Raw genomic sequence first — 72,089 nt, 5'->3', positions numbered from 1 at the left:
CCTAATATACGTACAATTCATATCACACAGTCATAATTACCTCTGTTATGTAAGGAAGTGTTGGCTGTGTTCTTGGCCCTCCATCCCAACACGCTTTTCGCCCTGCTTCAAGCAGGCTTACAATGACAGTCAAAGTTCAATGCATGGCTAAGCCATGGACTTGGGTGAACCCTGACATCACTGTGAACACGGACGAAAACAGCCGAAGACTGCCGAGTGATGAGCAGTGCAGTGAATACCATCGGAAGTTAATGATGGGACCCAGAAGCAGCCAGGAGACAGCGGCTGAGCAAGTCTGCAGGAAGCGTCACGGGAACGTTAAGTATAATTACAATGTTTATTATTAATTATATTCTTTATTTTACAGACCCCCTCGAACCATCCCATAACTGTAAATTCCAAGTTCATATGCAAGTTCGCGTTATCTCCGACTTCAAATTCAAATGTTACAAAAAGCTCGGGCGGTCTCCGGAACACGAACATCGAGGGGTTTGCCCATCACTACTCACAAGTGCATCTGTTACTTCTTTTTCTCATTCATTTAAGCACCATGGAAAAGTCAAACTATATTTTATCATATGATGAAAGCAAGAAGAATAAAAAAAACATTTAAAAGTTTTCCCAAGTTGATTAAGAGCTAGGAAAGACCTTTAAAATATTACAAAAATAGAAACACATAGTGAGTTAATATTTTTTTATACTGTAAAATACAATTTGCTTGAGTATGACTCAAGCATTTTTGGTTATATAAATTATTTACATTTGGCCCTACAGAAATCACATACAGTCAGGGCCAGAAATATTTGGACAGTGACACAAGTTTTGTTATTTTAGCTGTTTACAAAAACATGGTCAGAAATACAATTATATATATAATATGGGCTGAAAGTGCACACTCCCAGCTGCAATATGAGAGTTTTCACATCCAAATCGGAGAAAGGGTTTAGAAACATAGCTCTGTAATGCATAACCTCCTCTTTTTCAAGGGACCAAAAGTAATTGGACAAGGGACTCTAAGGGCTGCAATTAACTCTGAAGGCGTCTCCCTCGTTAACCTGTAATCAATGGAGTAGTTAAAAGGTCTGGGGTTGATTACAGGTGTGTGGTTTTGCATTTGGAAGCTGTTGCTGTGACCAGACAACATGCGGTCTAAGGAACTCTCAATTGAGGTGAAGCAGAACATCCTGAGGCTGAAAAAAAAGAAAAAATCCATCAGAGAGATAGCAGACATGCTTGGAGTAGCAAAATCAACAGTCGGGTACATTCTGAGAAAAAAGGAATTGACTGGTGAGCTTGGGAACTCAAAAAGGCCTGGGCGTCCACGGATGACAACAGTGGTGGATGATCGCCGCATACTTTCTTTGGTGAAGAAGAACCCGTTCACAACATCAACTGAAGTCCAGAACACTCTCAGTGAAGTAGGTGTATCTGTCTCTAAGTCAACAGTAAAGAGAAGACTCCATGAAAGTAAATACAAAGGGTTCACATCTAGATGCAAACCATTCATCAATTCCAAAAATAGACAGGCCAGAGTTAAATTTGCTGAAAAACACCTCATGAAGCCAGCTCAGTTCTGGAAAAGTATTCTATGGACAGATGAGACAAAGATCAACCTGTACCAGAATGATGGGAAGAAAAAATTTTGGAGAAGAAAGGGAACGGCACATGATCCAAGGCACACCACATCCTCTGTAAAACATGGTGGAGGCAACGTGATGGCATGGGCATGCATGGCTTTCAATGGCACTGGGTCACTTGTGTTTATTGATGACATAACAGCAGACAAGAGTAGCCGGATGAATTCTGAAGTGTACCGGGATATACTTTCAGGCCAGATTCAGCCAAATGCCGCAAAGTTGATCGGACGGCGCTTCATAGTACAGATGGACAATGACCCCAAGCATACAGCCAAAGCTACCCAGGAGTTCATGAGTGCAAAAAAGTGGAACATTCTGCAATGGCCAAGTCAATCACCAGATCTTAACCCAATTGAGCATGCATTTCACTTGCTCAAATCCAGACTTAAGATGGAAAGACTCACAAACAAGCAAGACCTGAAGGCTGCGGCTGTAAAGGCCTGGCAAAGCATTAAGAAGGAGGAAACCCAGCGTTTGGTGATGTCCATGGGTTCCAGACTTAAGGCAGTGATTGCCTCCAAAGGATTCGCAACAAAATATTGAAAATAAAAATATTTTGCTTGGGTTTGGTTTATTTGTCCAATTACTTTTGACCTCCTAAAATGTGGAGTGTTTGTAAAGAAATGTGTACAATTCCTACAATTTCTATCAGATATTTTTGGTCAAACCTTCAAATTAAACGTTACAATCTGCACTTGAATTCTGTTGTAGAGGTTTCATTTCAAATCCAATGTGGTGGCATGCAGAGCCCAACTCGCGAAAATTATGTCCCTGTCCAAATATTTCTGGACCTAACTGTAACATTCAATGCAGTATTGTAATTGCTGAACAGGATATCTCAAAAATTGCTGTGTCATAGCAAACACAGGATAATAATAATAATAATAATAATAATAATAATAATAATAATAATAATAATAATAATAATAATAAAGTTTATTTATATAGCGCCAACATATTCCACAGCACTTTACAATCAGGTGGGGGCTTGTGTAGACAAAAACAAAACAAAATAGTACATAATTCAACAGCTACAGTAGGAATGAGGGCCCTGCTCGAAAGCTTACAATCTATGGGGAAGAAGGGGGACACAAAAGGTGAAGCACACTTGTAGCTCTGGCCGGCCATCGTTATGCTAGTTTATTGGTTACATATAAAGATGAATGATCTGGTCTTTAGACAGTAACCTTTTGGGTGCCTTTCCATGCTGTTGGTTGTATGAAGGATGTGAGGATAGAAATAGGAGAGGGAAGGTTACGAGTAGCATTTAGAAGGTGGGACAGGGGAGAGTTAGATTAGTAAGTTATTATAATAAGCTTGTCTGAAGAGATGTGTTTTTAATGTACGCTTACAAACTTGGGGGCTGGATATTAGCTGCATTCTATGGGATAGTGCATTCCAGAAAACTTGCACAGCAGGAGAAAAGTCTTGGAGACGGAGGTGTGAGGTTCGTATTATGTAGGTTGTTAGTCTAAGATCATTTGAGGAATGAAAGGGGTGGGTAGGATGATAGACAGTGATGAGGGATGAGATATATGGTGGTGCAGAGCTGTGGAGAGCTTTGTGGATGAGGGATATGAGTTTGTACTGTATTCTGTAGCTGATCGATAACCAGTGTAGTGACTGGCACAAGATGGAGGCATCGGTGAAGCAGCTGGACAGGAATATGACCTTGGCTGCTGCATTCAGGATGGATTGTAGAGGGGAGAGTTTGGTCCGAGGAATACCAATCAATAAAGAGTTGCAGTAATCCAGGCGGGAATGATTAAGAGACAGTAAGGGGTACTTTCCACACTACGACATCGCAGGTGCGATGTCGGTGGGGTCAAATTGAAAGTGACGCACATCCAGCGTCGCTGTCGACATCGGAGTGTGTAAATCGTTTTTGATACGATTAACGAGTGCAAAAGCATCGAAATCGTATCATCGGTGTAGCGTTGGTCATTTCCATAATTTCGGAAGGACCGATGTTACGATGTTGTTCCTCGTTCCTGAGGCAGCACACATCGCTGTGTGTGAAGCCGCAGGACAGCTCCACGCGGCATATGAAGAGTGCCGCACGATCAGCTGAGCTGTCACTGAGGTTACCCGCTGTCAACACTGGATCCAGTGACAGCGGGTAACCTCAGTGACAGCTCAGCCGATCACGCGGCTCTCTTCATTTGCTGCGTGGAGCTGACAGGAGCGGCGGTGTGTGCTGCAGCTCCTGTCACCTCCATGCAGCAGAGCTGGATGCGACGCTGGTCCATCCTGGATTCCGCCGGACATGGAGGGCTTTTTCGGGCTGATTAAATTGTTGAACCAGGGTATATGTTTGTGTTTTTTATTTCTAATAAAGGATTTTTTTCTGGTGTGTGTGTTTATTTACTGTAATTTACAGATTAATCAGGAAAGGAATCTCGGGGAGACGCCTGACATGATTAATCTAGGATTTAGTGGCAGCTATGGGCTGCCATTAACTCCTTATTACCCCGATTTGCTAAAGCACCAGGGCAAATCGGGAAGAGCCGGGTACTGTCCCAGAACTGTCGCATCTAATGTATGCGGCAATTCTGAGCGGCTGCTGACTGATATTGTTAGGGTGGGGGGCTCCCCATAACGTGGAGCTCCCCATCCTGAGAATACCAGCCTTCAGCCGTATGGCTTTATCTGGCTGGTATTGAAATTGGGGGGGGACCGCACGCCGGTTTTTTAAATTATTTATTTATTTATTTTACTGCACAGTATAGACACGCCCACCGGCTGCTGTGATTGGGTGCAGTGAGACACCTGTCACTCAGCGTGGGGGCGTGTCTCACTGCAACCAATCATAGGCGCCGGTGGGCGGGGAAAGCAGGGAATACGAGATTGTTTAATGAGCGGCCGGCTTTTTCAAAATAGTAAAAGCCGCCGCAGCAGTGTGAATGCCGTGCAGCGCCGTGCCGGTGATCGGGGAACGGTAAGTATGAGAGAGGGGGGGAAACTGACCGACAGACTGTGAGAGAGGGACAGACAGACAGAGAGACTGACAGAGAGACAGAGAGACCGACCGACGGACTCAGATTGCCGACATACACAGAAATAGAAAGAATGGCCGACATCACTGGAAATAAAAACACCAAACGGACACGGACTATAGGTAGATGCATACGTGTTTACTAACGTGTGTGCACATACCCATAGACTTTCATTGTGTCCACGTGTGCGTGCTCCGTGCAGATAACGGACATGCATCCGTGAAAACGCAAACACATACGGATCACTGACACGCACACACGGACATAATGAAATAACGCACGTGTGACCACAATCATAGATTAACATTGGTGCATGTTTGTCCGTGTCTCCGGTATATACGGAAACGGAACAAACACGCACGTGTTTCACGGACGTGTGAAGGGGGCCTTAGGGCTCATGAGGGAGTGGAAGGTTTCAAAGAGTCATTTAGGATTTTTGGCTAGTGAAGTGATGAGAGTGGTAAAGTAAACTTGTTTAGCCAGATGGAGAGCATAGTTATAGGTTTTGAGCATGAACTTATAGTGGATGAAGTCTTCAGCTGAAAAGGATTTTCTTCACAGACGCTCAGTACACCTAGAACAGCGCTGTAGGAAACGTGTTTGAAGCGTGTGCCAGGGCTGCCGCTGCCTGTGTGGTTTTTTGTTCTGCATGTAGCTGGTGCAGCTTCATCCAGGGCATTCTGCAATGTCTTATTAATAATGTGACACTGCAGAGTCTGCACAAGAGAGGGAGGAGTGGGAGCCAAGGATGACTGCAAATTGTTCATTAGCAGCTGGGTATTGATGGACCTTACATTTCTGTATGGGTGATAAGTGGGGGCGTCCCGGGTTTGAAGACAGTTTGTGATGGAAAAGGAGAGAAGGTTGTGGTCAGAGAGTGGGAGAGGGGAATTGGTGAAGTCAGGAAGAGTGCAGAGGCAGGAGACCAAGTCCACTGTATTCCCATCCTCATTTGTAGGAGACTTAGTGAGCTGAGAGAGGCCGAAGGAGGAGGTTAGAGACAGAAAATGGGTGGGAGATGGGGATAGTGGGTCGTCAATAGGGTTGTTGAAATCCCACATGATGAGAGTGGGAATGTCACAGGATAAAAAGTGTGGAAGCCAAGTGGCAAAATGATCAAGGAGCTCATGGGAGGAGCCTGGAGGGTGATACACAACCGCCACTCACTGGGAGAATTGTTTGAAGAGTCTAATGGTGTGGACTTCAAAAGAAGGAAACATGAGTGAGGGTACTGATGGGATGACCTGGAAGGCACACTGGAATGAAAGGAGCAGACCAACGCCTACTTCAGATCTGTTCTCAGGTTTTGGGGTATGTGAGAATTGAAGCCCATCATGTGAGAGAGCAGCAGCAGCGGTGGTGTCAGAGTGCTGGATCCAGGTTTCCGTAAGAGCAAGAAGGTTCAGGGCGTTAGAGAGGAAGAAGTCATGACTGTAGAGGAGTTTGTTGTACACTGACCTCGAATTCCAGAGTGCGAAGTTAAAAGGGGCAGGAGAAGGTGAGCACTGGATATTGATAAGATGAGCAGATAAGCAGATAAGATGTGTTGCAGGATGAGAGTTATATGTATTGAAGGATGGGGGCCCGGGGTTGGGGGAGATGTCATCAGCAGCTAGGAGGAGGAGGAGGAAGAGAAAGAGCAGGTGGTTCAGTGATTTGTGTGAGCATTTTGTGTGCTGTGTGGGGGTAGTGGATGGTTTAGAAAGGTTGAAAAATGTCAGTAAGGCCTCAATGTTGTACATGGGAGAGGGAAGGAGAGAGAAGCTGATATAGAAAGAAGGCACAGAAGGTGTAGGAGGTGGGTATAGGTGAGGGAGTGCAGAAACCAAGAGATAAGACAAATGAATAGTGTAATAGAGCAGAACCAGAATCATGCTTGTGAGATTGTCTGGCCCTGCATCCCTGAATCCTGGCCTGTCCATGTGCCATGATTGGCTGGAAAGAGACTTCAAATGTATTGCTCTTAGGAATATACTGCACATGTTATCCCTAGGCCAGACTGAGATACATTTAAAGGATCTGCTGGGATGTATGACACAATTTTCTATGTTGATTAATTATGCAATTACAGAGACACCATATCAGGGATTACATTATCAGATACCAGACACCAAGACTGAGTAGAAAAGATCTGAAAAGAAAGTGGGAGTCAATGTGAACCATTTGCTAGCAAGTGAAAAGAACAACTAGTGTCTAACAAAGCTGAAATCAGGAAATATTCACACTTGAGACAGATAAAGAATGGTTGCTAAATACCTTCTGGTCCATTCTGGGACATTTCTGGTATATTTATGAGCACTTATGATGGACTTATCAGATGCACACAGAGACAGGATTATATATACATTTGTTTCTTTGGTTTCTGAAACTGTGAGGTGCACTGTGATGATCCATTAGGTTCAGTATGCTACTGTCTTTAACTTAGCATGACCAGGTCCTGTGGTCAGAGGAGAGTTGTGGGCAGAATTATTTCGCAAGTAGGGTGCTAAAATATTAAAATAATTATACATGATTTTAAAAAAGGCTAAATAAATGTACTATTGTTTCTATACCATTGTTAAAATAGCTTGTTAAAACAGTTTAAGAATGTTTCTAAATAACTATATTCCTAAGTAACACTATGAACAATCATTGTTTGGGTTCTGTTTGCTGCTAAGTAAACAGATTTTTCTCTGCACTTGGTACGTGAATAGAATTTTAAACATTATTGATTATGCAGAATCCATTGATATGCTGCTTAATAATTTATCCATCTTAAATGCCTTGGTGCAGAAAAGACAAACACAAGCCCAAGACATTAGGAGTTTGTTATGCTCAAAATGAAAGCGTAGTACAGGTTATTGATTAACCATTGACAAAAATATATTTTTGGTAATTTGCCTTATATTTTCGATGTGTTACGGTAACTAAAATGATAGATCTCTAAAAAAGGCAAGAAAAATTACATATGTTCTTTTTGACGCTGTAGGTTTTTGATATGCAAAATTTTGAGAAATTAATGTCATTTAACATCATACAAAACTCACAAACAATAAGGGATATTTGGCTTTCGGGAAAAATTTCAGGATGATCCCAAAATGCCTTCTATCCTTTTCAGATGAAATTAATATCCTCTTAACTTTTGAATGCACAAGTCCAAATGTTCAATGTTTCAATACTTTTCGCACTTGCTTTTCTCTAACAAAGATCTTAAAGGCAAAATTCACAACAGGCATTTTATCCGTGAATCGGCCAATACATTTCAATTATAATTGGTATTTATCAGTCCTCTCCATCATACTGTTCACATTTTGGCATCCTGAGACCAAGACGACACTAAACAATAGATAAACAGTACATTGCCATTGCGAGGCTTAAAGCAGGATGTTTTCAGATAAAAGTAGTCACTGAGTGGACTGGTAGAGTAACAAAAAGGCATAGAAGTGAACGTCCTTTTACCACATCCCACACTGACAGCTGCTTCATTGTATAGAATGTAATTTAAAACTGGATGATGAATGCCACACAATGCCAGGCTCATTTAACCCTAGTGTCATGTGAGATCATCCGAAACTATTTACATCAGCATGGTCTGCATACTAGATGACCTGCAGCCATGGGCATCATATTCTTACATGGGTCAGGAAGCATTTACATTGATTGAGGAACCAGTGGCCCTCAGTGCTGTTCATTGATGAAAGATTATTCATGCTGAGCAGGAATGAATAAGCCAGAACTTGGCACTCCAAAATAGATGTAATTTATTATACAAGCAGTCCAGAAAAATTATAACAGTTTGACCCTATATCAGGTCTTCATCAGATACAACAGATTCTTGCAGAGGATATGACTTTAAGATTGTGATACCGTCAAAAGTCACTCAGAGATTAATAGAAAAATCAGACTACTGGGATGTATAGATATGATGGTGCAGTATAGTAAAGCGTCTTACACACTCTCCAATAGCTGTTGTCTGATGAAGACCCAAATATAGGTTTTGAAAGTTATAATTTTTTTAAATTAATTTCTTACATCTATTTTGAAGTGCCAAGTTATTCTTTTATTTATTGATGGGATTGAACCATTCTTAAGCACCCATTTTTCAATTGTGACATAAACCTTACTCTATGAGCAGGAATAATGGTTGCCAACTATATTGAAGACATTTTAGAGAGCAACAGCATCACCAGACAAGCCTTTGTGCATGGTACAATAACAAGACCATACTACTTGAATAACATGATTAAACTAGTCATTTTACCCTCTGCAGGACAATACAGGCCTAATTTCATCTTCATGGGCGACAGTGCTCCAGCTCATCGATGTTCCATCATTAGGGAATGGCTGCTGGAGACTGGGGTACCTTAAATGCAGTGGCCTAAACTTTCTCCAGACCTGACTCCCATAGTAAACTTATGGGATCAGCTGAGTCACCGTGTAGAGGCTTGTAACTCTGTAAGCCAGAACCTCAATGACCTTAAGGCCGCCCTTCAAAAAGCCATGCCTCAGAAGACAATAACTAGACTTGTGAACAGCATGGGATGTCATTGTCAAGCTGTAATTTATGCTTAAGGCCATATTACATGTTATTGAGACATTGATTTTTTGGGGCAGTGGGGACCTATACCCACCACTGTTGCTGGCTTTTGTTTCAATAAATTATTTGACATGGAATGATGCTACTTAAATGCCTGACTTTCATGATAACATATCACTGTAGCGTGAACTTTTCACGTTTTTCATAAATGTCATCTGAAAGCTAAATATCTCTATTTTTGGAAACTAAGTGGAAAAAAAGAAGTGGTGTCATGCCTCTAGTGCGCCCCTGTCCAACCCCAGCTATACCCATAATAGTGAATGCTAAGAGAAACTGGTGTGAAACTACCGAAAGTTGTGAAATTTGTCAACTTTGTCAACTTTGAGTTATGCATAAAATTAGTTACTTTTCAAAGTATTGATGCCAAACATCTGGGGAAATTGATTTGATGAATCAGATGTTATGAATAGAGTTGAGCGCGGTTCGCGGTTCGAGGTTCTCCAGTTCTAGGCTCGAGTGATTTTGGGGCCTGTTCTAGATCGAACTAGAACTCGAGCTTTTTGCAAAAGCTCGATAGTTCTAGAAACGTTCGAGAACGGTTCTAGCAGCAAAAAAACAGCTAATTCCTAGCTTGGTTTCCGCTGTAATAGTGTAAGTCACTCTGTGACTCACACTATTATGAAATTTCAGTGTATAGTGTGCGGGAACAGCGCCTTCAGATCACTGCTGTTTGTATAATGGCGATCGCCATTTTTTTTTTTTTCCTTGTCTTCCTTCCCTAAGCGCGCGCGTGTAGTGGGTAGGGCCAGCATGTCAGCCAATCCCAGACACACACACAGCTAAGTGGACTTTTAGCCAGAGAAGCAACGGCATGTGTGATAGGATGTCCATGTCACATGTCCCTGCATTATAAAACCGGACATTTTCCTCCAGGACGCCATTATCTGCCTTCTGCGTCCCTGGTGTCAGACATCACTGGCGCAGCTCCGTCCTAAATCCTATCGCCGATACAGCTGTATGCGCTCCATTTACAGCGCTGGACAGCTTAGGGAGAGCACTTTCTATCAGTCCTTTTAAGGGCTCATACCGGCAGGGTCAAAGCCATAGGTGACAGGTCCTGAAAACAGACAGCGTCTGTGTAGCTAAGGTCAGGGATTTCGTCGCTGCATTTCCCCATTAGGAGGGAATAGAAAGGCAGGCTTCCATTCCTCTACCCAGAGCCCCACAATACTGGCACTGTACCCTCCTGTCCTCTGCACACTCCAACTCTTTTTAACTAAGCCATTATACTAGCAAACAGTCAGTGTACCTAGTGGCATCCTAAACGTGGCTATTAAACTTTGCTATAGTCCCACTAGTGCAAAGATATTTGCAGCACCTCTGCCTGCATTGCACACTCCAACTCTTTTTAACTAAGCCATTATACTAGCAAACAGTCAGTGTACCTAGTGGTACTAGTGGTATCCTAAACGTGGCTATTGAACTTTTGTCTAGTCACACTAGTGCAAAGATATTTGCAGCACCTCTGCCTGCATTGCACACTCCAACTCTTTTTAACTAAGCCATTATACTAGCAAACAGTCAGTTTACCTAGTGGCATCCTAAACGTGGCTATTGGACTTTGCTATAGTCCCACTAGTGCAAAGACATTTGCAGCACCTCTGCCTGCATTGCACACTCAAACTCTTTTTAACTAAGCCATTATACTAGCAAACAGTCAGTGTACCTAGTGGCATCCTAAACGTGGCTATTGGACTTTGCTATAGTCCCACTAGTGCAAAGATATTTGCAGCACCTCTGCCTGCATTGCACACTCCAACTCTTTTTAACTAAGCCATTATACTAGCAAACAGTCAGTGTACCTAGTGGTATCCTAAACGTGGCTATTGGACTTTTGTCTAGTCACACTAGTGCAAAGATATTTGCAGCACGTCTGCCTGCATTGCACACTCAAACTCTTTTTAACTAAGCCATTATACTAGCAAACAGTCAGTGTACCTAGTGGCATCCTAAACGTGGCTATTGGACTTTGCTATAGTCCCACTAGTGCAAAGACATTTGCAGCACCTCTGCCTGCATTGTACACTCCAATTCTCTTTAACTAAGCCATTATACCAGCAAACAGTCAGTGTACCTAGTGGCATCCTAAACGTGGCTATTGGACTTTGCTATAGTCCCACTAGTGCAAAGATATTTGCAGCACCTCTGCCTGCATTGCACACTCCAACTCTTTTTAACTAAGCCATTATACTAGCAAACAGTCAGTGTACCTAGTGGCATCCTAAACGTGGCTATTGGACTTTTGTCTAGTCACACTAGTGCAAAGATATTTGCAGCACGTCTGCCTGCATTGCACACTCCAACTCTTTTTAACTAAGCTATTATACTAGCAAACACTCAGTGTACCTAGTGGCATCCTAAACGTGGCTATTGGACTTTGCTATAGTCCCACTAGTGCAAAGATATTTGCAACACCTCTGCCTGCATTGAACACTCCAACTCTTTTTAACTAAGCCATTATACTAGCAAACACTCAGTGTACCTAGTGGCATCCTAAACGTGGCTATTGGACTTTGCTATAGTCCCACTAGTGCAAAGATATTTGCAGCACCTCTGCCTGCATTACACACTCCAACTCTTTTTAACTAAGCCATTATACTAGCAAACACTCAGTGTACCTAGTGGCATCCTAAACGTGGCTATTGGACTTTGCTATAGTCCCACTAGTGCAAAGATATTTGCAGCACCTCTGCCTGCATTGCACACTCCAACTCTTTTTAACTAAGCCATTATACTAGCAAACAGTCAGTGTACCTAGTGGCATCCTAAACGTGGCTATTGGACATTTGTCTAGTCACACTAGTGCAAAGATATTTGCAGCACGTCTGCCTGCATTGCACACTCCAACTCTTTTTAACTAAGCTATTATACTAGCAAACACTCAGTGTACCTAGTGGCATACAAGAAGTGGCTGTTGTACTCCATTAGTGCCCCACTGGTGCAAATCTATGTGCAGCACCTCTGCATGACACCCTCCTGCTCTGTTTTTAATAAGCTATAATGATAGCAAAAAATACTGCCATTTAGTGGCATCATAGAACTGGCTGTTGTATTCCATTAGTGCCCCACTGGTGCCAAGCTATTTCTAGTACCTCTGCATGACACCCTCCTGCTCTGTTTTTAATAAGCTATAATGATAGCAAAAAATACTGCCATTTAGTGGCATCATAGAACTGGCTGTTGTATTCCATTAGTGCCCTACTGGTGCCAAGCTATTTCTAGCACCTCTGCATGACACCCTCCTGCTCTGTTTTTAATAAGCTATAATGATAGCAAAAAATACTGCCATTTTGTGGCATCATAGAACTGGCTGTTGTATTCCATTAGTGCCCCACTGGTGCCAAGCTATTTCTAGCACCTCTGCATGACACCCTCCTGCTCTGTTTTTAATAAGCTATAATATAGGAAAAAATACTGCCATTTAGTGGCTTCATAGAACTGGCTGTTGTATTCCATTAGTGCCCCACTGGTGCCAAGCTATTTCTAGCACCTCTGCATGACACCCTCCTGCACATTTAGCTATGCTAATTTTATAGCAAACTCAGGGAATTCCTTGCTGCATTTGATCATTAGGAGGGATAGAAAGTGAGGCTTCTTTTACTGTCCTGGTACGCACAGAACACGGCCACTGTACCCATCTGTCCACTTTTGCCACGCTATTTAATTTGCACAAAGAGATGACTCTTTTTCTGCCTTCCTAAAATTGTCTGGAATACTAAGTTAGTGTTCCTTTGCTGCCAAGCAAGGTACAACACATGTGCATTCTACACTCATTTCCATTTCTGGAATGCAATTATTAACTGCAGGTAGTCCAGGCAATCTGTGACGAAGGTGCAGGCGTGGATATAATGTAGCCTGCATCCAATGATGGTTCTCTCGATGTCTGACAGCTCAACAATACCTTCTGTTTCCACTTCCAAAACAAGTGATGACCTGCCAATCACACTCCCTGTTGCGGGTTAAGGAGTGGAAGTTCAGTGTGAAAAACCATGTGTGACTGCTGTCCCCACAGTCACAGAGGATGAAGAGCACGCAGATGCACTTGATGGGGCAGGCGGTGGTTGCACAGGCACGCTAGGCCGCATTGTAGCACAGTGAAATTCACATTGCGACTTATGCTTCATTTTAAGTCGTGTACAGGGTGGGCTCCCCAGTATGCAGCAAAACCAGGCAAAAGGAAAAGGAGTCTAGGCAGTTGGGTTGATAAATAATTGTTTAACTTTACCAAAACAAACAATAAGAACCATGCATACAATTAAAATAATTGAACAATCTATTCTGTTGCCTACTACCTGCTAATCCCTCTGTGTAGCAGTAATTGTGTGTTTGTGCGTGTGTGTGTGTGTGTGTGCGAACACGACTTACCAGTGGCGCATCACAAGAGCTTACAAGTTATCTACCTAAACATAGACAAAACACATGACCCCCCCTGAATACACTTGTTAGCTGAAGCCTCACAGATATTGCAGATGATAACAGTGTGAATGCAAACCACACAGCTCTGCAACACAGTCATGGAAATCTTGAAAAGCAACAGTCAATGCAAACATGTGTTGCTGTCCCTCTATGATTTAAACTGTTCGTGACAATTTGACAGTGCAGAGGCAGCAAGTCTTATTGTCTATAAATAGTCGGCCTACCCAGAACAGATATGTGTTTTGCTAATAAAACAAAGTGTTGCGTGCCCACATTATTGTCTGGGCAAAGCATACCGTACCCGGGTACTGTGATGTCCAGTTGCCAGAAATACAGACTTTACGCTCCTCTCACGGTAAACAGTATAGACAGCACCGTAAGAATGTTGGTCTGTGGCACAGGATGCTGCTCACTGACGTTACAGTGCTCATCATCAAAGTACAACACAACTCCCCTCACAATTGAATGAAGTGTTTCCGCGGTGGCTCCTTGCTGTAACACACACCTTTAGCTTTTCCTTCTGTTCATAGACAGCATCTCCAAGTCCACACCCGAAGAGCAATTTTATATTGCTATAGTGACCAAAAAAACAGCAGCCCCTTGTGTGTAGTCTGCAACAATGCATGCAATGAACGGCAAATAAGCATATTGCGTTGACAGTTGCTAAAGCTGAGCAATACACCTTCACGCTGTCAATTCATATCCATGTGATACTTCATGGAGGAAGTACTCAAAAGTGTGAGTTTTTGCCTTCTACTTACAGATTGTTGACAAATCTTACAGATTACATGACTTTGGTGATCCTTTGCGATGTCCAAAAATTCACAGGCTAGGAAAGGCTTACAGCCCATGCGACCTGCGTAGCCAACACGACATCTGCTCAGAGTCAAAGTTGTGGTCCAGGATTCAGTTGTTGACGTGCTTCCAGTACTTTGTCTCTGGCCAGGAAGACGCAACGTAACCTCGTCGTCAGTAGCATCCTCCTCCACCTCCTCTGCTGACCTCATCGACTGGCTGACTTTGGTTTGACAGTAAGTGTTGTCTCCAACCTCATCAATAACCCTGTGTGTTTTCATTCCCCTCGTCCTGAGTCCTCCGAGACAACCTCTTCCTGCCCTGACCGAATAGTAAAGTTGTCCTTCCAATCAGGTATCTGTGCTCCTCATCATGTTCCCCATTGTCTCCACCAGGAGGATTTAATTTTTGGAAATGAGGGTGTAGATTAGGCACAGCACCTTCTTCATCGGGGCCTGGATCCCAGTCACAAAGCTTCAGGCTATCTGCGCAGATCATTTCCCCTGTCTCATGGAACTCGCTACCTCAACACGTTAGATTATATGCTACACACGCAAGCTTCAAACTGAATCTGAAAACTCATCTGTTCAGAAATGACTATAACCTTCAATGACACCACCACCATACGTACTTGACGCTCAACCTAAACAACTCCTACTGTCTCCTCCCAAAAATCCTTTAGAATGTAATCCCGCAAGGGCAGGGCCCTCTTCCCTCTGTACCAGTCTGTCTATAGTTACTTGTATATGTATTCTGTATGTAACCCCCTTCTCATGTACAGCACCATGGAATCAATGGTGCTCTATGAATCAATAATAATAAAAATAATAATAACTTCCTTGTCTGTACTCATTGCAGCTTTGGAGCAGACCTCTGATTCCCAGGCTATAGTGCGACTGAACAGCTATGCAAACTCAACCATCTCTGTCACCCCATACTCAGCAGGGCTGGTGGAAACTTGAGAGCTGTTAGGAAGCAAGTGCGATTGGATTGACACCACAGAGGAATGGAGTATTTGGGATCTTGAAATTGGGGTGGAGGAGAGGCCACTTTATGGAGCAATTCAGATCCATTGAAGCAGCTGCTGATTTGGCCTCATCTACATTTGTTAGCGATGGTCGTGTCCATGAAAAAAGGGATCATATCAGATTATCCATGGGAAGAAGTACACCTGTTCTTTTTGATGTTATTTGTTGTTACAAAACGGTGACGCCTTAAACGCAAGCAGCCTGCTGCGGTTTCAGTTGTGCCCAGGCATCAGCTGCCATTTAGGCCTGTGCCTCGGGTTGTCCAGCTGGCTGCTTTCTCCTCCACGTCTAAGTGTGGAGAGGCAGCTAGTGCGCATGCGTGTGCCGATTTACCCCAGCCGCAGCCTAACTCCAGTGTTTCGCCTAGTGAGTATGCTCAGCCTGACTGTGCCATTCCTGAGGCTAAGTCTTCATTTCGGGCTACAGCGCATGCTCCCACACTTAGTGCGAAAAGCCTCTTTGCACAGGTACTTGCACTCCGTGCCGGGTCTAAGTCCTGTGTTGTGCCTAGACACCATGCTAAAGCTGAAAGTCTTTTTTCAGAGACTGTATTTCATGCAACTGACCATGGTCAGGCACTTACTGCATCAGAAACTAGGTCCGGTAATGAACTCTTTGGCCCTGCCCCTGATGTGGGGGGCCCATTTAGACCACAGGGCATCAGGTGTCCTGACGATGTGGCCAGGCCACTCCCAAATGGCTTGCAGAGGCCCGCCCCTATGACTTGTCACCGCATTATTGATGGTCAGACGATGACTGGTGAGGTGTTTGGGTCATGACAGCCATGAGGTCATCATTGAAGTTGCGGTTCCAAATAGGACGCTAGTTATGCCACTCATGACGTATCACTCTGCTTTTGTCTCCAGGAGGTGCATTGTGGTCCACCCTGGTTTGTGGCGGACCCAGGTTATAAAAGGGGCTGGAGACAACAAGGAGGTGCGCAGTCTTCTATTATGCTCCGAAAGAGCACACCTCCATGTGTTGAACCCATTGCGGCTTTAGGCCAGAGGTAGGCAGGGATAGGGCGTCGATGCAGGCCGCCACCACAGTTGGTAACGCAGAACGGTTAAGACCAGCTCCTGTCCTACAAGTCCTGCTTGTGCAGCCCAGTGGCATTAACAGGCCTGCTGCTGCTGATGCGCCTGCTGTTCACAGGTGTGGCCCCAATGCACACGGTCAGCGTCCTGAATGGCCCCTGTGATGTTAACAGGGAGTTCCTGGGCTGGGTGGGCGTGTGGACCCTGTTACGCTAACAGGGCTCCCAGTCTCAAGATCCGAGTGTCGTCTAACTTGGTTCAGGCTACTATTAGTTTCATAGCCACACAGCTCCGTATCCTCCACCGAACCTTCCTGTTGCCAACCTCTCCTTTTCCATCTGGGAGCACGGTGGACACTGACTGCTGATGGGGATATATACCTTTCTCTTTCTTTTCTTATTAATTTTCGTTATATAGCGGTAACATAGTATATACCACCTTATCCAAATCTGCCAGTCCCACCGTAACAGATGGTGTTTCTTCATCAAATGTTACTTTTGCTTAACCACCAAACCCACGGACCAAAACTTTTTTCCCCTTTCCAACACACCTGTTCCCCTTTTCACCCGCATCTGTCCTTTTTCAACTCATTTTGTATATGACCAAAAGTGCAACTCTGCAGGGACACCGTACTCAATGGCATCTCAGCACAACAGCCAGCCCTCGGTCCCTCAGATGTGGACAAGTAAAAGACCATTTCCTCCTATCCATGACAAAGCGTTGAGATTCACTCTGTGCAGCACTGGTGTTTAGTGGAAAAGCAGATCGAAGATTGCGTAACACCTTCTGAAGATACTCCTGTACACGTGCGTCCCTTTATATGGCAGGAATTATTTCGCCAAATTTTGTCTTGTACCGGGGATCTAACAGTGTGGCAACCCAGTAGTTAGCATTACTTCAAATTCCTGCAATCCGAGGGTCATGTTGTAGGTAGTGCAGCAAGAAGACGCTCATGTGTCTTGTGCATCCAGGAGGACCAAGTCCTTGGTGTGTTGGTGGCAGAGAGGTGAGAATCGTGCCTCCTTCCTCTGCCCTCTCCCCCGTACCTCGCACAACCGAAATGTGAGCAAGCTCTCACTCATCTGCTGAGTCTTCCATGCCCATCGCAAGTTCGTCCTCCATTTCTTCATGGCTCCTGCACCTTCCTCAACAATTTTTGCTGATACTATGCGCCCTTGTTAATCCCTATCCCCCACCATAACTGCTGCCTAGGTGCCGCTTACCGTATGGACCTTGTAGATCTTATTATCCCTTCTGCATATGACTCCTCCTGCACTTCCTCACCTTCCACTTGGACCAATACCTGACTCCGAATAATGCTTACAGTGTGCTCCATCATGTAGATGACCAGAATTGTCACGCTGAGAATGGCATTGCCAGTGCTAAACATCTTCGTCGACATTTGTAAACTGTGTAGAAGGGTGCATAGGTCCTTGATCTGACACCACTCCAGCAGCGTGATCTGCACCACCTCTAGATCAAGTTAGCCCAGGGTATACGTCATACCGTATTTCAGCAGGGCTCTGCGGTGCTGCCACACACGCTGCAACATGTGCAGATTCCAATTCCTGCGTGTCGGAACATCGCATTTCCGGCGTTTAACCGCCAGACCCTAAGACTTCCGGAGCGATGACAGTTGTTGAGCTGCTGGGTGCGAAGATTGAAAGTGAGCACACAGCAGCGTGCCCGCTGCACAAGGCCATGTAGGCCGGGATGGTATTTTAAAAATTGCTGGACAACCAGGTTCAACACGTGAGCCATACAAGGCATGTGTGTCACATTGCCCTGAAGAAGGGTCGCAGACTGGTTTGCATCATTGTCGCACCCGACCTTCCCTGACTGCTGGTTGACTGTAGACAACCATTGATGAAACTCGGTCTCACTCTCCGGAGCTAACCGTCCACAATTCCTCAGCGGTGTCTCACATTTCCCCTACATTTCAAAGTAAACATTTGACCGCCTGATGGCCTTGAGCTCTGCTGCCAGCATAGTAAGGAGGTGTGTGGGATTCCTTGGGCACAGTTACAAGGAAGGGTGGCCTGACCACACAGGGTTTGGGCCGAGGTGGAGGACCCACACGAGGTTGAGGAGGCAGAAGCAGTGGAGGAACTTGTACATACAGAGGAAGGATTGACACACAAGTCGTGGGGACGGCAAGACTTGTACAGCAAACCCTTCTCCATCTCTCACCATAGTTACCCAGTGCCCAGTCAGCAACATGTAACTCCCCTGTCCATGCTTACTGGTCCAAGTATCTGTGTTGAAATGCACCCTGTCACACACAGAGTTTCTCAAGGAATTGGTGAGGTTGTGTGCGACCTACTGTGGTAGCGCGGGCACGCCTTTCTTGGAGAAGGAGTGACGACTGGCCATCGGCTCTTGGGGCACTGCAATGGGCATAAGGTCTCGAAAATCCTCGGTCTCAAAAGGGTGTAAAGGCAGCCTTTCTGTTGCCAACAAGTTGCAGATGATGAAACTCAACCTCGTAGGCATGTCATGCCCTTCGAAAATCATGTAAAACATAGCGAGGGGACTCCAACCACAGTCTCTCTCGTTGCCACTAATTGGGCCACACACACCCCTTGTGACTGGCATCAGTTGACCCCCCTTTTGGAAAAGAAAAAGATGCTTTGCATGAAGCACTCTCAAAAATACGCGTGCCTTTCGCCTCCCCTGGCTGACCCAGGGGAAGAAAAGTCCTCTGAGAGCCATGACTTGTTCATCTTGGTTCTTTTAGAAACACAGCGAGGGGACTCCAACCACAGTCTCCCTCATTGCCACTAATTGGGCCACACACACCCCACTTGACTGGCATCAGTTGACCCAATTTTCAAGATGAAAAAGATGCTTTGCATGAAGCACTCTCAAAAATACGCGTGCCTTTCCCGTCCCCTGGCTGACCCAGGGGAAGAAAAGTCCTCTGAGAGCCATGACTTGTTCATCTTGGTTCTTTTAGAAACACAGCGAGGTGACTCCAACCACAGTCTCCCTCGTTGCCACTAATTGGGCCACACACACCCCACTTGACTGGCATCAGTTGACCCAATTTTCAAGATGAAAAAGATGCTTTGCATGAAGCACTCTCAAAAATACGCGTGCCTTTCCCGTCCCCTGGCTGACCCAGGGGAAGAAAAGTCCTCTGAGAGCCATGACTTGTTCATCTTGGTTCTTTTCGGAAACACAGCGAGGGGACTCCAACCACAGTCTCTCTCGTTGCCACTAATTTGGCCACACACACTCCACTTGACTGGCATCAGTTGACCCCCGATTTGAAAAAGAAAAAGATGCTTTGCATGAAGCACTCTCAAAAATACGCGTGCCTTTCCCATCCCCTGGCTGACCCAGGGGAAGAAAAGTCCTCTGAGAGCCATGACTTGTTCATCTTGGTTCTTTTAGAAACACAGCGAGGGGACTCCAACCACAGTCTCCCTCATTGCCACTAATTGGGCCACACACACCCCACTTGACTGGCATCAGTTGACCCCCCTTTTGAAAAAGGAAAAGATGCTTTGCATGAAGCACTGTCAAAAATATGCGTGCCTTTCCCGTCCCCTGGCTGACCCAGGGGAAGAAAAGTCCTCTGAGAGCCATGTCCACATTGTCAGTGGACAGACACGTGTGCTTATCTGCCAGCAGACCCCCAGGAGCACTGAAGACAGGTTCCGAGAGAACGCTGGCTGCAGGACACAACAAGATCCCCAAGGCGTACGTGGCGAGCTCAGGCAATTTATCCAGATTGGAAGCCTAAAATGAGCAGGCCTCAAGTTGCTCAGTAATGGCATCGACGTTCCCTTGCATATACTCATATCTGTGTCTCCTCCTCTTTTTCCTTGTCCAGCTGTTTTGTTTTCGCATGAGTATATGTCCTTGTCACTTTCCCATGTGTTTGTGTTGTGTTGTGAGTTGTTTGTCACCTTTTGGACACCTTTGAGGGTGTTTTCGAGGTGTTTTTATGTGTTTGTGATTGCCTGCCATTGTCTCCTATGCGGTTCGAGTTCGGTTCGTCGAACGTTCGACGAACCGAACTCGAACAGGACCTCCGTTCGGCGAACCGACCTCGAGCCGAACCGGGACCGGTTCGCTCATCTCTAGTTATGAAAGATAATTTTAGAACCACTTTTCAGTTTCAAAAGCGAAAAGAAGTCTGTCAATACAGTGTTTTATCAAACAAACTGTTAGTTTCCATTAGCTATTTTATAGGATGTGATTAATCTGACATTATTAAGCTGCATTTTTGTTTATAAGCTTGAAAAAGGTTTAGGATAGTTTAGTGTTACACATCTTTTTAAGGCAATTGAAGGCTTTGCAATACTGCAGTTCAAAGCCATTTTTTGTTAATCAATTTTTATGATTACAACTTACAAAAGGAAAATTTGTGTAAGATTACACATACAGTGACACGCAAAAGTATAACAATGTTTTAAACATTTGATTTCAGGATGCATATTTGACAATCTACTACATCTTTAAGAGTGAAACTACTACTATTTTTATAAACAATCATCTTGGCTATCTCATGCATACATTTGACTTGCAACTATTTAACATATGATTAGTTAATCAGATTCTTGTCATGTCACTGCGTTATCACAGTTTTGCTCCTAAAATCTAAATTTATATTTTTAATACTTTGTTAGTATTTTGTAAATCCACCTTTGGCTTCTAACACTATTTGAATCCTTTTGGGCATGTACTTGGTCAGATTCAAGCATGTCTCGAACAAAATTTGATCCCAGGTCTCTTCTAAATATTCCCATTGTTGGTGCATACTGTTCGCCTCACTTGGGTATGTATAAAGCTTTTTCTGCACCTATACGTCATTGTCATTTAATTATTTCTTTGCAAATCTTGATATTGCTTTGCATCATTGTCCTGCTGGAACACTATGTTGCATTTTTCATACCCACAATATTGGAGTGTACAAAGTAACTTGTCTTGTGGGATACTCAAATATAGCTTAGCATTAAGATAATTATTCAATCTAGGTCAAACATCCAATGCCCTTGGCTGAGAAACAACCCCATATCATCAGGCTTACTCCTCCAAACTTGACAATTCTTTCAATTTCTCGATTCATTATTTCCTTTTTTCCTTGTTTCTTCAAAACACATTTCCACCCACCAGAGTCTAGTCTGTTGATTTTCATCTAAATCAGTCCAAATCATTTCCAATCTGCTATTTTCCCCATTTCACACTGCTTTGCAAACTCAAGTCAATGCTTCACATTATTGAAGTTGAGGCTTCTTCACCTTTTTTCATGTAACCATTTCAAACTTGTGTGGCATGCATCACACAGTGTTTACATGGATGTCTGTAATTTCACTATTACGAAGCACACGAGCCACCTACAATGCCATGTTAGTGCCAAAACTTATACAACTTGTGATGAGCCGGCTTGTTGAATTAATATTTTCCTGGACGTCCACCTCTTGGGTTTTGAATGGATGGAGGGACTTCATTTTGTATTCTTCCAACTGTCATAGGATGCTCATGATGCAGTTTGGCAATTTTCTTGGTTGAGAGACCACTAATGGTTAGCTGAATTCTGCTGTTTCTCTTTTCTTGGGAAATCTTCTTCATGGCTGTGCCTCGATTTAAACCAGTGATCTTGCACTTGGGAATCAACCTAATAACACACTGAGCTATTAGGGAATGTGAGAACAGGTATTAACGTGTAGTATACAGAAAGAAAAAAAAAAGGCACAAACCATAAACAATATAGTAACGTGACAATAATTATTTGCTAAATAGTTGCAAGTCAAATTTATATGTAAGATAGCCAAGGTGATTGTCTTTAAAATGAGGGTAGACTTAGGCGGGCTTTGCACGTTGCGACATCGCAAGCCGATGCTGAGATGTCGCACGCGATAGTCCTCGCCCCCGTCGCAGGTACAATATCTTGTGAAAGCTGGCGTAGCGAAAATTATCGCTACGCCGGCTTCACATGCACTCACCTGCCCTGCGACCGTCGCTCTGGCCAGCGACCCGCCTCCTTTTTAAGGGGGCGGGTCGTGCGACGTCACTACGACGTCACACGGCAGGCGGCCAATAGGAGCGGAGAGGCGGAGATGAGCAGGATGTAAACATCCCGCCCACCTCCTTCCTTCCGCATATCCTATGGAAGCCGCGGTGATGCCGGTAGGAGATGTTCCTCGCTCCTGCGACTTCCCACACAGCGATGTGTGCTGCCGCAAGAGCGAGGAACAACATTGGACCGTCGCATCAGCGTAATTATGGATTACGCCGACGCTGCACCGATGATACGATTACGACGATTTTGCGTTCGTTAATCGTATCATCTAGACTTTACACACTACGATGTCGCATGCGATGCAGGATGTGCGTCACTTTCAATTTGACCCCACCGACATTGCACCTGCGATGTCATAGTGTACAAAGCCCGCCTTACTGTTAAAGATGTAGTGAATGGTGAGATATGGCGCCTTGAAATTCAAAGGTTCAAAACATTGTTACCCTTTTGTTTTTCACTGTAATACAGTTGACTATCAAGTGGTTAGGTGAGGTAAAACATGTAATAAGTTGTCTATACAGTAACTAAAGTCTTTGCAAAAAAATTCCTTGAAGCAAAAATAAAATTATGCTTAACCTAGAGTGATGAGTTTTAGGATAGACATTGCAAAAGGTTTGAAGATACACAGAGCTAAATACTCAATTAGAGGATTTATATTTAAATTACAAAGTACGATTGAGGAAGGTTAAGTCTTTTCGCATGTGTAGTGCAAACACTTTTGCCAGAATCTTTAAATAGCTTTCTGTTGCACACCTATCTCATCTTTAGAGCTGAGCACTGTTCCCTTCCCCTATGTCTGCCATCATTTTTTTGTGCTCCATGTCAGGTCTTAGTAGTGGCTTCAAGTTCTTCATTGATGTCATCTCCCAGAATTTTTTAAGGCCTACTTGGGAAACACCTCTCTTTATGATTGCAAAAACAGTGAGGTAACCACAAAATAAGAGGGAGGATGATATCAATTCCAGAGTGCAATCACTGAGGAAGGCTAAGTCCTCCCATATATGAAACACTTATGTCAGATCTTTAATAGCCTGCTGTTATGCACGTGCCTCATCTTTACGGATGAGCACTGCTTTATTCCCTTACGTCTGCCACCCTTTGTGATTTTCATTGCATCTTGCTAGCGACCCCAATTCCATAGTGATGTCCTCTTTCAAGAGAGGCCCACTTGGGACACACACTATCTCTGAATACTGAGAGTGTAATGTGTTCAGCTGCCATTGGTTTGGAGATTGCCATTATCCAGCTTTCTCTTTTAGCATAATTTCCTCTGACTCAGACTCCTTTGCATTCTACTACTTGCATATGCTGCTTTTGTAAGCATCATAACCTTTTATTGGCGTCTGATGACATTACATTACAATGTACAGTATATTGTATCATTTGCAACTGCTGCCAGTTAGCATTTGTTGCAAGCTTCAAAAACTGTAATTAGAGATAGTTCACCTTATGCCACAATCTGCTGCAGACTGTGAATAACAAAGGACAAAGGTAGTCTACTGGAAAGTCTAAAAGGGTATAGTTACATCCGTCGAATAAAATATTAGCAAAAATTTGCAAATTTTGTTATTAAACCTAGGTTGCAATGGAGCAATTTTCATTTCATCTGTATGCAATTGCCAAAATGATGCCTGTTGGGATGATCAAATGGAATATTAAAATCTCTCCCAAGTATCAATAAACTTTAAGAATTTTCATGAAGAGAGATTTTAGAGCGCAAGTGATTTGTACAATTTTGGGAACATACACCTTGCTTGGATATCTTTTGAGTTAAGGATATAACTAGTTATGGGTGTGAAGGCTCCACACTGATTGGTGCTCAATCGAACATCTGGGTGTTCAAGACTCTGGGTACTCGAATATTCAGAAACTCTGGCACCATGCTCGAGTCCCCACCCCACATCTTTTGCGGCTGTTTTTTAGCCACTAAACATGGGGATTCCCTGCCAGTCATGCAAATGTTGATGCCATGTTGCCTACTGGCATTAAAGTTAATGGCTGATGGCATAGCATCAAAGGTCTATATAAGACTCAGATATACCATGTTCAACACACTGTTCCCTGGAAATAGTGTAAGGATAGTTTCTGCTGGAGAAGTTACAGTGTGGTATAGCATCACAGTACCTGCTAGTGTAACATTAAACTAATAGTCCTGTTCAGGGCTAATTCAAATAGATTCTGTTCTATAATACTGCTCTTAGCTGTGTACATAATTTAAAATGCACAATATGTGCGATAAGGGAAAGAGAAGTGGATGTACCTCTGATGGTGATACATGCAGAGGCCATGGCCGTAGGACAGTGCAAATGGGGCCTCATGGGGAGGGTATCAAACATATGCATCATATAGATCTAGATTCCTGTCCTAAATGCAACAAAAACACAACTTGTGATAATACCTTAAGTTTTGCTTTTCTGATGCAGAACTCCTAAATAGGGATGAGCGAACCCTAACTGTAAAATTCGGTGTCCGTACTGAATACCATGTGTTCGGTGCTGAACACCGAACACAGACTATTGACTGCACGTCTGGTTCCTGTTCATGTTTGCCACCCGAATAAAGCTCTCTTGAAATGTTGCAGAGCAGCAAATCAGCAAGTTTTTAGGTTTTAGGCTTGATGTAGGCTACAAATTGAAGTTAAATGATAGTAAGAGCAGGATAGTTATACATACCATGTTTCCTGAAAGATCATGCTGCAGACTCTCTTTTGGGCCCACTAATGAAGGTTAATATTCACTGCTTCCTCCACTCTCTGTGCTAGTGTCTGTGATTGCTTGCAGACTGCTATTCACGTCCTCCACCCTGTGTCCACGATTGGATGCAGTCAGTTTGCTATATAGTACTGTAAAAGGAAATAAATGAAAAATTAAAAAAATGACAAAGGCTTCAACCATATTTTGATAGCCAGCATGGGTAAAAGCACAGTGACAGGCTGCAGTCCCATTCTGCAAGCTTTAACGTGGCTGGATGTCAAAATAGGGGGGCAAAATTATGTAAGGTCCCCCCAGTTTTGGTATCCAGCCACAATAAAGCAGACAGGTGAGGTTGGTATTATCAGGATGGGAGGCACCATGGATATTGGCACCCACAGCCTAAACATATGTCACGCTCCCCGGGCCCTCGGCTCCCCTTCCCGGGTCTCCTGTCCCGCTCCCCGGCTCACCTGCCACGCTCCCCGCGTCCCAGTCTCTTGTGCCCGTCCTTCCTAGGCTCCCTGGCCGCCGATCCCGGCGCCCGACGGCCTCCCACGCCCTGGCCGGCTCCCCTGCGTCCTCCTCTCAGCCTCCTTCCCTGGCTTCTGGCACCCGGGCCGCGCGCATGCGCATTAGGGCGCGCGCGCGGTCACTGACCCTTTCTTAAAGGGCCAGCGCCCATTAACAGGAAATGAGGTTAGACAGGTACGGGGTATAAAGGGGGTTCTTGTCCAAGGGGGCGGGGCCTGATCTTCGTGTTTTCTGAGCTAGGAGTCAGGTCTCCTTGTGTTTTCCTGCCATACTTACGTATCTCTCTTCTAGAGCTGATCCCGCCTCGCCATCCAGTCCTGCTGAATCCCGAGCCCCGCACGCTGTCCGTCTGCCATCTGACAGTCTGTACCATCTCGGATCCCTGCGGTGACCCGTCATCTCGCTCCAAAGGTTCCGGACCCCGCCTGACATCATCTTGGCTTCCGAACCTGAGCTACGTCACCCGGACTGCCATCTGTGACTCCGTGGTCCCAGGGACTCCTCCGCTACCTTCACTTGCACGGACTGTTCTGCTGCCCATCAGTGCTTCAGCTACCGGACTCCCTACCACCATCTTAGAGTTCGGCCCAGTGGATCCACCTCCTGGGTCTGCCCGACCGCCCGGCCCTGACAGTAAGATCAGGCCATGGATCCCGCTGCAGCACTATTGGCCCTGCAAGAGGAACTCCAACGCCAGCGTGAAGTCCAGACCCGCATGCTGCAATTTATGACCTCCGTGGACACCCGCCTGTACACGTTACAAGCATCAATGACGCCTGCGGCAACCAGGTCCCCCACTAGGCAATCCACGGCTCCCGCACCAGTGGCAGCCGCGTCGGATGCCTCCCGACTCCGTTTGGCGTCCCCACCTCGTTATGCTGGAGATCCCAAGACCTGCAGGGGCTTCATAAACCAATGTTCCCTTCATTTCACGCAGCTGCCACATCTGTTCGCCTCCGACCAAGCCAAGGTCGCCTTTATAATGTCTCACCTGGAGGGCGAGGCACTGGCGTGGATGAACCCCTTGTGGGATAAGGAGGACCCCATGACCAAGGATCTTCAAGAGTTCCTGCAGGCCTTTCGCAGTACCTTTGACGAGCCGGGACGCGCCTCTGCGTCTGCTTCATCACTTCTCCGCCTACGTCAAGGAACACTGACGGTGGGCCAATACGCCATCCGTTTCCGCACTTTGGCTTCTGAACTCGGGTGGAATAATGAGGCCCTGACAGCCGCCTTCTGGGAAGGACTTTCGAGTCGCATCAAAGATGAGTTGGCGGGTCGTGACGTGCCCTCCACCCTAGATGCCCTGATTGCCCTAGCCACTCGAGTGGACATTCGTTTTCAGGAGCGCTCCAAAGAGCTGGTTCGTGAGCGACGTGCGGTACGGCACTCCTCCCCGCCACAGAAATCCTCTGTGCCACAGTCATCAACAGCTGGGATTCCTGTCCACGAACCCATGCAGGTTGACCGAGTACGACAGTCTGACCAACGTCGAGCAGAGCGGCTCGCCAAGGGCCTCTGCTTTTACTGCGGAGAGGGCACACATCTCCTACGCTCCTGTCCGGAAAGGCCGGGAAACTCCAAAGCCTAGGGTTGGTAGGAGAGGCCACCCTAGGTGCTGGGACTCTCTCAGACCCAGTTATGTGGACGGTACAAGTATCAACAGGAGAGACGCGCTTCACGGCTGAGGCATACCTCGACTCCGGAGCAGCAGGCAATTTTATCCAGCAGGCCACGGTGGACAAATACCAGCTGCCTGTTACTCTACTCGAGAAGCCCCTACTGATTGCCTCGGTGGATGGGAGACCCCTCTCTGATACCATCTCCTGGATCACCAAGCCGGTGGAACTGCGTATCGGTGCTCTGCACACCGAGAACATCTCTCTCTACGTCCTTCCACACATGTCCCATCAAATCCTGCTGGGACTTCCTTGGTTGCGAACACACGAACCATCAGTCAGCTGGGGTACTGGCAAAATCACCCGTTGGGGCTCTGCCTGTCATGAAAGATGTTTAAAGTCTATACAACCAGTCCGACGACCTCCGGTTCCTGAGTACCTACCGGGTCTGCCCTCGGCCTATTGGTCCTTCGCGGACGTTTTTGACAAGAAGGAGTCTGAGGTACTTCCGCCACACCGTCCCTACGATTGCGCCATCGACCTGCTCCCAGGAACAACACCACCTCGAGGACGGATATATCCGTTGTCTCCAGCCGAAACCAGGGCCATGTCCACCTACATCACGGAAAGCCTGGCAAAGGGATTCATCCGGAGATCCTCCTCTCCTGCGGGAGCAGGCTTCTTCTTCGTTAAGAAGAAAGAGGGTGACCTACGCCCATGCATTGACTACCGGGGCTTGAATCAGATTACCATAAAAAACAAGTACCCCCTACCGCTCATCCCCGAATTATTCGATCGGCTCAGAGGAGCCCGTGTGTTCACCAAACTGGATCTTCGGGGTGCCTACAACCTAGTTCGTATCCGCTCTGGAGACGAATGGAAGACCGCGTTTAATACTCGCGATGGGCACTATGAATACTGCGTGATGCCCTTCGGTCTGTGTAACGCTCCTGCCGTATTCCAAGAACTGGTGAACGACATTTTCCGGGACCTCCTCTACGTATGTGTAGTAGTTTATCTGGATGACATCCTTGTCTTCTCTCCGGACCTCCAGACCCACAGAGAGAACGTAAAGCTGGTTCTACAAAGACTGAGAGAGAATCGTCTCTACGCCAAATATGAAAAGTGCGTCTTTGAGCAGTCTTCTCTTCCTTTCCTGGGATACATCATCTCGGGTACTGGGCTGCAGATGGATCCAAAGAAGGTCTCCTCCATCCTCCACTGGCCTCCCCCTTCTGGACTGAAGGCAATCCAACGGTTCCTGGGATTTGCCAACTACTACCGCCAGTTTATCCCTCACTTCTCCGCCCTGACTGCTCCTCTCTCCGCTCTGACCAAAAAGGAGGCTAATCCAAAGGACTGGTCACCTGCGGCCGACGCCGCGTTTTGCTCCCTGAAGCGAGCATTCGCCTCCTCTCCTGTACTCCACCGACCGGAGTTAAACCGCCAGTTCACCTTAGAGGTGGATGCCTCCTCCTCAGGAGCCGGAGCAGTGCTCATGCAAAAATCCTCCTCCGGGAAGATGGTGACTTGCGGTTTCTTCTCTAAAAGCTTCTCAGCACCTGAACGTAATTACACCATCGGTGACCGAGAACTATTGGCGGTCAAACTGGCTCTGGAGGAGTGGCGCTACCTCCTGGAAGGAGCAGTGTACCCTGTGATTATCTACACGGACCACAAGAACCTGGAATACCTGCGGTCCGCTCAGCGACTGAACCCACGACAAGCCAGGTGGTCCTTATTCTTTGCCAGGTTTGACTTCCAGCTTCACTTCCGACCTGCAGACAAGAATATACGCGCTGATGCCTTGTCTAGGTCTCTCATGCCTCTGGAGCAGGAGGAAGAGACTACCCAACCTATCATCTCTCCTAGCAAGATTGTTCCGGTGGCTCCTGTCACTCTGGCCCAGATACCACCCGGGAAGACCTATGTCTCTGAGACCGACAGGCAAAAAGTGTTACACTGGGGTCATGCCTCGAAAACAGCCGGCCATGCAGGCCAGAAGAGAACATGGGGTGCGATTGTACGCCATTACTGGTGGCCATCCCTTCGCACGGACGTTGCCGCCTTTGTCTCTGCCTGCCCCTCTTGTGCCAGGAACAAGACGCCCAAACACCTGCCCTATGGCCGTCTTCTGCCTCTGCCGATACCCTCAGTTCCATGGCAACACATAGCGATGGACTTTATTACGGACTTGCCAGTATCATCCGGACACACAGTCATATGGGTCGTGGTGGATCGGTTCTCCAAAATGGCTCACTTCGTCCCTATGCCCGGACTGCCCTCTGCTCAGGAACTCGCGGAAGCCTATATACAACATATCTTCCGCTTGCATGGCTTTCCTTCCCACATCGTGTCCGACAGAGGAACTCAGTTCACCTCCCGCTTCTGGAGGGCTCTCTGCAAACATCTGGGAGTGACTCTGGACTTTTCTTCCGCTTACCATCCTCAGTCTAATGACCAAGTGGAAAGGGTCAATCAAATCTTGACCTCCTTCTTACGTCACTATGTCAACGCCCATCACGACGACTGGTCCACGCTTCTGCCTTGGGCTGAATTCTCCCATAACCACCACGTCAGTGAGTCGTCCTCCAAATCTCCCTTCCATGTCGTTTACGGACTGCAGCCTTCCGTCCCGTTGCCTATATCCCCTTCTTCGGATGTCCCTGCTGCTGATACTGTAGCCCGTGACTTCGCTACCATTTGGGACTCTGTCAAGGCGTCCCTTGGGCGCGCTTCCCAGCGGATGAAGAAACACGCTGACAAAAGGCGTCTAGATCCTCCGTGTTTCTCTCCTGGTGACCTGGTCTGGCTTGCTTCCCAGTACATCCGACTGAAGATACCTTCCTACAAGCTGGGTCCTCGCTACATCGGGCCGTTTAAGGTCCTCAGCAAGATCAATGAGGTCTCCTACAAACTGAGGCTTCCGACCACGATGAAAATACCCAACTCCTTCCACGTCTCTCTACTCAAGCCGGTGTTCCTTGGTCCCTTCTCCGCTGCTGCCAGTCCGGCTCCTCCTCCTATTGCTGAGGACGACATCTATGCGGTAAGGGATATCGTGGCCATGAAGACTGTTCGTGGCCGGCAGTTCTTCCTGGTGGACTGGGAGGGGTATGGTCCTGAGGATAGATCCTGGGAACCCAGGGAGAACGTGGGCTCTCCTCTGATCCGTGCCTTCATGTCCCGGTTGCGGGGAGGGGGGCGTGGGGAGGGGGGTACTGTCACGCTCCCCGGGCCCTCGGCTCCCCTTCCCGGGTCTCCTGTCCCGCTCCCCGGCTCACCTGCCACGCTCCCCGCGTCCCAGTCTCTTGTGCCCGTCCTTCCTAGGCTCCCTGGCCGCCGATCCCGGCGCCCGACGGCCTCCCAGGCCCTGGCCGGCTCCCCTGCGTCCTCCTCTCAGCCTCCTTCCCTGGCTTCTGGCACCCGGGCCGCGCGCATGCGCATTAGGCGCGCGCGCGCGGTCACTGACCCTTTCTTAAAGGGCCAGCGCCCATTAACAGGAAATGAGGTTAGACAGGTACGGGATATAAAGGGGGTTCTTGTCCAAGGGGGCGGGGCCTGATCTTCGTGTTTTCTGAGCTAGGAGTCAGGTCTCCTTGTGTTTTCCTGCCATACTTACGTATCTCTCTTCTAGAGCTGATCCCGCCTCGCCATCCAGTCCTGCTGAATCCCGAGCCCCGCACGCTGTCCGTCTGCCATCTGACAGTCTGTACCATCTCGGATCCCTGCGGTGACCCGTCATCTCGCTCCAAAGGTTCCGGACCCCGCCTGACATCATCTTGGCTTCCGAACCTGAGCTACGTCACCCGGACTGCCATCTGTGACTCCGTGGTCCCAGGGACTCCTCCGCTACCTTCACTTGCACGGACTGTTCTGCTGCCCATCAGTGCTTCAGCTACCGGACTCCCTACCACCATCTTAGAGTTCGGCCCAGTGGATCCACCTCCTGGGTCTGCCCGACCGCCCGGCCCTGACAACATACATGCCAGCAGATGCCCAAAATTGTCTCACGCCTTAGATGTGACAATTCCAGGTTTTACTCAGCTCATCCCGATTGTCCTGTTGCAGTGGCAATCAGGGTAATATAAGGGGTTAATGACAGCTTTGCTTTGGCAGCTGACATCAAGCCATAGATTAGTAATGGGAGGCATCTATGGGACAACCCCTATTACTAATTCTGTAAGTGAAAATAAATAAAACAACAAACACCCAAAAAAATCCTTCCTTTGAAATAAAAAATGCACCCACCTTTTTACCCCTTTATTAACCTCCAAAACACCCTTGCAGATCTGATGTAATCCATGCAAACTCCCACTACGATCCTGGCACTGCTACATCTGAAGGCTGGAGAGGGAAAAAAAACATGTACGCTTTCTGTAGGCTCCAGAAAACACTGACAATAGCGGGGGGACCAGCTGCACCAGGGCAATCTAATGTATGTGACAATTTTGGGCATCTGCGGACTGGTATTTTTAAGATAGAGGCCCAATAACCATGGCTCTTCCCATGCTGATAATACCAGTCTCCACCTGTCTGCTTTACTGTGGCTGGATATAAAAAATGGGGAGACCATATGTCTTTTTCCTCTAGATTTTGATATCCAGCTCACAGGTGGGGGCTGCAGCCTGCGCTGGAATTTACCCGCACTGGCTGTCAATATGGTGGGAGCCTATGCCATTTTATTTTATTTTTTTGTGCCAGTTTCCCACCTGGCATGATCAAACTTGTCAGATGGGAGACAAATCTTCTCCCCCAGTCCCCCAGTGTCATTTAAGTGCTCCCCTGACCCCCAACCCCCTACCGATAATCCAAGATGGTGATATGCACGACCAACGCGCCGGCCGCATTCACCCTCCTCTTCTGATTTCTGCCGCATGTGCCATGACAGATGGAACAGAAAATTCCTCCCCAGGTCTTGCCAGCTCACTACCTATAACCCCCCGGTGTTCCCTGGTGTCTCGGGTACCTTGTGCAGCATTGATCCCCCACGATGCCTCCTCCTCCTTCTCCAAAGATGCTGGCTGCATATGCAGAGTGGCTGTCAGCCAGCTATCTGCCTTCAGTGATGCTGAGCTTGCTGCCACTCATACTGCCGAGCGGTGGACCCAGGGAGAGTGGGTGCACAGACACTCCTCACATGGAGGTTCTGCCCTTCTAAAAAATGGGCATACATTCACTGAGTGTACCCCCATATTCTAGAAGGTCCAGAGTCGTTGTGGGACTTCCAAAATGGATTACAGCGGACCCAGATTTTTTTTGTAAAATTGGTGAAAGAGGGAATGTTTTGGGGACTGTTTTTTCAAATAAAAAATTTATTGTCGTCTACCAACCCCATATATTACCTCGTTTGCCACCATATTAGGGCAACAGGATGAGCTGGGGCGAAACACCAGGATTGGCACATCTAATGGATGCGCGACCTCTGGGGCGCCTGCGGCCTGCGGGCTGGGAGGGGCCAAATAACCATGGCTCTTTCCCTCTCAGAATACCAGATCACTGCTGTCAGCTTCACCTTGGCTGGTAATCTAATTTGAGGGGGAATCCATGTTTCTTTTTTTAATTATTTATAAATAATTAAAAAAATCAGCCTGGGGTGCCCTCTGTTTTGGATCACCAGGCAAGGTGAAGATGCCAGCTATGGTCTTTAGGCTGCAGCCATCTGCTTTACACTAGCTGGCTACCAAAAAAGGGGGCACCCCACTTCGGTTTTTTAATTATTTATTTTTTGGCTAAATACAATGCTAAGCACCCTTTAGTGACACATGCAAGTCACTAAAGGGTGCCAGCCTACAATATGCAGGGGGTGGGACATAATATATGTGTTTCACATCCATCCATCCTAGCTCTTTAGACTGTGTGCCCATGATCAGGATTTGCAGCATTTCAGACACAGAGTATTTTCACTGCGTCCATAAAACTGTGTTGTGCAGTACAAGAGCAGTGAAAGGATTTTTAGAACTCTCCTGCCCACTGTGCTTCTTTTCTTCGCAGCATAAACTCATCTGTGGTACAACGACCTGAGCCGCAGCATGTCAATTTATGCTGTGGAGACAAGAGTGCTCTCTGTGGGGAGAGCAGAGCTAAAGCCTGTAGCAACCCAAACCCGGATTGTGGGCACCGGCAGTTGCCATGGACAACAGTCCCATCTCCACAGGAAAGCTGGCACTGTGTACTAGATGCGGTGTCACCGGATCATGGGCACATAGCCTGAAATTGAGAAATTTGGTGCTACAGCAACATTTTTGCAAAGTATCTGTTGATTCAAAATGCTTACTATACCCCTGAATAAAATCTTTCAGGAGTCTAGTTTCCAAAATAGAGTCACTTATAGGGGGTTTCTGTTGTACAGGTACCCTAGGGGCCCTGCAAATGCAGCATGGTGCCCGCAATTTATTTAGACTTTTCCAAAATTAAAATGGTGCTCCTTCCATTTCAAGCCCTACCGTTAATCCAAACAGAGCTTTTTGACCTCATGTGTGGTATTCCTACACTCAGTGGTGTCCACTTCCTGGTGTTGCTTCTTGAAAAAGTGAAAAATTTGGTGCTAAAGCAACATTTGTGTAAAACAAATGAAAATTTTCAACATGGTGACCTAAAGTTATCAAATTCCTTGAAGTACCTGAGGATTCAAAATGCTCACTTTACCCCTAGATAAAATCTTTGAAGGGTCTAGTTTCCAGAAAGGTGTCATTTGTGGGGGAACTCCACAGTTTAGGCACCTTGGGGGTCTTCATACACGACACTAATGATTCCAGACAACTTTGCAGTCAAATGGCGCTCCTTCCCTTCTGAGCCCTGCCGTGTTCCCAAACAGTTGATTTCCACCACATATGAGGTATCAGCGTACTCAGGAGAAATTGCACAATACATTTTTTGGTGCATTTTTTCCTTGTACCCTTGTGAAAAAAAGCTTTATGATGAAGTGACAATTCTGTGGTAAACAAGTATTTTGTTATTTTCCCAGCTCAACGTTATAAACTTCTGTGAAGCCCCCAAGAGTTCAAGGTGCTCACCAAACATCTAGATAAATTCCTTGAAGGGTCTAGTTTCCAGAATAGGATCACTTGTGTGGAGTTTCTGTTGTTTAGGTATATTAAAGGCCCTAAAAATATGACATGGTGCCCGCAACCTATTTCAGCCAAATTTGCTTTCCAAAATTCAAATATTGCTCCATCTGTTCCGGGTCCTTTCATTTTTCCAGACAGAGGTTTTTGACCACATGTGGGGCATCAGCGCACTCAGAAGAAACTGGGTAACAAATTTTGGGGTCCATATTGTTGTGTTATTTCTTCTAAAAGTGAATAAATTTGAGGTAGAGCAACATTTTTAGGTAAAATGAAATTTTTTTTTGTTTCATTCTGTATCGCTTTAGTTCCTGTGGAGAACCTGAAGGGTTAATAAACTTTTTGAATGTGGTTTTGAGTACTTTGAGGGCTGCAGTTTTTAGAATGGTGTTACTTTGGGGTATTTTCTGTTACCAAGGCCCCTCAAAGTCACTTCAAATATGATGTGATCCCTAAAAAATGATATTGCAAATTTTGTTGAAAAAATGGGAAATTGCTGATGAACTTTGAACCCTTCTAACTTCCTAACCCCAAAAAACTTTGTTTCAAAACTTGCACTGATGTAAAGTAGATACGTGGGAAATTTAATTTATTAACTATTTTGTGTGATGTAACTCGCTGGTTTAAGGTCATAAAAATTAGAAGTTTGAAAGTTGAGAAATTTTAAAAATTGTAATCAAATTTCCAATTTTTTTCACAAATAAAAGCAAAATATATTGTCCTAAATTTACCGCTATCATGAAGTACAATAAGTCACAAAAAACAATCTCAGAATCACTGTGATCCGCTGAAGTGTTCCAGAGTTATAATATCATAAATTGACACTGGTCAGAATTGCAAAAAAATGGCCTGGGCATTAAGAACAAAATTTGCTCCATTCTTAAGAGGTTAATTAAATCATTTATTTTTTACACTACCATACAGCAAACTCACTTCAACCAATCACATACTTGGACACAGGTAGGTGGGTGTGTATAGCAGTCTGCAACCAATCACAGACACTGGCACAGAATGTGGTAGGATGAAGTTGTAAATATTCATACACCTTAATTAATGGGCCTGGAAGAGAGTCTGGCTGCAGTGTGATCCTGCATGAAACATGGTGTATATATATAAGTATCATGCTCTTACTACCATTTAATTTCCATTTTCAGCCCCCTAGTGCTTGCTACGGCCATTTTACAGCCCCCAACGTCTCATCCACATAGATTTGTATGGGGTTCATTGTTTGTTGTCAAGTTCGCTTGCTGATCCCGATTTTTTATTTTCTCATTCTGGTTCAACAAACCCGATTATCCATGGATTCTCTTATCGCTACCCTAATTGTCTGCAAGGACATTAAAACTATATGTCTACAGCCGTTACTAGACTGAGCTTGAGCTCTTACTACATATTGCTTTGCATTAAATGTAATAAGACAGCATGCAGTCAGCTCTTATGTACTCTCTATTGTAGTGCTGGCTGCTGACAGGGACAATTATATATTTTAATTCTCGATTAAAAGCATGTTATTTGGAGCTGTATTATTACATTGAGCTAAAATGTTGTAAACATATGTAAAGAAATTTACTAGAATATTGGACCCATTAAATTTAAAAAAAAAAAAAATAGTTTTTCATTTACTTTGTGATTGCAAGCTATATATTTTTAAATTGTAAAATATATAAGTGAAGAAACAGCATAAATCCCTGCAGATACATTGCGGCTGGTTTTAAACTAGGTATTAGTGTCCAGAACTTGTTGTTGTCATCATTTATTGGTTTGGACACACACGTAGAACCTGTAAATTTCCAGCATTTCATCAAAGTTCTCTTATGACAGCTCCAGCGGAACACATTACAACAATCAGTAAACACTATGTAAAACCTTCAGAGTGATTGAGTGTTTATGTTATTAGAACACTTGATATGGATAGTTAGTGAAATGTCAGCAGCTTATGAATACAAACATTCTTGCCGCTCATTATTTTTCATTATAATTTCTGTTTACTATGTAGATTGAGGCAAATGTGTGTTTTGTATCTTTTGCAAAGGATTTTTTTTTCATGAAATGTTTGCAGTGATGTAAAGGTACAAACTTACCTTATTTCAGTCAAATAAAGTGCATTATATCACAAATCAGTAAGGGGCATGTGTGTTTTACAGTAGATAAATGATTTAAAACAAAGATTTTGCCTTTGATTCATAGTCACTCTGCGATCTTAATTTGAAGATGCAAATATTTTACTTCTATACCTTAGAATATAATAAGCAATACTGTGAATGTCAAATATGAAATTATATAAACATATTAACAGGGGCGTGGTAACATGCTAATGAATGCGCAGTACCAGAGGCATGGTCGCGCTCACCCCTGCTACCACCACTGGTTTTCGGATAAGTGTGCATGATCAGAACATCCCCGGACTTCCAGTCATGTGCAGTACACTAGATTAAAGCCAGGACGCATACACTTGGCTTCATAGTGCACATGACTGGAAGTCCGGCACTTCTGATCATGCCCACTGAGCCAAAATCCAGTTTCTGGTGTGATGGCAGCAGACAGCGGTGAGATCGAGCAGATTTCAGATGCTGTGCATTCATTAGCATGTTAGCACGCCCATAGGGGCATGCTTACATGCTAAGGGGGCCAACTAGCCAAGGGAACTAATGCCTTTGCGACTAGTCCCTGGCCTCATTAGCATATGATGAAAGAAAGATCTTTAGAAATGCATTTTCTAATGATGTCCTTATCTTTGCTACTAGATACATGGACAGTTATGCAGAGATTATCAATATCCACCCAGAACTGCTCATGGTTCTGGGGGCATTTGGACCTGGCAGGTTCTCTATAAGTCTTTTTTTCTGTTTTTGGTGTGTTTTCATTAATTAGTTTGTTTCAACTAGAATTGGGCTTAAGGCCACGTCTCAATAAGCAACATCGCTAGCGACATCGCTGATGAGTCACGTTTTTTGTGATGCAACAGCGATCTTGCTAGCGATGTCACTGTGTGTGACATCCAGCAAAGACCTGGCCCCTGCTGTGAGGTCGCCAGTCGTTGCTGAATGTCCTGGACCATTTTCTTCAAAGGCGATGTCCTGTTGGGCAGGACGCATCGCTATGTTTCACACTGTGTGACAGGGTCCCAATGACAGCAGAGATCATTATACAGGTCACTACTGCGACCTGTATCGTTACTGAGTCATTGGTAAGGTCTAACTGTGTGACATCTCACCAGCGACCTCCCAGAGACTTACCAGTGATCCTTATCAGGAAGTATCGTTGTCGGGATCGCTGGTAAGTCATTGTGTGTGACAGGGCCTTTAGACTTTGCTTAATCAAACTCTGTACAAAGGAGAAATTATCCATAGATAAAGCACTCAACACACTTAACATAGGTGATCGTTTCTCCATATATAGAGTACAGAATAGCATCTGTACAGTGTATGTAAAGGCTTTACAGCTCCCTTTTATAGAGTTTCATAATCTCTTTAAGCTGCCATAGAGGTGTTGTTGGGTTTCCAAAGAGGGTGCACCACAAGCATCTATATATATAATTGCCTTATTCTGTCTGTCTGTCTGTCTGTCATGCTCCAAAATTGTGTCCTTACGGTGACACAAAGCTGATTGGCCGCTGGGCTCGCCATGGCCCCGCCCCCCCCACACGGATTGGCCTCTCGCCCCGGCTCTCTGCAGGCCCCGCCCCCCTCACGCAATGCACGCTCGCTCTGGCCCAACTGACACGGAGCTCCGACTCCCAGGTGAGTACACACACACACATCAGATCACACTCACTCTCACACACACCTCACACATCACATCCACACACTCACAACATCCTGGGATATCGCTTGCTTCTACACCGGCTCCGTCACGATCCCAGCAGCGCCAGACATAACCTTGCGATGCTGGGATCTTGACGGAGCCCGTGAACGCTGGTAACCATTATACACATCGGGTAACTAAGGTCCCTTGGTTACCCGATGTGTATCATAGTTACCAGTGTACACCGGCTCCGTCACGATCCCAGCAGCGCCAGACATAACCTTGCGATGCTGGGATCTTGACGGAGCCCGTGAACGCTGGTAACCATTATACACATCGGGTAACTAAGGTCCCTTAGTTACCCGATGTGTATCATAGTTACCAGTGTACACCGGCTCCCGGTACACATGTGCAGGGAGCCGGCATTATACTCCTCTCCCCCAAGGACTACTCCTCCTATTACAGTCCTCCTATTATACTCCTCTCTGAGTATAATAGGAGAACTATTATAGCATGGGGGATGTAGCACGATGGGGGGTGCGCAGCATGGGGGATGTAGCACGATGGGGTGCGCAGCATGGGGGATGTAGCACGATGGGGAGTGCGCAGCATGGGGGATGTAGCACGATGGGGAGTGCGCAGCATGGGGGATGTAGCACGATGGGGGGTGCGCAGCATGGGGGATGGAGCACGATGGGGGGTGCGCAGCATGGGGGATGTAGCACGATGGGGAGTGCGCAGCATGGGGGATGTAGCACGATGGGGAGTGCGCAGCATGGGGGATGTAGCACGATGGGGAGTGCGCAGCATGGGGGATGTAGCACGATGGGGAGTGTGCAGCATGGGGGATGTAGCACGATGGGGAGTGCGCAGCATGGGGGATGTAGCACGATGGGGAGTGCGCAGCATAGGGGAAGTAGCACGATGGGGAGGTGCGCAGCATGGGGGATGTAGCACGATGGGGAGTGCGCAGCATGGGGGATGTAGCACGATGGGCAGTGCGCAGCATGGCGGATGGAGCACGATGGCGGGTGCGCAGCATGGGGGATGTAGCACGATGGGGAGTGCGCAGCATGGGGGATGTAGCACGATGGGGGATGTAGCACGATGGGGGGTGCGCAGCATGGGGGATGTAGCACCATGGGGAGTGCGCAGCATGGGGGATGTAGCACGATGGGGAGTGCGCAGCATGGGGGATGTAGCACGATGGGGAGTGCGCAGCATGGGGGATGTAGCACGATGGGGAGTGCGCAGCATGGCGGATGTAGCACGATGGGGAGTGCGCAGCATGGCGGATGGAGCACGATGGCGGGTGCGCAGCATGGGGGATGTAGCACGATGGGGAGTGCGCAGCATGGGGGATGTAGCACGATGGGGGATGTAGCACGATGGGGGGTGCGCAGCATGGGGGATGTAGCACAATGGGGAGTGTGCAGCATGGGGGATGTAGCACGATGGGGAGTGCGCAGCATGGGGGATGTAGCACGATGGGGGGTGCGCAGCATGGGGGATGTAGCACGATGGGGGGTGCGCAGCATGGGGGATGGAGCATGATGGGGAGTGCGCAGCATGGAGGATGGAGCACGATGGGGAGTGCGCAGCATGGAGGATGGAGCATGATGGGGAGTGCGCAGCATGGGGGATGGAGCACGATGGGGGGTGCGCAGCATGGGGGATGGAGCACGATGGGGAATGCGCAGCATAGGGGATGGGGCATGATGGGGGGTGCGCAGCATGGGGGATGGAGCACGATGGGAGGTGTACACCTCCCCCCAACACACACACACACACAGAGGGAACCACAAACACCGCCATACAGACACCCACACACACAGACAACGCTGCACACGATGGGGGATGTAGCACGATGGGGGGTGCGCAGCATGGGGGATGTAGCACAATGGGGAGTGTGCAGCATGGGGGATGTAGCACGATGGGGAGTGCGCAGCATGGGGGATGGAGCATGATGGGGAGTGCTCCTCCTATTACAGTCCTCCTATTATACTCCTCTCTGAGTATAATAGGAGAACTATTATAGCATGGGGGATGTAGCACGATGGGGGGTGCGCAGCATGGGGGATGTAGCACGATGGGGTGCGCAGCATGGGGGATGTAGCACGATGGGGAGTGCGCAGCATGGGGGATGTAGCACGATGGGGAGTGCGCAGCATGGGGGATGTAGCACGATGGGGGGTGCGCAGCATGGGGGATGTAGCACGATGGGGGGTGCGCAGCATGGGGGATGGAGCATGATGGGGAGTGCGCAGCATGGGGGATGTAGCACGATGGGGAGTGCGCAGCATGGGGGATGTAGCACGATGGGGAGTGTGCAGCATGGGGGATGTAGCACGATGGGGAGTGCGCAGCATGGGGGATGTAGCACGATGGGGAGTGCGCAGCATAGGGGAAGTAGCACGATGGGGAGGTGCGCAGCATGGGGGATGTAGCACGATGGGGAGTGCGCAGCATGGGGGATGTAGCACGATGGGCAGTGCGCAGCATGGCGGATGGAGCACGATGGCGGGTGCGCAGCATGGGGGATGTAGCACGATGGGGAGTGCGCAGCATGGGGGATGTAGCACGATGGGGGATGTAGCACGATGGGGGGTGCGCAGCATGGGGGATGTAGCACCATGGGGAGTGCGCAGCATGGGGGATGTAGCACGATGGGGAGTGCGCAGCATGGGGGATGTAGCACGATGGGGAGTGCGCAGCATGGGGGATGTAGCACGATGGGGAGTGCGCAGCATGGCGGATGTAGCACGATGGGGAGTGCGCAGCATGGCGGATGGAGCACGATGGCGGGTGCGCAGCATGGGGGATGTAGCACGATGGGGAGTGCGCAGCATGGGGGATGTAGCACGATGGGGGATGTAGCACGATGGGGGGTGCGCAGCATGGGGGATGTAGCACAATGGGGAGTGTGCAGCATGGGGGATGTAGCACGATGGGGAGTGCGCAGCATGGGGGATGTAGCACGATGGGGGGTGCGCAGCATGGGGGATGTAGCACGATGGGGGGTGCGCAGCATGGGGGATGGAGCATGATGGGGAGTGCGCAGCATGGAGGATGGAGCACGATGGGGAGTGCGCAGCATGGAGGATGGAGCATGATGGGGAGTGCGCAGCATGGGGGATGGAGCACGATGGGGGGTGCGCAGCATGGGGGATGGAGCACGATGGGGAATGCGCAGCATAGGGGATGGGGCATGATGGGGGGTGCGCAGCATGGGGGATGGAGCACGATGGGAGGTGTACACCTCCCCCCAACACACACACACACACAGAGGGAACCACAAACACCGCCATACAGACACCCACACACACAGACAACGCTGCACACACACAACACCCAACACACAAACACCGCGGCATACATAAATATACGCACATACCGCACAACACACACATTGCACAAAACATACCTCCCCCAAAACACACCACACCCACACAAACCGCGCAACACACACACACACAACGCGACAGACACACAGCGCTCCACAAACAACGCAACACACATACAACACCGCTCCCACCCCCCGCCACACCCAGACAACACCCAGAACATGTACAGCGCCCTACACAAACACTTGGTAACTACACACAACAACATCTATATATATATATATATATATATATCTATATCTATATATATATATCTATATCTATATCTATACCAAAAATCATACATGAACTACACAATACGTAAATTCTAGAATACCCGATGCGTAGAATCGGGCCACCTTCTCGTATGTTATATTTCTTCTCAGATTGAAAATTCAATACATTTTGTAAAAAAAAAAACAAACCCTGGAATTAAACAACTGTAAATAATATATAAGTGGAAACATCTAAAAACAAAAAAATGAGCCGGAGTATGAGATGGTATATATAGAGCTTGTAAGCTCATGTTCACACTGGCCATAAGACAAACAGAAACCAAGGGAAAAATTATGAAAACATACCCTGCTGTAAATAAATAAAAGCATAGTACATATAAACATAGGGTACTTAGTAAACACTGTTTTTGATAAAAAAACAAAACAAAACAGTGTTTACTAAGTACTCTATGTTTATATGCACTATGCTTTTATTTGTTACAGCAGGGTATGTTTTCACAATTTTTCCCTTCATTTCTCTAAGTGGAAACATCTGTAGAGTGCATTCTTTTCATCATTTGCATAATCAGAGTATGGTCCAAAGACAGAAGATGGCCAACATAATCTAAGTAATTTAGACAGATGTACTATACCTAATCTCTGAAATCTTGGATCACAAATAATATAGCATACCATTATAACTCAAAATTCTTCATACGTTTATGTGTTTATGCTGACAAACTCACTCTATGAACTAAATTTGCTTAATACTTATTCTGCTTGCACGAAAACATAATAGTAAAATTATCTTGGCTGATCTTGAAACTCTCTTTGGACCTCTTCTTTTGCTCTTTTAACACCAACAAATGTGCTTTGTCATAAAACACCACTCGAGCATTTTTTTTTAATTCAGCATGGGAGTGGTGCCTTACATGTAAGACCTATGCCTCCTGTCTTATTCTCACCTATCAGCATCTTCTTCTGTTACAGCATATCTCCCCATGGTCTCCAGTGATTTATGACCTGCCGGCAGCTCCAGTGTTTCATGGAGCTCGCTGTAGGTCACAAGTCAATGCATCTCTATGACAGCCTTGTTCTGGCCTCATTCTGGCCTCGTTTTGGCTCTCATAGGGATGCATTAAGCCCTTGAGACATAACTTCTTACTTCCGGCCGATGAAATAAAAAGAAGCGCCAAAAAAAGAAGAAGCCGCCCAAGGGTAAGTATAATACAGGGGGCAGTGAACTTAAAAACAACATTGTGCGAGTGGTCTATCAGACACTCCATTAGCTAACCCAGTTATCAAAAAAAAAAAAAGCAACACACACAGGAAAAGTCAGACATTCCTATTACTAACCCACTAATCCAAATACACATAGGATAAAAATAGTTTCTTTGAATAAACACTCTGCTACACTATCCCTTGTTCATCATTTTATTATCCAAAAATGTTCCCATGAAGCGCCTCCGTCATACTCCATGTTTAGCGAACGCAGCTCCGGTAACTGTGAATAGCAGTAAAATAAAGCTTGTCACAGTCACCGGATAGTGATAACAACCCTCATCAGAGCCGCCAGCTCAACACTGTACTCAAGGAAACTGAGCGACGCTTATGAATATTGTCATCACTACCCTGTATATAGGGCTACTTTACTGCACTTTACAGGCACCTGAGCTGCATTTGTAGAGTGTGGATTATGATAGAGGAGCTTCCTGGGAACACTTTGGATAATAAATTGATGAATGAAAGAGTGTGGGAGAGTTTTTGTTTAAACAATTTTTTTTCCTGTGTGTGTTTGGATTACTAGGTTAGTAATGGAGGGGTCTGACAGACACCTCTCTAATACTATCCCTTGGGCTTGATGCTGAAATGACACAGCTGACATCAACTCCCAAAATATTACCCTGATTGCCACCACACAACTGCAATCAGGAAGAGCTAGGAAAAGTGCCAGAATTGATGCATCTAATGTGATGCCAATTTTGAGATGGCTGTGGGCTGGTATTTTTAGGCTGGGAAGGGCCCAATAACCATAGACCTTTTGTGCCTGAAAATATCAGCTCCTGACTGATTGCTTTAACTTGTCTGGTTATCAAAAAATACACCATCATATTTATTTATTCATTTAGTTCCCAGCAGCAACCCAGAACTCATGATGAGTCCAGGCTTCTTCCCCATGCTTTCCCCTTTCCATTTGAGCCCTGTTTCTATCCATTTCGATGATTTCCTCACGTGAGGAAATCATCCCTTTTCAACTAGCCAATCACAAGCAACTATCACTGAGCAGGTTCTGCAGCGTTATTGGTTGAGGCGATCTCCTGCACCATTCTTTTAATCTCACTGTGCTCTTCCACAACCTGTCAGCGCCCATTACACCAGCGGTTGATGTTATGATCTGCACATAGCTCTTGATCATCCTGATGCAAGTGATAATTAAACATGTCTGATATGTTTGCATTTTTTTTCTCTGCCCAATTTGCTTCTATGGAACACTTTCACTGCATTAACTCTTTGAGCACACAGCCTTTCTTCCTGTTTTAATGGAAAACAGTTACTGTTGTGGATCCTATTCACAAGTTTATCATCACAAGAGACTGTAAATTATAATAAGCTTGTTCTCAGCCTTTACTAATATTATTGTATTGTTTTTCTTCTGATGTTCTATCATTTATGACAATAGTTTTTATTTTTTTTACCCACTGTATATATTCCCACTTGTTGTATGATTTTACCTCACTGATAAATGTTGCCTGACTGAAACACTTGAACCTGTTTAATATCTGGATCTTTAAAATACATTGAACAACATCAACTAAAGAGTGTCAAATATTATTTGATAAGACTATGACAATATACTATACTTAATCAATATTTTTCTAATTTCCCTTACCTCCTGATGAAGCTGGTATACATGCGAAACAAAAGTTAAGACTTTGTTTGGTTTATTCATGCATCAATTGCATTGCACTATGATGTCAGGTAATATTTTTTTTAGAAGGTTGATTTTTTATTTTTAAGAAAATAATCTGGGAATTTAATGTGACACCAACAAATAGTATGAATGAGGGAGGTATAAATTAAGGGATTTAACAAAATCTACGAGCTTCCCCAACCTACTTAGTGCCATTCATCATGTGATTCATGTCCAAAAAGGTATGGAGACCTTTAGACCCACTTATTAACTGAAACAGCTGTTATCACTGCATCTAATCCAGAGGTGCCACTTGTTAATCAATAGACTTTAAGCTACTAAATAGCAAATACTGTTATTACTCAGAGTGGTTCTCAATCCAATGCAGGAGCTATCTGTGTAAGATGAAGACGAATATTAAATGTAAAAAGAGAATAGTAAATCTTTAAAGTCTAATTCACATTGGAAATTTCCGAGTTATGATAAACTATATAAACTTTTTTTTGGTTAAAATGCACTTCTGAAATGCAAAGCAATTTATGCTCCGCTTACTTAAAGTGCTTATGTCTCACCATTGTTCTATTGGTTTTTACATTGGAATGTTTTCAGTGTCCTACCATGTGGTTGATCTTATTCTTTCTCTTTGTGAGTTGTCTAATTTTCATGTACCGTGCTTTCATTTTTATATGCATGTGCTGTTTAATTGCAATACCTATGGTGAAATTGTCTTGTTATAAATTTTTCTATTTCTTCACTTCTTTTGAATTTGATCCCATCAGACTTCACTTTTATCATATGATCACTGTCATAAAAAGCTCTGTCTTTTACTATCAAATGTAATTTTGTAACACATTCATCTATGGTTTGGGTAGCTCCCTGCTGTGTTTCATAAAGGCCCTTTCTTTTTTCTGTCAAGATTACAGAATGTTTGAAACATTTCAAATACCATCAAGATTTTCGTTACTTTTCGAAGGAACATCGCCCACTCAATTTGTTAATAGGTAGATATGAGAGGGCCCAAACTTTAAAGTTTGTTTTTTGTACAAAAAAAATCAGAATTAAAGTTAGGAGTTCCGGGTCTTTACTTATATAAATCACTTGAGCAAACATTGCTGTTCTCTGGTATACTCATTAATCGGCCCAATGCGAGCTGCTTGAATGGCTCACACTGGGGGTAAAATTAGCGTTATCGGATGTAGTGTGCATAAACAGAAAAAAACAAACACTCTATCCCGGAAGTGTTCTGTTTATGGCTGGATGAATGTGGACAGAGATCCGAACTGTCAATCAATGACTTCCAATGAAGTTTGGATCAAGTCCAGGTCCAGAACAGAACTTTATATAAAGTTAGGCTGAACCCGCAGAATCTGCAATTCCAAGGGTCTGTTACTAGGTAGCCACTATTACGAAGGTCCACTTTACCACTGACACATGGACAAGTGCTTGTGGCCAGAGACGCTACATTTGACTTATGGCACACTGGGTGAACACTGTGGAGGCTGGGACATAGTGAGACTCTGGGACGGCACACTTGCTACCGACGACAAGGATCGCAGGCATTAGTTCCATCAGGGTTTCTTCCACCTCCTAAACCAGTTGCTGCACCTCCTCTTCCTCCATTTCTGAATTGTTATTTCCAAGCATGTCCATGTCAGTTGTAAGCTGTAAGTAGTGAAGCATTGCCTCGGGGAAGAGGCAACAATCTATGGTAAAACTAATTTCTTTAGATGACAAATAGCACACTGCCACAGAGTTGTTGAAAGGTTTAACAGACCAAGCAGATCTGTTACACTCATTGCTTAATCTACTACCAGGCATGGTCGACTGTGGTCAATGGCCATAACCTGGTGGTGGCTCTAAAGCTTGGCAAGCTCGCACATGTACCAGGCCTGGTTGACGTGCTTAACATAGTGGTTCAGTGCTATCTAATAACCTACCTAGATTTAACTGAGCTAAATTTCTATTTTTAATTTTTGGAGGGCCAGCATGTGACCATCACTAATAAATTTTGGAGGTCCATCCACTGGCCCTCACTCAACTAACAAAACTTTGAGGAATCAACCAAGTTGGTGAGCGACTATGAAGCAATAATCAGTATAATCATCCCACTTCGTTGTCTACCAAAATGCTTGCTGCTCATAATTAAAGAGGAAGCTTTGTGGACCTTGTGGAAATGGAGAAAATGCAGAGTGCTATGTGCTTGCGTATCTTGACTACTTGCCCGAAAATATTGCAATTTAGGCTTGTGGACTCTGAGTCATTCCGCAACCTGATGGCGGCATCTGTCCTTCGGTACTTGATCCCCAGCTGGCAATATGTTTCCCAGTGTGCAGTCCCTGCCTTACATCTGCATGTGTTCTATAACATCACTTGTGCCCTGACCAACACAGTTACGTTGCAACAGCAGTTTAGCTATAGAAAGACTTTTAAGAAATATACCCTGACCATATGCCTCTAATCAAAAATTATCCCTTGTCCAGCAGCTATCCCTACGCTGAATGTAGATAATAGCAGTATTAGTAGGGAAAAGCATAGATGTAGGCCTGGAAAGGATTTTTTGTTTTAGGTTGCAGCAGCAAAGGCTAGAATCCCTACATTCCTTTAATTTACTATCCCTTCTCCAGCAGTTTGCCCTACACTAAATGTAGCTAAGAGCAGTATTAATAGAAAAAAGAATAGATTTTTAGGTGGCATCAGCAAGGTCTGTAAGGCTAGAATCCTGCCTATATTTCTCTAAATATTGGATCTCCACCAGCTTACCCTACATTAAATGCAGCCAAAAGTGTTTTTTATAGAATTATGCCTGAAAATGACTGTTGGTTTAATGTTGCTTCAGCAGGTACTGTCATGCTATAACAAACTGTCCCTTCTTCAGCAGAACCGCTCCTTATGCTATTTCCAGGAACAGTGCGCCGAGCATGGCCTCTCTGTTTTATGTAAACCCGATGATGACAAGCGATCAGCCAATTGCAGTAATGCCAGTAACCAATGTGACTATGGCATTATCATAATGGTCAGGAAATCCCTGCATATTTAGTGGTGGAGAAAAAGAACAAGCTAAACAAGTGGAGCAGGGTCTTAAGCAAGACGCCAAAGTACCAGGATAATTGATTATCAAGTGTTTCCAGCACCCCGATCCTCGATCGAGTAACAATCAGTGCCGAGCATGCTCAACCATCACTCTAGATGACATATTAACAAAATGAAATTCACTTTTCACATGTGAAGGTTACATACAGTCATGGCCAAAAGTGTTGGAATCCTTTAAATTATTCCATAAAATGCAGTGTTTCTCCCAGAAAATTATTGTAATTACACATGTCTTGTTGTACACAAGTTTATTTCTTTTCTGCGCATTGTCACAACACAAAAAACAAATAAACAGAGAAGAAAGGCAAATTGGACATATCATACAAAAGCTCAAAAATGGGGCGGTCAAAATTGTTGGCACCTTTCCAAAATTATGTATATCAACTTTTGCTGTATGCATGTGATGCTTGCTGAAACTCACCTGTGACAAGTAACATCTGTGAGCAATATGAGAATCCAACCTGAAAACAGATAAAAAGGGAAGTATTTGAGTTAATCTTTTCATTGTGTGTCTGTGTGTACCACCTCCCTGAGGATTTGAGAACGTAAATTGTTGAAATATATCAGCAATCTCAAGGTTACAAGACCATGTCCAGAGATTTTGATGTTCCTTTTTCCATTGTGTGCAACAGAAACAAGATATTTACAACCCATGGCACTGTAGTTAATCTCCCTTGACATGGACGCAGAGAAATATCGTTGAAAGGTTGCAGCGCGGGATTGCCCAGATGGTGGATAGAAGAAGATCTGGATAAAATGTGGTTCCTCTGCACTTCCTCAATTGATGCGAAGGATTCTAAATGGATAAAGTTAAAAATGGTGTATTTGTCTACGCATTTCAAGACAATCTAGTCCCTTCCTCAGGACAAATCCATAGTAACAGTTTTGTCCTTAGGAAGGAGCTAGATTGTCTTGAAACGCATAGACAAATAAACCATCTTTAACTTAATCCATTTGGAATCCTTCTCATCTATTGAGGCAGTGCAGAGGAACTGCATTTTACCCTGATCGTCTTCTATCTCAGTGTACATCATCCACGTATCTGCAGCAGCCTGTTATACACGCTTTAGTAGTTGTGTCACACACAATTATCCCCGGTGAGGAGATAATAATCTCATCTCTACCCCTATTGTGATATCTTTCTGCCTTAGTTTTCTCCAGATGGTGGATAAGCAGCTCCAATCAAGTTCCACAGAAATTCAAGCAGTCCTGCAGGCTCAGTGTCAGTGCAAAATATCCGTTGACATTTAAACATAATGAAACACTATCACCTGAGCCCCATGAGGACCACATATTACAAAGAGACATAAAAAATCAAGTCTGAATTTGTCAAAATTCTTCTGGGAAATTTTCATATGGGCAGATGAGACCAAGGTATAAATCACATCATTATTCTGTTTACCAAAAATGGAATGAGGCGTTCAAAGACAAAAACACAGTACCTACAGTCAAATATGGTGGAGGTTTAAGGATGTTTTGAGGTTGTTTTGCTGCCTCTGGCATTGGGTGCCATGAATGTATGCAAGCTATCATGAATAGACATGAGCAAATGCATAGATGTTTGGATTCTGCATGTTCGGTTGCACCTTTAAAAAAAGTTTGGTTCAGGAAGCAGGCTTGACAATTAACTCCAAACAAGAAAATAGGGACCTGAACTTGGTGCTGTAAAACGGCTGTAAAATGCTTGAAGTAAAAGGGCTGCAAAAGGAAGCAAAATGGGGGTAAAAGTGGTAAAAGTAGACATACCCTATTTACTTGAAGATAAGATAGCAGTCAGACTCTTTTCTGGCCTGATCATTAAGCTACATTAATATTCCCTGCTTCCCACACCATTCCTCTGTGCCAGCTGATTAATTGTAGTCAGACTGCTATATAACCCACTCCCCCCCCCACTTCCTGCCCAGACTCTGTGCCGGAGTCTGTCATTAGTTGCTGTCAGAGAACAAAAGAGAAGGGGTTTATGCCGCGCTATTCATCAGGAAGGAGAACAGAGAGATGATCAATGTTCCTTTATTGTGGCTTGCGTCTACGCATTTTACTATGTTGTTTTTGTGTTTTATGGCCTGATGAAGGGAGCAGAGCTCCTGAAACGCGTAGACACAAGCCACAATAAAGGAACATTGATCATCCCTCTGTTCTCCTTCCTGATGAATAGCGCGGCATAAACCTTTTCTCTATTGTTCTCTGTTATCAACCACGGTGGTTGCAGCAGATTTCATCTCAACAACATAAGCTTTCATAGGAGTTGTGACCTTCACAACTCCTTAAGGTGAGTGCATTCCTTTTATTTTCCCCGGATATATACCGGGTAAGACCCTATCGCGCTTTTTCTCTCCACAGTTTTACCTCATTAGTTGCAGTCAGTCAGCTGTATTACTGTGAAAATAAATAAATACATTTAAAAAAATTACCTGGGCTCCCACCTTATTTTTGACATTCAACATGGGTAACACACAATGATATGGTCTGCAACCCCCAGCCGTCTGCTTTACCTTGGCTGGTATTCAAAAAAAAAGGGGATTCCACCCAATCTAGTAAATTTATTTAAATAATTAATTTAAAAAAACAACACGGGGCCCCCTTTATTTTTGATAACAAACCACGGTAATGCAGATGGCAAAGTGGAAGGGCCATGGTTATTTTACCCTTTCCTGCCTAATTATCCCATCCTCCAGCTGCTCAGATTTGATGCATCCATTAGATGCGCCAAATCTGGCACTATACCTGGTTCTTCATGATTGTCCTGGTGCAGTGGCAATTGGCATAATTGTTAATAAGATTGATTTCAGCTGTGAATTGACAGCTGGCACAAACCCAAGGGTTAGTAATGGATTGGGTTCTAGTAGACACCTCTATTACTAACCCGGTAAGGGAATGGTTAAAAAAACATAGATACAGAAAAAAATATTTTATTTCAGTTCTGAATCTCCCACACTTTCCCTCATTCACCAATTTATTAAATAACAAAAAATCTGGAAGTTCCAACAATAATCCACGAGGTAATGCCCCACAACACCTATTGATTCTTATGGAGTGTCGTTGTGAGAAAGACGGTCCATAGGTTACTGCTGGTCAGATACAGTTCAGGATTTTCCAATGGGCGCTGACGTCATCAGTAACCTTACATGACCTCACCACTCAAGGGAAACTGCAGGTCTGGTACTGCCTTCTGTGACCACAATACCCAGTGTAAGCGGTGAGGTCATGTAAAGCTACTGATGTCATCACTGCTGTAGCTGGGTATCATGGTGGCAAAAATGCTGCCACCCACGTGTTTCATCTTAATGCTTTCTCAAGGGGAAGTGTGAGATGTATTGTCTTGGGTACATGTGTGCAACAGAATAAGGCCAGTGCCAGTTAGGTGGTGCATGAACATGGTAAGCTGCACAATTATGCCTCGGTTTCACTTGCGCGTAGCATGTGATGAGTGCAGTCCTATGTTTCACATGCACTCGTAGACTTGTATGGGTGTGTATGATGTGAGACTTGCTGCCAATTGCAGCATGCTGCAATTTTTTCTCATGCAATTTGTCATGAGGAAAAACTTGTAGGTGGCCTCTGCCTCATTGTTTAACATTGGTGTGAATGCAATCTGATGTAGTATCAGGGAGGGTTGAACTGGATGGACCTAGGTTTTTTTTCAACATAAGTAAATATGTAAAAAAAAAAATACAAGTGTGAGCAAGGACTTAATATACCTTGTGCACATGTGGGCAGCTGTAATCTGATGATGTCATAGATATGTGCACAATGCTTCATTAAAAGAGTCGGGACTCTGTTGAGGACACCTTCATTGCGGCTGACTATGGGCAAGTGGTGCACTATGCATGTTATTGTAGCATTGCTGGCATATATATATATATATATATATATATATATATATATATATATATAAATATAAATATATAGTACAGACCAAAAGTTTGGACACTGCTTCTCATTCCAAGAGTTTTCTTTGAGTTTTCTTTATTTTCATGACTCTGAAAATTGTAGATTCACATTGAAGGCATCAAAACTATGAATTAACACATGTGGAATGAAATACTTAACAAAAAATTTTGAAACAACTGAAAATATGTCTTATATTCTGAGTTCTTCAAAGTAGCCATCTTTTGCTTTGATTACTGCTTTGCACATTCTTGGCATTCTCTTGATGAGCTTCAAGAGGTAGTCACCGGAAATTATTTTCACTTCACAGGTGTGCCCTGTCAGGTTTAATAAGTGGGATTTCTTGCTTTATAAATGGGGTTGGGACCATCAGTTGTGTTGTGCAGAAGTCTGGCGGATACACAGCTGATAGTCCTACTGAATAGACGGTTAGAATTTTTATTATGGCAAGAAAAAAGCAGCTAAGTAAAGAAAAACGAGTGGCCATCATTACTTTAAGAAATGAAGGTCAGTCAGGCCGAAAAATTAGGTAAACTTTGAAAGTGTCCCCAAGTGCAGTTGCCAAAACCATCAAACGCTACAAAGAAACTGGCTTACATAAGGACTACCCCAGGAAAGGATGACTAAGAGTCACCTCTGTTGCAGAGGATAAGTTTATCCGAGTCACCAGCCTCAGAAATCGCAGGTTAACAGCAGCTCAGATTAGAGAAAAGGTCAATGCCACACAGAGTTTTAGCAGCAGATACATCTCTAGAACAACTGCTAAGAGGAGACTTTGTGCAGCAGGCCTTCATGGTAAAATAGCTGCTAGAAAACCACTGCTAAGGACAGGAAACAAGCAGAAGATACTTGTTTGGGCAAAAGAACACAAGAAATGGACATTAGACCAGTGGAAATCTGTGCTTTAGACTAATGAGTCCAAATTTGAGATGTTTGGATACGACCACCGTGTCTTTGTGCGACACAGAAAAGGTGAATGTATGGACTCTACATGCCTGGTTCCCTTCGTGAAGCATGGAGGAGGAGGTGTGATGGTGAGGGGGTGCTTTGCTGGTGACACTGTTGGAGATTTATTCAATATTGAAGTCATACTGAACCAGCATGGCAACTGCAGCATCTTGCAGTGGTGTGCTATTCCATCCAGTTTGCATTTAGCTGGACCATCATATATTTTTCAACAGGACAATGACCCCAAACACACCTCCAGGCTGTATAAGGGCCTCCACAGTCACCAGACCTGAACCCAATCGAAATGGTTCAGGGTGAGCTGGACCGCAGAGTGAAGGCAAAAGGGCCAACAAATGCTAAGCATCTCTGGGAACTCCTTCAAGACTGTTGGAAGACCATTCTGGTGACTATCTCTTGAAGCTAATCAAGAAAATGGCAAGAGTGTACAAAGCAGTAATCAAAGCAAAAGGTGGCTTTGAAAATAAGTCATGAGTCATGAAAATAAAGAAGGTAAAGAAAACTCTTTGAATGAGAAGGTGTTTCCAAACATTTGGTCTGTACTGTGTATATATATGCATATATATATATATATATATATTTTATATATATATATATATACATATATATATATATATATATATATATATATATATATATATATATATATATATATATATATATATATATATATATATGTGTACATATATATTACTGACAGTTACTAGGGGATTCATATTATTCTTTTATAATCATTTAGATATTCCCTATCTCTGTGCTCTACTGACTGTGAACTATATTTTGAGCCCAATGCATTCTTATGTTTGCTTCATACTTAGCCACTTCCTTTAGTTTAGTCCTCTTACTTATTTCCTCCATATCTGAATGTAATTTGTATGTGACATTCATCTACAATTTTTAATATATTTCATTAAAATCTTTACGTTTTTTCAATTACAACTGTATTAATGGTTTGTGGTTACTCATAAGTGTTCTCTTTTTTTGGTCTTACAGTATATTCAATAGGAGTACTCTCTGTCATTTTTTACATACTAGGGAAATTGACTATTTGAATCTATGTTTCTAGCCTGGTAAAATATTATATATGGCATGAATATTTTGTCACACCGTGTCTGGCTTAAATGGCGAGTGTCGGGACTACATCTGGCGCTGTTCACACAGTAGTCAGACACTCGACACAATGCTGCTATTTGAGACATGCGCAGCAGGTCCACAGATTTCTATTATTCCCATGTGCTTTGCTGGAACTGTCAATTGGCTTATTTTTGGCTCAGTGAAAAAACGCAGAATCAAAAACTTCCCAAAAGCTAATTATTGGGAATGTAGTTTAATGCTTTTATTAACCAATATTACAAGTGTTCAAAGTAGTTCTGTAATTCATCCTGATTGTTATTCAACATAATTAAATGAATAGTCCCCAAACAATGCTGTCATACAATGATTTTCTAACAAAATATGTTGGCAAACAATAAGAAGATTGGAGGTGAGTGAATAGGAGGCATCACAGTCAACCATAATTAAATGAAAATAAATTGCAGTACTGACGTTTTTATAGGGAATAATATTTACGTTAAGTTTGTCAATATGGCAATCTGTTCATTTTATGCTACAATAAAGAAACTGATAAATATTATGTAAAGCTTTCACTTATTCTACCTGGAAAAATGAATGAAAGCCTTTTCACAAATTCTGTCGCATACAGTAAATTCAAGGGACAGTAATGTTTGTCCATTTCATATTTTCACCAGTGAGAAGCTGCAACACCTGCTTTGCTTATTGAAACCTGTGCCTTTTTAGTAATTTGATATTGATAATTATCAAGTACGATCACAAGATTTGAACTACTGGAGTTATGCATGTTGGTTTCTCTATTGCTCTTACAATTGCAACATAATCTATAGCGACATTGAGAAACCTATTAATTTAAAAGATCATACAAATACATTATTAAACCTTGAATGATTATATATAAGCTGTGTATGTAGTGATGAATGTTTTGAGTGGGAGGTGTCTCACCATTTTTTAATAATAACAGGTTTTATAGTAGTGATTGACAATAAAAGTCCGGATCTGTGCAGGTTCAAAAGTACTCAAGCATGACCCCAAGCGCAGTTCTGTGTTTAATGAGGGTATCTGAAGACAGGTTACCTGCGTTCACAGGTGGAGGACTGTGTGAACCTACAGCTGTGACCACAAATAACCTGAGTGATGTCACCACTCACCACTCACCGCTGCCGTGCAGTCTCTGACTGAAGCTCACAGCAGGTGGTTATGTTCTATGCCCGTGTGCCATGTCTTTAGTAATGTAGCAGAGCTAGAATTGGGGGTTCTCATAGACACTCCCCATTACTAATCTAAAGCTAAATGGCAGCTATCATTAACCACTTATTACTCAATTGCCACTGCACCAGGGCAATCGTGATGAGTTGGGTAAAGTTCAGGGATTGTCGCATCTAATGGATGTAACAATCATGGGTGGCTGCAAGCTGCTATTTTTAGGTTGGAGGGCCCAATGAACACCAGCTCCCAGCTGTTGGCTTTCTCATGGCTGGGTATCAAAATTGTGAGGACCACATGCCTTTTTTTAATTATTTATGTAAATATTTTTTTAAAAGCCACGTGCCGTCCCTCTTATTTTGATACACAGCAAAGTTAAGCATGCAGCAGCCTGTAGCTGTATGGTCTATCTGTGCTGGGTATCCTAATATGGGGGTACCCAAAGCCAAGTTTTTTATCTATTTATTTTTCCACCAGTAGAGATGCACACATAGCGCCTCTGATTGAAAACAGTCAGACATGCTGTAACACAGAGTGGGGGTGCATCTGACTTCAACTAATCAAAGACACGGGGACTGCCGTTGAGTGAGGGAAGCAGGGCATATATGTGAAGGAAAATGAGTGGACCCAGAAGTAGCGTTACAGCTATGATGGAGAGTCAGTAAGTATAACGTGCTTGCGCCAATCCCCCAACCCTTCTACCACCATTTTAAAGCACCAAATTCTGGTCCCCATAGCCTTTTATGTGGACCGGCTTCCAGCCAGATATCCGGAATCAAATTTAGGACAAAACCAGGTTTTTCTATAATTACATTTTTTCTGATTGTACTGGAGCTTTTTTCATAATTTATTTTGACAATATTCTCATTTTTTCACCTGATCTGGATTCACATTATGACCATGTCTGTTGTGTTTTACAAAGGCTTAGAGAAAATCCTTTATTCACTGAGTTGGAGAAAAGTACTTTTTCTGTACAAGAAATATCGCTCCTGCGTTTTATTGTTTAGGATGAAAGGTTTAAGATGGATCTTGGAAAGGTGCAGCCCATAATTGATAGGTTTAACATCGGGATCTTGAAGCATTGCAACATTTTTTAGAAATTGCCAAGTACTACAGAAAAGTTATTAAAGGGAACCTGTCATGCAGAAAAATGCAATTAACCTGCAGATATGCGGTTACTCTGCAGGTTATTAGTATTTTAAGCCTACCCAGTGCCTGGACACTAAACACTGCTGCCAGGAACAAAAGAGCTGTAATCCGCAGCATTCAGGTTTGAGTCAGAGAAGAATGGCCAGCGCGAGTTCAATCACTCTGTGTATGGACAGCGGCAGCTGTAAGTGAACCCAATACAGTGATTGACAACAGCTCTCCATTAGATGAAGCTGCCAGTCAGTGCAGGGAGCTTGGTTACAGCTGCCACTTTTTATACACGGAGCGGTAATTCCAACCACACTGGTGGCGCCTCCTTAACTGAAACCAGAACGCTGCTGGGAGGATTAACCCTGCAATGCATTTTGGGAGCCTTTTAGGCCCCTCTGCTTACTTTTTTGCTATTATCTGCAAAATTACTTTAGTTACAATTTTGAAACTCTAGGTATTTCTCAAGTATGTCGTTGTTGGTAATATCCAGTTGTTCATATAATTTTTTTGCTCATTTGTCCATTGATTTCATCACTTTTTTGCCTTTGTCTGGTGGGAAAACTGATTTGGGTGATAGTCGACAGATCCCGTAAACAATCCCACTTTGTTCCTACCTAATGCCAAAACACTTTCAAAGATGTTTATCAATCATGTGGTAGAATAGCTTGCAAAGGTATATCCGACAAGGGAAGAGATTATCTAGTACTGTGGGACCGAACTTTGGATCTAAATCTCTCAGTCCAGGACTCGAGTACTTTATATGTTTCTCAAATATCCTCATTGTTTTATGTTACATTATGTCAATTTCTTGCTCGGAATAATACTTGGAAGGTGTGCATTGTGTTTCATATGCTATTTTCCAATGCAATAAAAAGAATATTGAAAATAAAAGAATTGCTTGCAAAGCCTGAACATTGTATTTGATTGGGGGTGAAAGTTGTCTCAAAATTTTGGAAAGCGTTTTGTAAAAAAATTGGGGATTGATTTCTCATTTTCCTCTGCATATCACCCTGAAACCAATGGTCAAAGAGGACAAAATTGGATACTAGTACCCATTTTATTATTTTTCGGAGTTCGCCTTTACCAGTCAGATCAATCAGTCCACTGGAACCTCACCATTATTTTGTAATTAAGGTTTATATCCCCATTTTGGTGAATTTTCTTGAATTAGTTCTGCTTGTCCTGGAAAAGATGAAGCTATACAGAAACTGCAAAAGAATATTGGCATGGTACAACTTCGTCAAAAACAAATGGCAAATAGGAAGTGTTCATCCTGTCCCCTTTTCAAAGTAGGCGATAAGGTTTGGTTATTGTCCAAAAATATTAAGCTGCAGGTGACATCGCCAAAATTGGGTCCTTTGATTGACCTGTATGAGATTCTGGAGGTAGTCAATCCAGTTGCATTTAGAGGGAAACTTTCTCAGTCTCTTCACATCCCTAATGTTTTTACAGATCCCTGTTTAAAGAATTTGTCCCTTCAGAATTGTCTCCTCTATCAACGTCTCCTCCTATTTATGTTTATTGGGGTTTAGAGTGTGATGACCCTGGGCAGTGGGGTATTCGGTCCCGGGTGTGTGGGGCACAGGGGTACAGTGGTGGTCGCGGCCGATGCCCAGTTCCATGACCCGGGGGTCGATCCGATTAAATAGTAAAATAAAATAAAATAAAGAAAAGAGTTTTTGACTACGCCACTTGCAGGTTGCGCCTATTTTGTGGGAGCTGCGCTCCGTAATCTTGCTGGGGCTGGTATTATAACGCAGCTCAAGTGTTCTGGCCCTCCAGAAGCAGGGATAGGCCCCAGCAGTAGATGATGGGGGCAGTAGTTCTGTGCAATGGGACTTGTGGGGGCAAATAGAGGGGAATAATCTAGACCACACAGGAAGTGCAGTTTAAGTTGTTTACTCTCTATGCTGGTTCCTCACCCTTTGTTCCCAGTGCCAGTTGGTGACCTTTAGGCGGGCTTTGCACACTACGACATCACAGGTGCGATGTCGGTGAAGTCAAATTGAAAATGACGCACTTCCGGCATCGCATGCGACATCGTAGTGTGTAAAGGCTCGATGATACGATTAACGAGCGCAAAAGCGTCGTAATCGTATAATCGGTGCAGCGTCGGCGTAATCCATAATTATGCTGACGCGACAGTTCAATGTTGTTCCTTGCTCCTGTGGCAGCACACATTGCTGTGCGTGAAGCCGCAGGAGCGAGGAACATCTCCTACCGGCATCACCGCGGCTTCCGTAGGCTATGCGGAAGGAAGGAGGTGGGCGGGATGTTTACATCACGCTCATCTCCGCCCCTCCGCTCCTATTGTCCGCCTGCCGTGTGACGTCGCAGTGACGCCGTATGACCCGCCCCCTTAACAAGGAGGCGGGTCGCTGGCCAGAGCGACGGTCGCAGGACAGGTGAGTCCATGTGAAGCTGCCGTAGTGATAATGTTCCCTACAGCAGCTATCACAAGGATATCGCTGCTGCGACGGGGGCGGGGACTATCGCGCTCGGCATCGCAACATCAGCCTGCGATGTCATAGTGTGCAAAGCCCGCCTTAGAGTTGACCTTTGTGCACAACTTCAGTTTTGGTGAGTTCCCATAGTTTAGAATTTCTTGGGATCCCCCCCATTTCAGTCTTGGCCTGTTGGATGCAGAGGAAACAGCGCGTGCACGAGAATGACGCTGCTGATGACAATCACAATGCCGCACACAATCTCGCGCCTTCACAAATACCTCACCAGCGGTCACGCTTTACACAGTGCTGTCCCACGATAGAGCCACTGGGCATGCGCGAGACCTCGGGAGCACTGGGCGGCGTCCTCATGTATGGAAATGAGCAATGGGGATGGTGTAAAGCGGCAGGAGGCGAATAACGGAAGGCAAGACAGCCCGCCCCTGTGACCATAGAAAAACATTTGCATACAAAAAGGTAAGACTTATAAAGTATTTATGTAAGCCTCAAAGGGGGCACAATAGCAACAAGAACCTTTCTACAATGCAGCTCAGGAGGTTCAGAAGGGGAATCTTTTAGGTGTATTGCGAAATGTCTGCTTACAGGTTCCCTTTAAAGGGAATTTGTCAGCAAGTTTTTGCTATGTAATCTGAAGACAGCAGGGGATAGAGGCTGACACACAGCCAATAAGTCATTTATTACCCTGCTGTGCTGTTGTTTACTTGTAGTGAAGTTTTTATCACCTGGCATTACACTAGTCCAAGGGTGGTGAACCTCCGGCCCGCAGGCCGTATGCGGCCTGCGATGTCTTTTTCTACCGCCCCTGGGCTGATTCCCGGGGACTGCAGTGCTGGGGCGACAGCTGCATCTTGCTGGCTGCTGGCCCTTTAAAACCCCACACAGCGCGTTCAATGCTGAACGCTGCATTTCCTATACCTGAAAGACTACATCCACACGCTGGCACTGGCTACGTGAGAACGTACTTTCTAGGTGATGTCGGCGTGAGGAGCGCTAAAATCAAACAGGAGAGAATTGACTGCCAATCATCCCCCAGGTCTTACTGTGCCGGGCAGCGTTCTGTGCCCGGCGACGGTGCCTCTCTGTGCCCTGCGGTGGCTCCCTGTTCCCAGCAGTGGCGGCAGCTCCCTGTGCCTGGAGGCTCCCTGTGTCCGGCGGCGGTGGTGGTGTCTCCCTGTGCTCGGCAGCTCTCTGTGCCCGGCGGCGGCTCTCTGTGCGCGGCGGCTGCTACTCTCTGTGCCCAGCGGCAGAGCTCTCCGTGCCCACAGCCACCTCCAGCGCTCAGTGATTCCAGCCTTCCCCAGATCTCTAAGTACCTCCAAGCTCACCCTGGTCTGCATGTGCTCCCAGCGCTCTGTACCTCCTGTGCTCTGTGCCCCTCTTTCTCCCCAGTGATCTGTGCCACCCCAGTCTCCCCAGTGATCTGTGCCCCCCAGTCTCCCCAGTGATCTGTGCCCCCTCCTAGTGATATGTGCCCCCCCAGTCTCCCCAGTGATCTGTGCCCCCCAGTGTTCTGTGCCCCGCCAGTCTCCCCAGTGATCTGTGCCCCTCCAGTCTCCCCAGTTATCTGTGCCCCCCCAGTGTTCTGTTCCCCCCAGTCTCCCCAGTGATCTGTTCCCCCCAGTGTCCCCAGTGATCTGTGCCCCTCCAGTGATCTGTGCCCCCCTGTCTCCCCAGTGATCTGTGCCCCCTAGTGTTCTGTGCCCCCCAGTCTCTCCAGTGATCTGTGCCCCCTCCCAGTGATCTGTGCCCCCCATCTCCCCAGTGATCTGTGCCCCCCCGTGTTCTGTGCCCCCTTAGTCTCCCCAGTGATCTGTGCCCCCAGTATCCCCAATGATCTGTGCCCCCTCCCAGTAATCTGTGCCCCCCAGTCTCCCATGCCCCATCAGTCTCCCCAGTGATCTGTGGCCCCCCCCAGTCTCCACAGTGATCTCTGTGCTCCTAGCCTCTCCCAGGTCTGTCTGTGCCTTCAGCCTCTCCCATCCTTATCTGTGCCCCCAGGGCTGTCTGTGTCCGCCCCCGGCTATGTATATGACCCTTAGCAATGTTTGTGCCCCCCATCTATGTCTGTGCAACCCAGTGATGTGTATATACCCACAGTGAAGTCTGTGCTGCCCAGTGATGTATGTACCCCCAGTGACGTCTATGCCCTGCTGCTTCCGTAGTGATGTATATTCCTCCCAGCCCTCCCCAGCAACCTTTATGCCCCCACAGCTATGTCTGTGCTCCCCATCAATGATGTATGTATCCCCCAGTGATGTCTATGCCTCCAGCCTCCCCAGTAATCTATATTCTTCCCAACCCTCCCCTGTGATGTATATGCAGCAGTCCCAGCCAACTCAAACCTTGAAAAGCAGTTGTTAAAAGCAAAAAGATCAATATCACCTAATATTACAGCTGCACCAAAGAGTAGAAGCTCCTGCCACCACAGTGAGTTAATTGTATGACCAAATATATTAGGGTATTTTTCAAGTTGATAATTTTGTGCGGCCCCCGAAGGTTGGTAGAAATTTCCAAATGGCCCCCGGCAGAAAAAAGGTTCCCCACCCCTGCACTAGTCCAACCATGCTCCTTCCCTCACTAATTAGCACCTCTCTGTCTATAGACGTTGTACATAGAGAGCCTTCTGTAGGCTGGTTAACTTTCTTTGCCCTGCTGCTTTGCTAAATCTAAAATCTCTGATTGTGTCCCATCTGCTCCACCCAGTAATCTAAGTGATACATTGTCGGATTCAGTCTCTTTGCTTACATCATGCTGCTCTCAATTGAAGTAGCAATGACCTGCTGATGGATTCACTTTAAATAAGATTTTTGATCAAAATGTTTTTTTGTTTTCTTTAAACTAGACATTAGAATAATGGGCACAGTCTGAAGATGGTTTGTGACGAGAATCAGCAGTGTGGAAAATGTTGTCAGACAAGATTTTTTCTTTTTTTTTCGATCTTTACTAAGTGAATTTCATTGCTTGATATTGACTGGAACCATACATTTCCACTTGAAGTCGATGCTTCAAACATTGATCCGTTCATCTCTACTACTGAGTAAAATGACTGCATATTTATTTGTACAGTTTCGTTGTTTAGCTAGTTGTTACCTATAAGATATTGTTTTGAGGTCAGTAAATATCTTTCTCTACCCATGTCAATGCCTCCTTGGGAATTAAAAGTAATATCCAGGGTTTCCTCACTCACCTTTAGAACTTATTCAGCTGTTCTTTATTTTTCACATGATCAATAAATAGTCCAATTTTCATCATTATTTTGGATCCAATTTTCAACAGTATTTGGTCAGTGTTTCAGTATATACTACCAGCGATTCATCAGTGTTTTTCACGTATGAAAATATGAATAAGTTATAAAGCTTCTCCTATAAAATGCAATGTTAACTATGGACATCATACAGATTGCATAGGGAGGTAAACCATGTACTGTCCATGAGCCACAGACCTATAAACTTGTCTGAGTAATTTTGACCCATGACTCTGATCAAAAACAAACACGACTGTGATTTTTTCTTAAATAATCTGAAAACAGCATAAAATGGAGCAACAATGCCTGATTTCAGGGAAGTAACATTTAGTGGACAGCTTAGGGTGTGTGCCCATGATCCGTGTTTGCAGCGTTTTCGATGTAGCATGTTTTCGCTGAGCCCAAAATGCTGCGTTATACAGTACAAGCACAGTGGATGATTTCTATAAATCCCGTGCCCACTATGCTTGTTTTTTCCGCAGCAAATACTGACCTGCGATGTGGCTTTACAAGTCACAGCATGTCAACTGTTTGCTGCGAATTTGCGTGCGTCCTCTGTAGGGAGAACACAAGCGAGAGACCGCAGCGCACTAAACCCTGATTGTGGGTACAAGCAGCTGCGGTCTCCTGCATTCTCCTTTGGAGGAGACTCACGGCCCTGCAGGTCAGGACTCACTTCGTCCAGGACAGAGTGAGTCCTGATCATGGGCACATACCCTTAGTGTAGTTTTCATAGAATACCTGTTTTCATCTGATGTAGCAGAGCTAAAGGCCCCGTCACACTAAGCAACATCGCTAGCAACATCGCTGCTAACGAACAACTTTTGTGACGTTGCTAGCGATGTTGCTGTGTGTGACATCCAGCAACAACCTGGCCCCTGCTGTGAGGTCGTTGGTTGTTGCTGAATGTCATGGGCCATTTTTTAGTTGTTGCTGTCCTGCTGTGAAGCACAGATCGCTGTGTGTGACAGCGAGACAGCAACAACTAAATGTGCAGGCAGCAGGAGCCGGCTTCTGCGGAGGCTGGTATCCACAGTAAACATCGGGCAACCAAGAAGCCCTGTCCTTGGTTACCCGATATTTACCTTCGATACCAGCCTCCTCCACTCTCACTGTCAGTGCCGGCTCCTGCTCTGTGCACATGTAGCTAGCTGCAGGACACATCGGGTTAATTAACCCGATGTGTGCTGTAACTAGGAGAGCAAGGAGCCAGCGCTAAGCGGTGTGCGCTGCTCCCTGCTCTGTGCACATGTAGCTGCAGCACACATCGGGTTAATTAACCCGATGTGTGCTGTAACTAGGAGAGCAAGGAGCCAGCGCTAAGCGGTGTGCGCTGCTCCCTGCTCTGTGCACATTTAGCTGCAGCATACATCGGGTAATTAACCCGATGTGTGCTGTAGCTAGGAGAGCAAGGAGCCAGCGCTCAGTGTGCGCTGCTCCCTGCTCTCTGCACGTGTAGCTCCGTGCGGTGGTAACCAAGGTAAATATCGGGTTGGTTACCGATATTTACCTTAGTTACCAAGCGCAGCATCTTCCACGCAGCGCTGGGGGCTGGTCACTGGTTGCTGGTGAGCTCACCAGCAACTCGTGTAGCCACGCTCCAGCGATCCCTGCCAGGTCAGGTTGCTGGTGGGATCGCTGGAGCGTCGCAGTGTGACATCTCACCAGCAACCTCCTAGCAACTTACCAGCGATCCCTATCGTTGTTGGGATCGCTGGTAAGTTGCTTAGTGTGACGGTACCTTAAGACTTCTGACCTGTGTACAACCCCACTGACACCCCTGTCTGGATGCTGGCAGTGTACACTGTATATTGATAGTGAGCTGCTAATCAGTGGTAGGGATGTGGTTACACAGATTAGCATAACTTGTCTGTGTAATAAATGTAGCCTTGTAGTGATAATCTCACGCTGATAAAATACTGATTGTAGTGCAACTAAAATACTTTGCCTAATAAGTGACATACCACTGTAATCGACCTCTTGTTATTACTGTATGCTGCTCTCAGATTAAATTGCAAAAATCTATTAGCATATTCTCTTTAATAAAACACAGACATGTTAATAATACTATAGGCTTAAGTGGGTACCTATAAATTGTGGATAGGTGATTAATGGATATCTGAATAGGTTAGCCATGTTAAAGGGAACCAAACATCAGGATTTTCGTACATAAGGTAAAGCCAGTGCAGTACTGGCACTATGAGTCAGATTATCTACATACCATTAGTGGGCAGCTCAGATGTTTAGGCTTTCAAATACAAGAAAGTGAAGTTTAAAAATTCGGCAGCTTTTTGATTAACAGTTGCACTGAGCAGATAATATCCAGGAAGGTTATGCACATGATTGCCCCCCCCCTTTTGCTGCCTGTTCCTCCGTCTCTCTGGCTCAATGCTAATTTTGCGTCGAAGTTGGCGCCTGCGCATAGCACTTATCTCTGGTGCCATCTTTCTGAAGCCCGCCATACCCCCTGCTGTTCTACTCTTTGGACTGAGAGAGCAGCACATGCGCCCTCGCATCCTCTGCTCTCTTGTAACCGTGAGAGCGCGTGCAGTTACAACAGAAGAGGAGAACATCTGATCGTAGGAAACCGTGCAGCCCCAAGACACCGTGCCAGTGCCAGGTGGAAGAAGACAAAAGACCAGGATCGTGTAGAGGTGAGAGGGAGTAATAAACATGGAGTACCTAAGTGTGTCTGTGTATTTATTTCTAATAAAGTATTTTCTCTGTGTGGTGTCTTTTGCTAACCCTTTATTGGAGATTCTTAATGGCCGGGTCAAAGTTGGCCTGACATTAAGAATCTTGGGCTTTATATCAGCTGGTAAAACAAAGCTGGTATTAACCCCTTATTACCCAGCGTGCCACCTGCCACCTGGGCCACTGGAAGAGGTGGATACAGCGCCAGAAGATGGTGCTTCTCTGAAAGCGCCATTTTCTGGGGTGGCTGTGGACTGCAATTCGCAGTGGGGGGACCAGAAAGCTTGCGCCACCCTGCACTGCGGATTCCAGTCCCCAGCTGCCTAGTTGTGCCTGGCCGGATACAAAAATTGGGCGAAGCCCAAGTTGTTTTTTTTTAATTTCATGAAATTCATGAAATAATTAAAAAAGGGCTTCCCTATATTTTTTGTTCCCAGCCAGGTACAAATAGTCAGCTGGTGGTTGGGGCAGTCTGTACCTCCTTGCTGTACCTGGCTAGCAAATAAAAATATGGCGAAGCCCACATCATTTTTTTTAATTATTCCATGAAATAATTAAAAAAGGGCTTCCCTATATTTTTGGTTCCCAGTCTGGTACAAATAGGCAGCTGGGGGTTGGGGGCAGCCTGCACCTGCAGATGTACCTGGCTAGGACACAAAAATATGGCAAAGCCCACGTCTTTTTTTTTATATTTTGGGCAAAACAATCTAAAAAAAATTTAAAAAAGAAAGCAGTGGGGGTTAGCAGCCAGTAGCTGCTTAGGTTACTCTTAGCTAGCAATAGAAAATGCAGCAGGAGCCCACGCATTTTTTTTTTTAATGAATTTAAAGAAAAAAAAAAATGACATGGGCTTTGCCATATTTTTGTATGCTAGCCAGGTACAGCAGGCAGATACGTAATGCCCCCAACCCCCAGCTGCCTATTTGTACCTGGCTGGGAACCAAAAATATAGGGAAGGCCTTTTTTTAATTATTTCATGTTCTCCTCTACTGTTGTGACCGCACACGCTTCCATGGTCACAAGAGAGCAGAGGATGCGAGGGCCCATGCACCGCCCTCTCATTCGGAAGATTAGAACAGCAGGGGGTATGACGGGCTTCAGAAAGATGGCACCACAGATAAGTGCTATGCACAGGTGCCAACTCCAAGGTCATGTTATTGAAAAGAAAAATTAGCATAGAGCCAGAGAGAGGGAGGAACAGGCAGCAGGTGAGGGTCGGGAATCATGTGCATAACTTGCACAGATATTATCTGCTTAGTGAAACTGTCAATCAAAAAGCTGACGAATTTTTAAACTTCACTTTCTTGGATTTGAAAGCCTAAACATCTGAGCTGCCCACTAATGGTATGTAGATAATCTGCATGATAGTGCTAGTACTGCACTGGCTTTACCTTACATACGAAAATCCTGATGTTTGGTTCCCTTTAACTTGTGTTAAATATGAAACTGGCCATTCTCCATCCAGGTTACAGTAAGAAAATTCACATTTGTATATTAATATTAGATTATGTGGTTTCAGGTCTGTCGAAAGCAGATTTACATTTAAAAAATGATTTGAAATACGTGTTTAGTTCTAAATTGCTTTTAAATTACACATTTTAAAAATGGTTAATGAGAAAGCAGTAATACATGTGTCGTACATTATGCAAAAACAGAAGTAAAAAGTAAAATTAGAAAATAAAAAAGAATTTTGCACTACATATCATCCTTCAAAATAAGACTAATTTTGTTTTCCACATGCGTCACCTTATCATGTCCCTTGATTTGCAGAAATATATTATAAGAAACAAATGCTTGTCCTCCAGGTTGTTAAACCTCTTTTCCAATTGCTTTTTTTCCTATAGCCATTTTTCTTCTTGGTTGGAAATACTTTAACTCTAGAATACATCCCTTGGGTCTCAGCATCATTTGTACTTGTTTCTAGCATTTTACACATACACAATTCAAAGCAAAGCTATACACCAATATTTGACATAGTTGTTTATTTTAATACATGTATATTTCCATGCAAATTTTTAGCCATTTTGTTAAAGAGCTTACATCATACACATATTTAAAGAAGTACTGTGGGTAAATAAAAATCTATTCATATAGACATAAATTCAATGGCTTGCATCCATACTAATGATTTCAATTGTTACAGTATCTACTATACAGAACTATTCATTACGCCCCATGACCAAGTCTGTGTTTTGATTTGTAATGAAATTCAATTGTTTCTGATTTGCATGGTTTCCTTTGCAAGAATGCAGCAGTACAGAAAATGCAGACTCAGTGGTACGGTAAAACAAGTAGTTCTTTATCAACTTTGCACAGTTGATCAAGGCAATATTATTGATGGGCAGAGTCCCAGATACTCGGGTTTGGCGGGTCTAATCGCGTTTTAAAAATACTCGTTTCCAGCCCGGAATTGATCCCGGATATCTGGGAACCAGTATCCAACATTTAAGAATGGTGGTAGATGGGAAAGAGAGATTGGAGCAAGCGTGTTTTATCTATCAGTTTTATTGCAGCTCTAGTGTTACTAACGGGGCCACTCATAATAACTCATACATATTCACTCCTTCCCCCACCCACCGGCAGTCCTGACATTTGTAATTGGTTGCAGTCAGAAGCGCCCTCACCCTGTGTGACAGCATATCTGACTGCTTGCAATCATGGATCCTGTCTGTGGCTCAAAAATGGTGTAAAAATAAGTACATAAAAAAATGGTGTAAGGTCCCTCCATTTTATGACACCCAGCACAGATAAAGCATAATGTTACATGTGTCAGCCCCCAGCATTGTGTTTATCTTGGTGTGCATCAAAATAAGAGGAACTGCATGTGGATTTTTTCTAATTATTTAAATAAATAATTTTAAAAAACCAGCATACTGTCACTCCAATTTAGATACCCAGCCATGATAAAGCCTGACAGCTGGGAGCTAGTATTCTCAGGCTGGGAAGACATTGGGCCCCATCAACCTAAAATTAGCAGCTTGCAGCCACCCAGTATTGTCACATTGATTAGATGTGACAATCCCAGAACTTTACTTTTCTCATCCCGATTGCTCTGATGCGGTAGCCATTGGGGTAATAAGGCGTTAAGAATATCCTACCACTGTCAATAAGCCCTGGATTAGTAATTACTAATCTGTAAGTGAAAAGAAATAAATACAAAAATCCAAAAAATCCTTTTTTTAAAATAAAATATGAGAAAAAACACCCTATTTCACACCTTTATTAACTCTCCAAACACTCGGGTCCAATGTCCTAAATATGAGGTCCTACGGTGATCCCAGCTTTGCTGTGAGCTTCAGCTAGAGAATGAGTGGTGACATCACTCAGGTTATTTGCAGTCACAGCTGGAGGTTCCCACAGTGCTTCACCTGTGACCACAGGTAATCTGACCTCAGGTGACTTCATTAAACTCAGTGACCTCACCTCAGGTGAGGTTACTTAGTTCACAGAACTACATCTCCTGGCAGAAAACCATGTTTTGTTGCCAAGAGATGCTGATTTGTTGCTGAAATTTTTACAGCACATTCCTGAACCCAAACTACACCTCCAGTCCCTCACTATATATATATATATATATATATATATATATATATATATATATATATATATATATCAGACATAAAGACATTGGACAATTATCGTAGAGAGCTGTTTAATGCACTGCATGGGCTATTCCCCATTATTTTATTATCAATTAAGCAGATAAAAGGTCTGGAGCTGATTCAAGGTGGGGTATTTGCTGCTGTGAACTTACAACATGTGATCTAAGGAGTTCTCAATGGAAGAGAAACAGACCATCATTAGGATAAAAAAAGAAGACATCCATGAGTGAGATAACAGAAATGTGAGGAGTGGCCAAATCAACAGTTAAGTACATAGTACAAAAAAAACCAGTGTAAGGCCCCCTTCACACGTCCGTGAAAAACACGCACGTGTGTTACGGGCCGTTTTTCGGGTCCGTGTCCCGTTTTTGTGTCCGTTTTTATGGTCCGTGTGGCACCTGTGTGAATTGCGTATGCTAGCCGTGTTTGTGTGCAGAACGTCCGTGTGTGCGTGTGGAATTAACGTGTATGTGTACGTGTAATGTCCGTGTGTAATGTCCGTGTGTGTGATGCACAATGTCGTTTATAAATGTCGGCTGACAGCAGACAGAGTTGCGCGATGAGAATGAACTCGGGTGAACTTCACCCGACTTCATCCTCATACCGCGGCTCTGTCTGTGTCGAGTACTGATTAGCGGTCACCTGTGAAGGATTCACCGGTGACCGCTAATCCCCCGATTGACTGAAGTGTCCCCCCCTCTCTCATACTCACCGATCCCCGATCACCGGCGCTGCACGGCGTTCACACGGCTATTCCCTGCTTTCCCACGGACCCTGGATCCAGCGGTGGCCGCGGGTAACCTCAGTGACAGCAGCTGATCGCGCTACTCATCTCATTTGCTGTGTGGAGGTGACCGGAGCGGCGGTGTCTTCTGCTGCTCCTGTCACCTCCATGCAGCAGAGCTGGACGCGACGCTGGAGGTCCGTGGAGTACGCCGGACATGGAGGGTTTGTCGGGGTTAATAAATTGGTAATGAGGGAATTTGTGTGTGTTTTTTATTTCAAATAAAGGATTTTTTCGGGTGTGTGTGTTTATTTACTGTAATTTACAGATTAATCATGGAGGGTGTCTCATAGACGCCTGACATGATTAATCTAGGACTTATTGGCAGCTATGGGCTGCCAATAACTCCTTATTACCCCGATTTGCCAACGGCACCAGGGCAAATCGGGAAGAGCCGGGTACAGCCCCAGAACTGTCGCATATAATGTATGCGGCAATTCTGGGCGGCTGCTGACTGATATTGTTAGGGTGGGGGGCTCCCCATAACGTGGAGCTCCCCATCCTGAGAATACCAGCCTTCAGCCGTATGGCTTTATCTGGCTGGCTTTTAAATTGGGGGAACCGCACGCCGTTTTTTTTTATTTATTTATTTATTTATTTTACTGCACAGTATAGACACGCCCACCGGCTGCTGTGATTGGGTGCAGTGTGACACCTGTCACTCAGCGTGGGGGCGTGTCTCACTGTAACCAATCATAGGCGCCGGTGGGCGGGGAAAGCAGGGAATACGAGATTGTTTAATGGGCGGCCGGCTTTTTCAAAATAGTAAAAGCCGCCGCAGCCGTGTGAATGCCGTGCAGCGCTGCGCCGGAGATCGGGGAACGGTAAGTATGAGAGAGGGGGGGAAACTGACCGACAGACTGTGAGAGAGGGACAGACAGACAGAGAGACCGACAGAGAGACAGAGAGACTGACCGACGGACTCAGGGAGATTGACCGACATACACAGAAATAGAAAGAATAGCCGACATCACTAGAAATAAAAACACCAAACGGACACGGACTATAGGTATATGCATACGTGTTTACTAACGTGTGTGCACATACCCATAGACTTTCATTGTGTCCACGTGTGCGTGCTCCGTGCAGATAACGGACATGCATCCGTGCCAAACGCAAACACATACGGATCACGGACACGCACACACGGACATAATGAAATAACGGACGTGTGACCACAATCATAGATTAACATTGGTGCACGTTTGGCCGTGTCTCCGGTATATACGGAAACGGACCAAACACGCACGTGTATCACGGACGTGTGAAGGGGGCCTAAAGGTGAGCTTGTGAAGTCAAAAAGGCCTGAATTTCCAGGAAAGACAACAGTGGTGAATGCGTGCAGAATCCTTTCCATGGTGAAAAAAAATCCCTTTTAAAACATCCACCCAAGTGATAAACACTTTCCAGAAAGGATGTGTTTCAGTATCTAAGTCTATTATAAAGAAAAGACTTCATAAGAGCAAATAGAGAAGGCTCACCATAAACTGCGAACCATTAATCAACTTTAAAAAATAGAAAGGTCAGAAATTGGCTTTGCTCAAAAACATTTAAAGAAACAGCCCAGGTCTGGAAAAGCATTTTTGGAAAGAAAAATGAGATCAACCCATGCCAGAATGTGAAGAATTGATTATTGAGAAGAAAATGCTTTTGATCCAAAAAACACCACATCCTCTGTAACACATGGTGGAGGCTTTTTGGTGCCATGGGCATGCTAAGCTTCCAGTAGCACTGAATCACTAGTATTTATTGATGATGTAACTGAGGAGAGAAGCGGCCGGACAAATTCTGAAGTGCACATGGATATATTTTGTGCTCAGATTCAACCAAATGACACTTCACAGTGCAGATGGACCATGATCCAATACCTACTGCAGACTCAACCACAGAGTTTTTTAAGGCAAAGAAGTGGAATATTTTGCCATGCACAAGTCAATCAACAGATCTCAACCCTATAAAGCATGCATTTTAGATGTTTAAGACAAAATTTAAGGCAGAAAGATCCACAAACAACAATTGAAGTTAGCTGCAGCTAGAGCTTGGCAAAGCATTAAAAAGGAGGAAACCTAGTGTTTTGTTACATTCATGGCTTCAAGACTTCAGGCAGACATTGCCTGCAAAGAATTCTCAATACAAACTATTAAAAATGAACATTTTATTTATGTTAAAGCTAATTTGTCTAATTACTTTAGAGCCCTAGGCTTTCTAGAGAGATGATTGCAATTCTTTAACATTGATTAAATTTAAAAATTTACCCTTCAATTATATCTCAGTTGCTTCATTTTAAATCATTCCAAAATTAGAAAGATTTCATTACTTTCCAAATATTTCTGGACCTAAAGTCCCACACAACGACTTACCAGCGATCACGAAAACTATGTGACCTGATAGGGATCGCTGGTAAGTCGCTGGGAGGTCGCTGCTGAGATGTCACATAGTCAGACCTTACCAACGATGCAGGAACGATACAGGTCGCAGTAGCGACCTTTATAACGATCTCAGCAGTCACTGTGACCCTGTCACACAGTGTCAAACACAGCGATGTGTCCTGCCCAGCAGGACATCGCCTTTGAAGAAAATGGCCTGGACCATTCGGCAACAACTAGCAATCTCACAGCAGGTGCCTGATCGCTTGTAGGTGTCACACATAACGAGATCGCTAATCGGATCGCTACTCACTCAGCAGCGATCTCACTAGCGATCTCGTTATGTGTGACGGTACCTTAAAGCTGGGTTCACACATAGCGACAACGACGTCGCTGTTACGTCACCATTTTTGGTGACGTAGCAGCAACGTCCCGTCGCTGTCGCTGTGTGTGACATCCAGCAACGACCCGGCCCCTTCTGTGAGGTTGCTGCTCGTTGCTGAATGTCCTGCTTCATTTTTTGCTCGTTGCTCTCCCGCTGTGAAGCACACATCGCTGTGTGTGACAGCGAGAGAGCGACGAACTGAAGCGAGCAGGATGCAGGGAGCCAGCTTCTGGCAGCCTGCGGTAAGCTGTAACCAAGGTAAACATCGGGTAACCAAAAGAAGCCCTTTCCTTGGTTACCCGATATTTACTTTAGTTACAGCGTCCGCCGCTCTCACGCTACCTGTGCTGCCGGCTCCCTGCTCCCTGCACACAGTTAGAGTACACATCGGGAAACAAGCAAAGGTTTGCTTATTAACCTGATGTGTACTGTGGCTATGAGTGCAGGGAGCCAGCGCTAAGCGGTGTGCGCTTGTAACCAAGGTAAACATTCGGTAACCAGAGAAGCAC

This window comes from Anomaloglossus baeobatrachus, chromosome 1, assembly GCF_048569485.1.
Source record: "Anomaloglossus baeobatrachus isolate aAnoBae1 chromosome 1, aAnoBae1.hap1, whole genome shotgun sequence".
NCBI lineage: Eukaryota > Metazoa > Chordata > Amphibia > Anura > Aromobatidae > Anomaloglossus > Anomaloglossus baeobatrachus.
This window is presented reverse-complemented; position numbering follows the sequence as displayed.